The sequence below is a fragment of the Zingiber officinale genome, chromosome 6B (genome assembly GCF_018446385.1).
Source record: "Zingiber officinale cultivar Zhangliang chromosome 6B, Zo_v1.1, whole genome shotgun sequence".
NCBI lineage: Eukaryota > Viridiplantae > Streptophyta > Magnoliopsida > Zingiberales > Zingiberaceae > Zingiber > Zingiber officinale.
This window is the reverse complement of record NC_055996.1, coordinates 104,013,673-104,085,761: the sequence shown is the minus strand read 5'-3', so window position 1 is coordinate 104,085,761 and position 72,089 is coordinate 104,013,673. Positions and strand designations below refer to the sequence as shown.

The window sequence follows — 72,089 nt, the reverse complement described above, 5'->3', positions numbered from 1 at the left end:
CCATTTTGTCAAGTCTTGATCTCAAGACTTGATTTTCCTTCCATAATTCCTCAATCTTAGATTTTTCATTAAGCCCTTGAGCATTTTTTTTCCTAGGCCTATAACTATGGTCCTTAGTGTTTTTGCCTAGACTTTTACCTACCTTCCTAATCCTAGGTGTGGTAATCTTAGCATGGAGAGCCATATGTTTTTCTTTAATACTATCATGCTCCCTATTTTTATGGTAAATAGCATTAAAATGATAAATATTAGAACTAGCATGCTTTTTACCATTATTTAAGGGGATATGCTCAATAAATATTACCTTTCTTTTTACCTTGGAAGCTCCCTCTTGATTTGTGCTTCCTCCAAGAGCCTTGACCGCTTTTTCCCCTTGGGACATTGGCTCCGATAATGTCCCTTTTGATTGCAAGAGAAGCACACAATGTGCTCCTTGCTCTTCTTTGTTCCGGGAACGGTCTCCTTGGGCTTCTCCTTGCCCTTTAATGCCACTTGGCCCTTCTTCTTGGCCAATTTGGGGCACTTGCTCTTGTAGTGCCCATGTTCCCTACACTCAAAACATATAATATGGTTTTTACTTTTAATTGAAACATTTATACCTTCATGTGTAGGGATGACATCTTCTCCTTTGGATCCGGAGGTAGAGACTTCCTCTTGATCCGAAAGTGATACTCCTCCAGTAGATTTGACTTGTCTTGTGGAGGTGGAAGCATCGTCTTCTTCTCTATTTGACCCGGATGTAGAAGTTTCTCCTTCTTCTTGATCCGGCATCACCAAGAGTTGCTCCCCCTCAATCCTAGAGGTGGAGGCTTCTTCATCTTCATCTTGTATATGAAACAAAGAGTATGCTCCCTCTTTGCCCTTTTCATTGTACTCCTTTGAAGATGAGGCTTCTTGGACTTCTTCTTCGGAAGTTGAGCATCTCTTAACCTCGGAGTCCTCTTCCTCTTGATCTTGATCCAATGAGTCACCCTCTTTGGATTCTTCTTGATCTTGTACAGTGGAGGGGATCTCATGAATCTTTGCCAACTTGCTCCATAGATCTTTGGCATCCTCAAAATCTCCAATTTGTTCCAAGATGTTGCTCGGCAATAAATTGACCAAAAGCTTGGTCACTTTGTCATTGGCCTCACATCTTTGGATTTGGTGTTGGCTCCACTTACTTCTTTTGAGAATTTTGCCATTTGAATTTCTTGGAGCCTTGTACCCTTCCATGAGAGCAAACCATTGCTCTATCTCCATCATCAAGAAGTTTTCGATTCTTTATCTCCAAGAATCGAAGCTTGTCATTGTGAATGGTGGAGGCACCCTCGTATCGAATCCAAGTCCGTCTTGGAATTCCATTGAAGTTGAGCTTGATAAAATCTTTGACTTGAAGAATTTTGCTCCAACTTCTTCACCCTCTAGCTCTTTTCCCTTTCCGGAGATGATTCCGGTGAAGAGCAACCTTGCTCTGATACTACTTGTTGGGACCGAATATGTAGCTAGAGGGGGGGGGGGGTGAATAGCTCGATGCGCTCGTCTTGCTCTTCGATGCTTGTTTCTTCAAGATATGCAGCGGAAAATACAAAGAAACGAAATACACAATGCTAACAAGAGGATTTACTTGGTATCCACCTCACAAGAGGTGACTAATCCAAGGATCCACACACTCACGCACCCTCCACTATGAAAACACTCTTTTATGGTAACTACCAAAGGCGGAGAAGCCCTACAAGTTCACACTACAAGAAGAAAGGGAAAGAGAACAAAATACAAGCAAGAGCTTACAAGTTTGCACAAGGAAACCCTAACCCTAACTTTCTTCTTCAGCTGTAGATCCGCCTCTTGACTTGGAAAAACCTCCAAGAACTGGCGATCTGAACTTTGTGGAGAAGTTGTGGAGTTGCTGTGAAGATCGGGAATGAACAGTGCGAGCTCTGCCGAAGGATTCGAACGCCTGCAGCTAAATATGATGCCAACGGTCGGATCCCGATCGATTGGATTGCTCCCAATCGATCGGGGAGGCTTTGGATCGATCGACTGATCGATCCAGAGTGCCTCTGTGCTCTCGGGAATTGCCTGGATCGATTGTCCAATCGATCCAGGGCTTATCGCGTGAAATCGCAGCTCCCCAATCGATCCACTGATCGATTGGGGGCTCTGGATCGATTCACCGATCGATCCAGAGCTGTTCTGTTCGCGCGACACTCCTCCCCAATCGATCCACTGATCGATTGGGAGAAGGCTTGTTGCGGGGACTCATCCAATCGATCGGCCGATCGATTGGGCATGATCTAATCGATCGGCTGATCGATCCAAATCCTTGTTTTTGCCCAAAAACAAGTTCAAAGTCCCCTAAACCAACATCCGGTCAACCATGACCTGTTGGTTCATCGTACCTAGCATCCGGTCACCCTTGACCTGCTAGGACTCGCTCACCAAGTGTCCGATCAATCCCTTTGACCCACTTGGACTTTGCTCCTCGTGCCAAGTATCCGGTCAATCCCTTTGACCTACTTGGACTTTTCTCCTCGTGCCAAGTATCCGGTCAATCCCTTTGACCTACTTGGACTTTCCTCCTCGTGCCTGGCTTCACTCACTAGGACTTCCATTGCCTAGCTTCACTCACTAGGACTTTCCATCTGCCTGGCTTCACTCACCAGGACTTTTCCAATTGCCTGGCTTCACTCACCAGGACTTCCTTCAGCCTAGCTTCACTCACTAGGACTTTCCATCTGCCTGGCTTTACTCACCAGGACTTTTCCAATTGCCTGACTTCACTCACCAGGACTTCCTTCTGCCTAGCTTCACTCACTAGGTCTTTCACCTAGCTTCACTCACCAGGATTTCCTTCTACCTAGCTTCACTCACTAGGTCTTTCCATCTGCCTGGCTTCACTCACCAGGACTTTCACCTAGCTTCACTCACTAGGATTTCCCATTGCCTAACTTCCCAGTTAGGACTTTCACCTGACTTCACTCACCAGGATTTTCCCGTCAAGTATCCAGTCAACCTTGACCTACTTGACTCTCATTCACACATGAACAATTGCTCCTGCAATCTTCATGTATTGACTACATGTATTGTCAAACATCGAAACCACAACATCAAGACTCGAGCTTGACTCAATTCAAGCTCAGTCAACACGGTCAACCTTGACCTGGGGAATATTGCACCAACACTTGGAGGTTTGTTCAAGTCAAGAGGCAGATCTACAGCAGAAGAAGAAATCTAGGGTTAGGGTTTTCTTGTGTAAACTTGTAAGATTTTGCTTGTATTTTGTTCCCTTTCCCTTTCTTCTTGTAGTGTGAACTTGTAGGGCTTCTCCGCCTTTGGTAGTTACCATAAAAGAGTGTTTTTCATAGTGGAGGGTGCGTGAGTGTGTGGATCATTGGATTAGTCATCTCTTCTTGAGGTGGATACCAAGTAAATCCTTAGTGTTAGCATTGTGTTTGTTTTCTTTGTATTTTCCGCTGCATATCTTTGAAGAAACAAGCAACGAAGAGCACGACGAGCGTACCGAGCTATTCACCCCCCCTCTAGCTACATAATCGGTCCCAACAAGTGGTATCAGAGCAAGGTTGCTCTTCACCGGAATCATCACCGGAAAGGGAAAAGAGCTAGAGGGTGAAGAAGTTGGAGCAAATTCTACAAGTCGAAGACTTCATCAAAAGGCTCAACTTCAAATGGAATTCCAAGATGGACTTAGATTTGATACAAGGGTGCCTCCACCATTCACAATGATGAGCTTCGATCTTTAGAGATCAAGGATCGAAAATTTCTTGATGGTGGAGATAGAGCAATGGTTTGCTCTAATGGAAGGTTTTGAAGCTCCAACGAACTCCAAGGGCAAGCCTCTCAAGAAAAGCAAATGGAGTCAAGAGCAAGTTCAAAGGAGCAAGGCAAATGATAAAGTAACCAAGCTTTTGGTCAATTTATTGCCAAGCAATATTTTGGCTCAAATTGGAGAATTCAAGGATGCCAAAGAGCTATGGAGCAAGTTGGCAAAGATTCATGAGATCCTCTACACTGTACAAGATCAAGAAGAATCCAAAGAGGGTGACTCATTGGATCAAGATCAAGAGGAAGAGGACTCCGAGGTTGAGAGATGCTCAACTTCCGAAGAAGAAGTCCAAGAAGCTTCATCTTCTTAGGAATGCAATGAAAAGGACAAAGAGAGAGCATACTCTTTGTTCAATATACAAGACGAAGATGAAGAAGCCTCCACCTCTAGGATTGAGGGGGAGCAACTTTCATTGACACCGGATCAAGAAGAAGGAGAAGTCTCCACATTCGGGTCAAGAGAAGAAGAGGATGAAGAAGCTTCCACCTCCACAAGTCGAGACAAATCTATTGGAGGAGCATCATTTCCGGATCAAGAGGAAGCCTCTACATCAAAATCAAAAAGAGAGGAAGCCATCCCTACACATGAAGGTATAAACATTTCAATTAAAAATAAAAATCATATTATATGTTTTGAGTGTAGGGAACATGGGCACTACAAGAGCAAGTGCCCCAAATTGGCCAAGAAAAAGGGCCAAGTGGCATTAAAGGGCACGGAGAAACCTAAAGAGACCGCTCCCGGAACAAAGAAGAGCAAGGAGCACATCGTGTGCTTCTTGTGCAACCAAAAGGGACATTATAGGAGCCAATGTCCCAAGGGGAAGAAAACGGTCAAGGCTCATGGAGGAAGCATAATTCAAGGGGGAGCCTCCAAGGTAAAACGAAAGGTATCATTTATTGAGCCTACCCCTTTAAATAATGGTAAAAAGCATGGTAGTTCTAACTTTCATCATTTTAATGCTATTTACCATGAAAATAGAAAGCATGATAGTATTAAATAAAAACATATAGCTTTTCATGCTAAGACTACCACACCTAGGGTTAGGAAGGTAGATGAAAATCTAGGTAAGAAAACTAAGGGTTTTAGTTATAGGTCTAGAAATAAAAATACTCATGGATTTAATGAAAAATAAAAAACTAAGGATTTAATGATAGAAAATCAAGTCTTGAGGTCAAAGCTTGATAAAATGAAAAATACCCTAAAAAGGATGGAAAATATCCTAAAAGGGCAAAATGAGCAAAACCTAGGTCTAGGAGTACAACAAGGGTCATCCAAGGGCCATAGAGGTTTGGGATACAAACCTAAGGCTAAGAAGGATGTAATTTCTTACCATAGAGTTCCATATAGCTATGGAACCGAGTCTAGGTCTAAGGGTCAAGTCAAAAGTACAAGGGAAGTTATCCCTAAGAGTATTTTTGCAACTAAGGTGACTAAGACTTCTAAGAAGTCTAAGAAAGTCACTAACAAGGTCACAAGGGAGGCTATCCCTATGGTTGACCTAGAAAAAGTGATCAAGACTTCTAAGAAGCCTAACAAGGTCACTAAGAAGGTATCTAGGGAAGTTATCCCTAGTGAATACCTAGAGCATCCAAGGAGCACCAATAGGTGTTGGGTTCCTAGGAGCATTTTCTCTACCCCATAGATGGGTTAGAGAGTGTCAACTCCGATTAGAAGGGTAGTTAGCCCAATTTTGATGAAGTTGACACTCGAGGAGCATTTTCAAGGTTATTGTTAACCTTTGAAAATGAAAAGAATTTCTATTTACTCTTATAAGAGTAAAATGTGTCAAAATTTGATAAATTGGATGATATTTTAAGTGACACAAATTGGGAAAATCATAAGAACTACCAAGTTGAGATTTTGGTATGTTCTTAGGAAATTAAAGGCAATGTATGTCTTAACTCAATTGGTTACTCTTTAAAAGAGTAAATTGTGTCAAAAATTTGAGGAATATGTTTAATTTAAATTGGCACAAATTAGGAAAAGCAAAAGAAATGTCAAAATTGGATCATTGGCATTTTCTTGGGAAATAATGGGCAATCTAGGTTTTAAATCTTAATTTAGCTAAGGCTTAAGGATACTTAGGTAGACAACCTAGGTGTTTCATTAATGCTAAAACTTGTCATGATTTGTTTGCCCATCATATGCCATGGCATCATATTTGCTTTTGCATTCATATTTTATTATGAAAACCATAAAAATACCATGTCATGTCATACATACATCATGTAGTTATAGGAAATTTTCTTTTGAATTTTTTTTTTGATATATGCCATAACATCATCATGCATTATTTTATTTCCTTGTAATTTAAGGACTAATGGCATTTATTAACAAGTAACATCCTTGGTGGATGTTCATAACCTCAAAATGCCTAGGTAGATATGCATGATCCCTAGATTAGGGCAAAACCAAAGTTTACATCTCACTAAGAACTATAAGGTGACTTGTATGTGGTTTAGTACACATTAAATACAAGTGAGATGTTAGGATGATAAACAAAACTCAAGATATTGACTTAGTGCATTCTTTTGGGTTTTTGGTTCATCTCAAAACACATAGTGATGTGTTTTCCAATCATTGGGAAAACTAATGTACAAGTCATGTACATTGAGCCCAAGGAACATGGTTGGATATTAGTTTTGAAAATCATTTTAAAATGCTTTTAGAAAATCTTGATGAAGACTATCTTTTGATAGTAATTATCATTGAAAAATTAGACACAAACTAGAAGAAAACACTAAAGTTTTTACAAGTTTTCAAGTTTGTGTCAATCTTAAAAAATGGAAAGTATTTTCATCGAAAACTATTTTTTCCATGATAATATATGCCCTAAATAATGTCGACAACAATTTTCACGATTTTTGGAATTTTGTAGATTTTTCTAGGGGTTTCTGAAATTGACTGAAATGGAATTTCAGCCTTTTCAGAGCTTCAATCGATCACCCGATCGATTGAAGGGTCTCAATCGATCGGGCGATCAATTGAGAGCAAGCTTCTCACGAACAGAAGCTTCCTGGATCGATCCACCGATCGATCCAGCCCTCCTGAATCGATCAGTGGATCGATTCAAGCAGGTTCAATCGATTGGGACCCAACTCCAATCGATTGGGAATGCTGATTTTAGCTGGTAAAGCATGATTTCAGCATTTTGGACCATCTTTAGTCTAGGTAATCATTCCTAACCCCTCAAAACATATGTATACACATTTAAGGGGAGTTTTCATGTTAAAAACAAGAATGAATTGGTTAAGGAAGACTAAATAGAGGTTTAGGTTGAGGTTTGGTTTCAATATTGAATTTATGAACCTCAAAACTTCTAAATTTGGGTTTCCTAAAGTTTTAGGGATTCCAAGTCATTGTTGGTGCAGTGACAGAAGTCATGACCATGTCTTTAGGGGGAGTTACTCTTTAAGGACATGAAAAATACTTTCCATACACCTTGGAAGGTGGTTAACCTTCTTTAGCAAAAATGCTCAAGGTTGGGCATTTGACTACAATGGAGAGTGGATATCTTCATTGTTCAAGTGGTACATGCTCATGGATGAGCTTGTGATGATAATGAAGGGTATGGAACCTTCATTTGAATCGTGTGTGACCACAACAAGTGGCTCTGACACAACAAGTGGTATTCACACAACAAGTGGGATTGTGTGTGAATACAACAAGTGAATATACTAAGTGGTATATGCTCAAGGATGAGCATATAATGATAGTGAAGGGTATGAGACATTCGTTATCGGATTGCGAGCAACAAGTGAAGTTGTGAACAAAGTTAGGTAACTCTTCAAGGGGAGAGTTTGCTTATTTTGATGTGTGCTAATAGGGGGAGAATGAAAGGATTTAAGTTAGGCCTTCATTATCTAAGAGGGAGTTTGCCCTCTTAGGGGGAGAATGTAGGGTTTAACTTACGTCTTCATTACCTAGTGGCATGAAGAAGGTTGAGGCTATGAGATTAGCCTAACTTAGAGAAGGTATTGTCAAACATCAAAAAGGGGGAGATTGTTGGTGCAATATTCCCCAGGTCAAGGTTGACTGAGCTTGAATTGAGTCAAGCTCGAGTCTTGATGTTGTGTTTCGATGTTTGACAATACATGTAGTCAATACATGAAGATTGCAGGTGCAATTGTTCATGGGTGAAGGAGAGTCAATTAGGTCAAGGTTGACTTGATATTTGACTAGAAAGTCCTGGTGAGTGAAGCCAGGTGAAAGTCCTAACTGGGAAGTTAGGCAATGGGAAATCCTAGTGAGTGAAGCTAGGTGAAAGTCCTGGTGAGTGAAGCCAGGTGAAAGTCCTAACTGGGAAGTTAGGCAATGGGAAATCCTAGTGAGTGAAGCTAGGTGAAAGTCCTGGTGAGTGAAGCCAGGCAGATGGAAAGACCTAGTGAGTGAAGCTAGGCAGAAGGAAATCCTGGTGAGTGAAGCCAGGTGAAAGACCTAGTGAGTGAAGCTAGGCAGAAGGAAATCCTGGTGAGTGAAGCCAGGTGAAAGACCTAGTGAGTGAAGCTAGGCAGAAGAAAGTCCTGGTGAGTGAAGCCAGGCAGATGGAAAGACCTAGTGAGTGAAGCTAGGCAGAAGGAAATCCTGGTGAGTGAAGCCAGGTGAAAGACCTAGTGAGTGAAGCTAGGCAGAAGGAAGTCCTAGTGAGTGAAGCCAGGCACAAGGAAATCCAGATGGATTAAGGCTGATCGGATATCTGGTGTTGGAAAGTCCAAGTAGGTCAAAGGGATTGACCGGATACTTGGCACGAGGAGAAAAGTCCAAGTGGGTCAAAGGGATTGACCGGATACTTGGTGAGCGAGTTCTAGCAGGCCAAGGGTGACCGGATGCTAGGCATGATGTACCAACAGGTCATGGTTGATCGGATGTTGGTTTAGGGGACTTTGGACTTTTTTTTGGGCAAAAAACAAGGGCTGGATAGATCAGCCAATTGATTGACTCATGCTCAATCGATCGGCCGATCGATTAGGAGAGTCCCCGCGACAAGCCTTCTCCTAATCGATCGACGGATCGATTAGGGAGAAGTGTCGAGCGAACAGAAAGCCTCCCAATCGATCAGCCGATCGATTGGGAGCCTCCGATCGATCGGGAGTCGCGATTCTGCGCGATAAGCCCTGGATCGATCAGCTGATCGATCCAGGAAAATTCCCGAGAGCACAGAGGTGCTCTGGATCGATCAGCTGATTGATCCAAAGCCTTCCTGATCGATTGGGAGCAATCCAATCGATCGGGATCCGACCGTTGGCGTAGGATAAAGCTTTTGGCGTGCGATTCCTTCGGCAGAACTTCAAGGACTTACACTGTTTCATCTCAGATCTTCACAGGGCTTCCAAAGCTTCTCCACAAAGTTCTCACAGCCAGATCTTGAGGGTTCTTGGAGATTTGTCAAAGTCAAGAGGCGGATCTACAACAGAAGAAGAAATCTAGGGTTTGGGTTTTCTTGTGCAAACTTGTAAGCTTTTTGCTTGTATTTTATTCCCTTTCCCTTTCTTCTTGTAGTGTGAACTTGTAGGGCTTCTCCGCCTTTGGTAGTTACCATAAAGGAGTGTTTTTCATAGTGGAGGGTGCGTGAGTGTATGGATCCTTGGATTAGTCACCTCTTCTTGAGGTGGATACCAAGTAAATCCTTAGTGTTAGCGTTGTGTTTGTTTTCTTTGTATTTTCCACTGCATATCTTTGAAGAAACAAGCAACAAAGAGCACAACGAGCGCACCGAGCTATTCACACACCCCCCCTTTAGCTACATAATCAGTCCCAACATAATCTTCTCCTTTGACATTCATCAAAAATAATAAGCATTGACAAAAAAAATTGACTAAGTAAAGGAAAGAATTTTGGACAACAGAAAATTTTTAGGTATATTAGGGGAGTTTAAACTTATAAAAATAAGTTAATAACTTCTTCAAAAAAAAAATATTTTCAAAGAAGTTAGAAATAATTTTCAAAGTCTACTTATTTCACATAATTTTCACAATTTACTATCTTTTATTAGATTTTCAAAAGATATAAAAATAAAAAAAATGCTAAAACAATATTTTCAAAATGAAAAAGGTTTTGGAAAACACTTTGAAACTTTAATTTTGAAAACATTTTAACATTTTCAACAACATTTTGAAAATTGAAAAAGATGTAAAGGATGTTTTCAAAAATATCTTTTCAAAAACTTAAGGTTTTCAAAAGATTTTTTTAAAAAAAACTATGTCAAGTCATTTTCAAAAATTTTGACAAATTGATTTTTAAAACTTTTAAAGATTAAGGAAGTAAATGAAAAAAATTTAAAAATAGTTTTGCAAAATATTAAAAAAGTACAAATAGTTTGCAAAATATTAATACTCCCCCTGAACCTGACAGTGTTTTCAAAATAAAACAACTAGAAGATGCCCTTAACTATCTAACTATTAGTTACTTATTAACTATCAAAAGATAGTAGCTTTCACTTGATTAGTCAGGTTAAGATTAGTTGATTCAGTTAGTGTTTGACTAAGCTGAACAACTTAACCTAATTATTGCAAGTTTGGTTTTTAACGCCCAGACTTGTATTGATGCACGGATATAAGTATCTTAAGTCCAGGCAATCTGCCTATGCATCTCACCCCTTTCTAAGTTCAGCAATACATAAACAAGATAGTCCTAGTGTGTTGATGAGATGCTCAAGTTCTAGACCTATAGGAGCATGCATTCTAAGGATTTGATCTATACTAAGGTTAAAACTGATTTTAAAAATAGGAAATTTTGAGAAATATAAAAAAAATTTACCCTAGAATTTTAAAGAAAATTTTGAAAGTAAAGGTCCTAGTCTATCAAGCACATTACTAATTTATCAAATAGACCAAAACAAACTATCTATAAATAGCAAGTCAAATATATACAATGCATAGTAATGTATGTAGTCTGATCAAGTTTAATCATAGTCAACTGGAGGTGGAGGTAGGGGTCGCTCAGGTGCGCGCAGAATCTGAAGGATCTCAGCTAATCTGGTGGTCATGTCATCTCGGAGAGAAGTGAATCCGGAGGTCATCTCCCCTCGAAGTGCGTTGAAATAATTCGAGATTGACTACCGAATCTGCGCGAAAGACTCCTCGAGACAAGCGAGTTGATCTCGATGAATAGTGAAGTCGAGGGTTGGGTCAAGGTCGAGGGTTGTGCCGGAGTGGGAGGATGTCTAAATATCTCCTTAGCCATGAACTCTAACCACTCATCTCCCTCGACTGGAACAAAAAAACTCATCTCCCTCGGCTGGAGCAGCTAGCTGTGGCCCACCTCTCCAGGCTAGGACCCTCTGAGCAATGATGTCTATATGCACTAGAGCTAGCTGGCGCTGACCAAACTCATCATATGCACTAAGGGAACTACATGTACCCTAGGTCATATCTACTCCTATGGTGGAAAATATGTATGTCAGGATATGACAATAGGGCATATGAACCTATCGCCTAGTGACTAGACTGGATACATGTATGATATTATGAAACATATGTAATGAAATGTCGATGTCTAGACACTGACAAAGAGCATACAAAAAGGAGTGGGAAGGTCGCATCATCGCCATGTCGCGAGATGTCATTGTCGATATAGGATATAGTTCTAGACTCTAAGAGAAAGTGATCTGAAGTCAGTCACTACAGGTGATCTCTCCTCCCCAAAGAAATACATATAGATATCATCTAACATAATATCAGAGTAGGGCTCGCCAAATGGTAAATCCCTATTAGGGTAACATAAAAATGGGCATGCTGACCTCCTAAATCCTAAACTATCATATAATAAGGTGGGGGGGGGGGGGGGGGGGTGAAAATCCATTCCATCAACTTTGGTTGAGTAGGTCAGGTCATCTATCTTTCCTAAGTTATTATAGAACTGAGCACATAATTCAAGATTTACTGCATGATTATAGTAAACCAATTTTTCTAATTGGTAGTGCTCAATAACCTGGATGATAGGGGCGCAATACTGAGTGAAAAAGGTCCTACTCAAGTATCTAGATTTCAATGGAACATATGTATGCTGTAAAAAGGACAATTTAAGCTGCTCAAAAGGGAACCTAGCATCAGTAGACGGGGCATTGCTAGGTCTAGGGGCAGCATGTCTCTTCCTAATGTTTATACAAACAAACAGACATAAATACACAAAAAAACGCATATAAATAAGTATTGAAACAATATACTAGGATAGATGATACCTAGGAGGCATTTTCGAAGGTTGTGGAGGGGATGATGATGAAAAACGGGGCTGGAAGGCGCCTTGGTGTGGCTGAAATCGTGGAAGAATGCAAACAAACACTGCCTCTGTTCGTTGGAAAATTCCAGCTTGAAGGCGCCTTCAATCTGTATTGAGGGCGCCTTCCATTACCTATGGAGGGCGCCTTCTATCGGTGGAAGACGCCTTCCATCGCTTTGGAGGGATTTTTCCCGCCACTCCCGAAGGCACCTTCTATCGATGTTGGAGGCGCCTTCGGGAGGTGCTTTTCTGAGGCACCCTCTGGGGTGCCTTCGGTACTTTTTTTTATATTTTAAAAGTAAATAAAAATTTAAGTTAAAATAAATTTTAAGTTAAAATAGCCTTTGAACTAATTTTTTAGTTAAAATAATTTTTAAATAAATTTTAAAATATTTTTAAGTTAAAATAATTTTTAAAATAATTTTTTAAAGTTAAAATAATTTTTAAGTTAAAATAATTTTTTAAGTTAAATTATTTTTTAAGTTAAATTAATTTAAAATAATTTTTTAAGTTAAATTAAAATTTTAAAATAATTTTTAAGTTAAATTAAAATTTTAAGTTAAATTAATTTTAAAAAATGATTTCAAAATAATTTAATTTGATTTGATTTAATTTAATTTGATTTGATTTAGTTAATTAAATTTAATTTAATTTTGGTCCTTAGTCAACTCGCCCGATCTAAGTTTTCAATCAAGGAATCCTATAATTTTTGTAAGATGAGTAAAGTTCAATTTTAGGATTTGATTTAACTTTGTGTTAGATTCAGGTTTAACTTTGGGCTCAACAAACAAATATTTTTTGGATAAACTTCTGGCCTATAGTGAGTCACCTGGACATCATTAGAGTAACCATGCTTTCGAAGTTTTCCAAATAATCCTATCCACTAAACTTAATACAAAACCTTGGTCTAACTGGTTAGAATTCGTAAGGGGTAACTTCAGTTAGTTCCACTCAGCCAAATGCACCAGGTTGAAGCCATATCTTTCTAGACATGCATAGACTGAGCTTCCTTAACCTATTATCATCCAAAACTTCACCAGTACCGTATGTCAAGTTAAACTTAGTCCTTTTTTAATCTAATCGTAATTATCCTGCTGGGCAAGTTATTTTTGGAGGTGCCAATTAATTTGGAGTCTCCCCCTGAATTATTGATCTGGATTAAATTCTAATTCTGGGTTTATGTCGATTACTTTTATAATTGCAATGGACTTGATGATAGTTTGGATTTGATTTGGTTCTGTAGTTATTTCTATTATTTGATTTCAGTTTAGTTGATTTAGTTTTATAGTTAGAATTATGAATTGGGTTTTTGGATTTTACATAATATATTTTATTTTTAGGTATATAGTATTGATTAATTCCTACTTGCATGGTTAGACACACTTTCGAAACTCAAGCTTTGGTTTATTTTTTATTTTGAGACACAAGTGAAATAAACGATTTATTTGTTGAGCTAAACTTATATCCAAATCCAAATTTGTTGTATATTCCTTTTTGATTATTTAATATTAGGTCCAAATTTTTAGATCCAGTTGTGAACTTTTCTAATAACCCTTTAAGTTTGTTAATTTCAATTTTTAGTGTTGAATTTTCCTCCTCAAGTTTTACGACTTGATTTGGACTTGATTTTTCAATTTGTTCCTTAAGTTGTTGGTTTTCCTCAAGGAGCAATTTATTTTGATTTTTGTGTTCAGTTAATTTTTTATTTAAGCATGAAATAACTTTAAAAAACTTTTTGCTTAAATTAAAATTTATCTCATCGGAACCTTCGGAAACGAGTATGGACTCATGGCTTGATTCAGGTTCGGACCCATCTTCTGATTCGTCCTCCGATTCTGATTCATGGGCCATCAGCGCGAGGTAGCTTTGGTTCTTCTACTCTTCGGCTTCCGATTCCTCTGAAGATGATTCATCCCACGTTGCTTTAAGTGCCTTATTTTTGGTTGTCTTGGTTTTGTCGTTCTTCAGCTTTGGGCACTCATTCTTATAGTGACCCTTCTTGTTGCATCCGAAGCAGGTCACATTCTTTAGTTCGGTAGTGGAGATGATCTTCTGCAGGTCTTTTCTGCTGAAGTTCTTCTTTTTCCTGGTGAACATTTTTCTTACCAAGTTCACTATGTGTTCTTCATCTCCTGAGTCTTGGTCCGACTCACTTTCAAATTCAGAAACGGTTCTTAACTTTTCCTTGAAGGAACTTGCAAAAGGAGCAACACCTTTCTCAGTTCTGGCGTTAGTTTGCTCGTGTAGCTCAAGTTCACAAAATAATTCATCTAATTTTAACTTTGAAAGATTCTTTGAAATCTTGTAGGCATCCACGATGGATGCCCACAATGTATTTCGAGAAAACACGTTTAGGGTGTACCTTATTAAATCACGGTTATCCATCATTTGGTGGCCGATGGTATGAAGCCCGTTGCGAATGTCTTTGATCCTCGCGTGGAGTTGACTCATGGATTCTCCTTCCTGCATCTTAATGTTAAATAATTTATTTAAATAAAGATCTCGTTTGTTTACCATTGCGTCGCTAGTTCCTTCGTGCAGTTCGATGAGCTTGTCCCATAGTTCCTTCGCATTTTCGTGTGGGCCCACTCGGTTCAGCCCCTCCTTTGGTAGCCCGCATTATAGTGTGTTGAGCGCCTTAAAGTCGATCTGGGCTTTCTTCTTCATTTTCGAATTTCAATGTTCCGGGTTCATTGGGTTTTCGGAGTTGTTGACAGGCGCCTTGTAGCCTCTAGTGACGCTAAACCACTGGTCGAAGTTGGTCTTCAAGTAGACTTCCATTCATTTCTTCCAGTATGGAAAGTCGTCACCACTGAATAGGGGTGGTCGGACGGTGCTGCAACCCTCGGTCTAGGCCATGAATCCTACACACAACGAGAGAAAAAGAGAGAGGGTCTCAAGAATTGGTCTTGGATTAGTAGTATGGGAGAAAGAAAAATATTACGGCTGAAATGATGTTGCACCAGTTCAGTTTAATTTGCTACAAAGAAAATGTTTCCAAAAAGATAATAATACCAGTTTGGATTATATTGAAAAAACTTAAAGCCAAAAAAGAAACAAAACATTTCACCCCCTTGCCTCATTGGTGGTTACACCAAATCAAAGTGGTACCTGCTCTGATACCACTTGTTGGATCGTGAAAACGCTAAAGGGGGGATGAATAGCGTTCATTGAAAATCGTTATCAAGTAAGTAGCGGAAAGTAAATACAAAAGCAACACCATAAAAACACGAGCGATTTTTACTTGGTTCGGGGCCTTCGGTGATTCCTACTCTAAAGCTCAGGTCTCACAGACCTATCGATGGACAATCCACTAAAAATCTCTTCCGGTACCCCCGGAAGAGATAATCGAGTACAATAAAAATTAAGCCAAGTGCAACACACTGCACTTGCCTTTTATAATAGTTACGTAAAATAGAAGAAAGTATTACCAACACTTTTAGGTATCAAAGAATAAAGAACTTTGAGTTGATGTCCGTCTGCCAGGCGAGATCAGAACTCCTTGGAGCAGTTGTCGGGCTCAGCAGCTTTGTAACAGAGTCACAGCAAGAACCAGAAGCAATTGTAAGCTGAAATGTACGTGTAGTAGCTCGAATGTACTTGATGATCCAATGTCTCCTCGAAACTGCCTTATAAAAGGCTCGGAAGGCGCCTTCCATAAGTATGGAAGGCGCCTCCAATGAGGTAAAATCCATCCCGAAGTGATCGGTGCTTATACTTGACTTCGACCAAATTTCATCCAGTGGAAGGCGTCTTCCATAGCCATGGAAGGCGCCTTCTATGAACAGTACCGAAGCGCCTTCCATAGCCATGGAAGGCACTTTCGGGTACTGTTCACCCGAAGGTAATTTTACTTCTTTGCTTGCTTTCTTGCCCTGCAACAAATGTGTTAGTCTAAAATACACTGCAAGATAAGTGTTAGCACAATATAACTAGAGTAATTAGTTCATGTCCTCCCATCATCAGGAACTAGTCAAGGTCTCAATCTAGGGATCCCAAATGGTCCTAGACTGGACCGACGTCTACTGTCCCTCAACTGGGATGCACCCTCATAGTCACTCTTCTCCAATGACTTACCTTTTGCCAGACATCCGGTCAGTCTAGACTTCGTGCTGGCTATCCGGTCAGCTCGTCGACCTAGTTAGACTTCGTGACAGATATCCGATCAGCCCATCGACCTATCTGGTCTTCGTGTCAGCTATTCGGTCGGCCCATCGACCTAGCTGGGCTTCGCACCAGGTATCTGGCCGGCCTATCGACTTAGCTGGATTTCTCCTGCACACTCAATCAAAGTGTTGATCACAACAAACTAACTTAACCTACTTTATCATTCATCAAAACCTGAGTTAGACCATTAGTGCTAACCGCACCAACAAATATATCTCATTTTCAAAGATTGTCATAAAATTGGAAATATTGAAAACCTCAATATTTCATTCTAACTTAGTGTCCACTTAATCAATGGTGACTCCTATCAAAAGATAGATTTTACCAAGATTTTTAAAAATGATTTTGAAATGATTTTAAAAACAAAATTCTAATCAGGATCTTTAAACTAAATGCACATTACTTTGATATTAATTATCTTTTCCCATGATTGAATTTCACATAATTATTTATTTTGATGATACTAAAACTCAAAAATATGCACTAAATCAATATTTTAAGTTTTGTTCATCTTCCTTGCATCTTACTTACATCTAATGTGTCTCAATACACATACAAGTCAACCTTATAATTTTTTGTGAGATGTAAATTAGGTTTTCCCTAAACTAAGGGATTATTCATTTTTAACTAGGCATGTAAACTTTGATCATCCAACCTAGAATGCCAATTAATTCCATTGTCCTTAATTTCAAGGAATTAAAATGATACATGATAATGATCATGACATACATCACATAAGTATTTTTCAAAAGAAAAATTATTATAGCTAAATGATGTGTGTATGACATGACATATAGCAAATATCATGACAAGATCCAATGTCAACGTGTATATCATGATCCCATGGCATGTGATAGGACACCCATTCATGATAATTTTAGCATAAAGAAAATACCTAGATTTTTTTATCTAAGTATCATTAAATAATCGTTAAGTCAAAAATAAACCTAAGTCGCCCTCATCTCCTATAAAAATATTAAAATCCCAACTTGACATTTCTTTGGAATTTTATCCTATTTGTGCCAATTTGATTCATGCTCAATTCTTGTAACAATCATCTCTCATTTTCAAGATATCATAATATCTTAAAAATTCCCTAAAGTGCCAACTTCACCACGGTTGGGTTAACTACCCTTCCAATAGAGTTCTAGGGTATAGAGAACACACTCTTAGGATCTCAGTACCTATTGGTACTCTTGGGTGTTCTAGGTGTTGGTGTAATTGTTCTCAGGTCAAAGTTGACTAGTTTAACTAATTCGAGTTGGCTTGAGCTTGAGTTTCGATGTTTGGACAATATGTGAGAAGAGGTCAAGTAGATCAAGGTTGACTAGATATTTGACAATAGTTGAAAGGAAAGTCCAAGTGGGTCAAGGAGGATCATACGTTGACAAAGGAAAGCCCTAACTATGGTCAGGCAAGGGAAAAGCCTAACTGATGTTAGGCAGGGTGGAAATCTACCGAGTGACTAGCCCTAACTGAGGTTAGGTAAAGGAAAGTTCAAGTGGGTCAAGGAGAATCATACATTGGCAAAGGAAAACCCTAACTGAGGTCAGGAAGGGTGGAAGTCTACTGATTGACTAGTCCTAACTAGAGGTTAGGCAAGAGAAAAAATAAAGTGGACCAAGGAGAACCATACTTGGTGATCAGAAATCCAATGAGAAGTTGATAAAGAGAAAGTCCAAGTAGATCAAAGGTTGACTGAACACTTGGCACGAGATGAAAAGCCCAATTAGGTTAAGGGTTGACCGGACACTTGGTGGGGGAAGTCCCAACAGGTCACGGTTGACCGAATGTCGGGCAAGGGAACCCTAGACTTAGATAAAGTAAGTTAGGGTCAGGCAATCAATTAGGGCAATCAATCGACCCTAAGCTAATAATTAGGGTAATCGACTATGAGGTTCTCGTGAGAACACAGAAAGGGTCTGAATCGATTGTTCAATCGATTCAGTTAAACCTAATCGATTGATCAATCAATTAGGGCTATTTTTTCGATAAGATAAAAGAGGTCTGAATCAATTAGGAAGATTTTTGAATCGATTAGGGATGACTCAAATCGATTAGGCCAATCACTTAATTGATTGGGAGCTATGTTTCACAAAGAAGAACCGAATCGATTGAGGCAATTGATTCAACCTTTCTTAATTGATTAGGCTAATTAATTAAGACATTTCATGAGAGAACAAAAAGGTTGGGAATCATTTAAGTAATCAATTAAGACCTTATTAATCGATTAGGTAATCAATTAAGGCTTCTCGTAGAGAATAGAAGCTTAGGGAATCGATTGAAGCAATCGATTTGATGCTTCTAAATCTATTGGGATGAATCACCAGTCAATTAAGGGTTCAAAAAGAGTCATTCTATATATGTTCGAATTGCCAACTGATGTGGTAATCGATTTGGAAAAAGTTGAATCGATTAGAGGTATTGAGTCAACCCTAGAAAAGGATATTCATAAAGGATTGAAACACAATTCTTGGCTGCCAGTTCTTGAGCTCTCCGAGACAAGTGTTACTGCACTTTCCAGACATCAAAAGGCATTTTCCAAACAAGAAGAAAGCAAGATTCAAGTATTGTAAAATTATTTTTGATTTTGATTTGTATTTGCTTCTTCTCTTCTTGGTGTATTATCATATTTGTACTTGTACGAGGCTTCTCTGCCTCCAAAAAGGAGGTATTCATAGTGGAGCTGTGAGTGTGAGGAGATTAGCAACCTCAAAGAGATGGATACCAAGTAAAATGAAGGTGTTAACATTGCTTCAATCTTTCCACTGTAACAAATCATCAACGAAGTGATTGGAGCTATTCGCCCCTTATCTAACTCTCAAGTGTCCTAACAAGTGGTATCAGAGAGAGACCACTCTTCTTTAGACTAATCATAAGAAAGAACAACGAGCTAAAGGAAGAAGAAGTCAAAAGTTGAAACCCTAATTTTTAACAAGTCAAAGATTTATCATCAAGGAGCTCAACTTTGAAATGGATTTTCGAGATGAACTCAGATACGACACTCGAGCACCTCCACCATTTGGATTGGGAAGCTTCGATCTTTGAAAATCAAGGGTCGGAAATTTCTTTATGATTGATATAGAGCAATGGTTTGCTATAATGGAGGGATTTCAAACTCCAATGGAAAGCAAAAGAAAGCTCCTCAAGAAGAAGAAATGGACTGAGGAGTAAATTAAGAGATCTGAGGTAAATGACAAAGTAACCAAATTATTGGTTAATTTGGTTTCTAACAATCTTTTGTACTAAATTAAAGAATTTCAAGATGCCAAGGATTTATGGAGCAAGTGTGGCCAAGCTCAACGAAGATCCCTCGACTTTGCCAAGTCAAGATAAATCCAAAGAGAGAGACTCATTGGATCAAGAGGAAGAGGATTTGGAAGTTGAAAGATGTTTAACATCTAAAGAAGAATTTCAAGAAGTATCCACCTCAAGGATTAAGGGGGAGAGCTCATTGATATCGGATAGAGAAGAAGTCTCTACATCCGGATCAAATGAAGATAGTGACACCTCCACAAGTCAAGAAAGTGCAAATTATGAAGGTATATTAATTTCATGCATTAAAAATAAAAATCATATTATTTGTTTTGAGTATAGAGAAAAATGATACTATAAGAGCAAGTGCTCTAAATTAGAGAAGAAGAAGACCCAAGTGGCACCCAAAGTGAAGGAGAAGCCAAAGGAAGTCTTACCCGTGATGCACAAAGGCAAAGAGTACATTGTGTGTTTCACATGCAACCAAAAAGGGTATTACCATAATCAATATCCAAAGGAAACTTAACAAGAGAGGAAGCTCAAATCAAGGGGGAGCTTCTAAAAGTAGAATTAAGGTACCATTAGTTAATGGTAATTTTTCATTTCAATATAATAAGCATGCTAGAAATAAATTTTATGATTTTAGAGCATGTTACCATGAAAATAGGAAGCATAATAATCCTAGGGAAAATTGTTAGATTTTGAGGGATATCTTAAGGCAATCATCTTATGATTTTTACTATTTATTTGATAAATATAGATTCACTATTTCAGTGTATATTATATGTTTGATTGTCTTAAACTCATTTACTGAATGTTTGCAATACAATTCATAACATGAGAGAATTTGTGATTGGATTACAACTTGTGATTATTTCTACATGTGCAATTATGAACGTATTAGAATTTTCCTAGTCGACGAATTGATGCATTCAGACATCATCAATTTTGTAAGACTAGCACGGGTTATACTCCTTGATTCGCTAAGCATCTATTTTCTCACTGGCTGGAGATATTGGGATATCAAGAGTTAAACATGGATGTCAGTTATGGTAACTAGTTCATTAGAGTGACTCGCTGTAAAACTTCATATGGTTATCTACATATATGGATATGTCTGTGAAGCTCTTAATGTAGTTCGAGTGCAAGTTTCTTTTGACTTGAGGTATATAAGTCATCTTGGTCATGGAAACTTATAATTTGACATCTTAAGCATCTCATTGAGGTGTGGGCCCGGGATGATTGGATATAAGTTGAGGTGTCTGAAGGTATTTGGATAGCCCACAAAGGATTCACTACTCCTTGCGAGGAGATGTATACCCTATGACCACTTGTTAGGATTATTACTCAAAGTCTTTAGCCAAATCATCATATGTTAAGTGTACGAGACTCTTAGACACATGTACGAGTAATTTGAATCCACAGAATGAGGAAGTATTACTTAAGCTAGGTGTTACGTAGTCAGTGATAAACCTAATTTTTTGTCATGAAAATAGGTATCAAAAGAATTAAGTGACTGAATTCATTCTATACTAATGTAGCATAGAGATGACTCGGATTGTCTCCCAATGAATGTATTAGTAAGGTGATAAACTCAGGATTGAATGTTATATTGCTTGATATTTTGAAGTTTAAATGGGGGGTTTAGGTTTTGGGTTCTAAGACTAAGAAATGAAAAACAATGCGCGTGATAAGAACCTAACCTAGCCTAGACTACAATGGAAGAACAGGAAAGACAACATGAAGAAAATAGAGCATTTAATGATCCTAAAGTATGAAACAAAAGAAGCCTATAGCATTTAACAGAACCTAGTCTGAGCTAACCTAATTGTATCTACTTGAAGAGCAAAAATCAAAGAAACAATAAGCATTCAACTAACTAAAGCATTGCAAGAATTTTAATGAACTTAAATGCTACAATTAGAGTAACACTAATGGTTGAGGAATTTCATCGGACACATTGAAAACATCATCTGAACAGAACCGAATACATGAAATATGAAACATGGGGAATTCAAGTCAATTACAATTCAACCAACAATGAAATCATACCAGAATTAAAACATGAACACAAGCAAGCAATCAATACATCAAAGAAGTAAATAATCAAATCACACATCAAACAAAATGAATCAAGCTTGCTTTGGATAGTTGTGATGGAGTTAGAATGCGGGCTTATCTTGGATGGCTGCTACAGATTCAGATGAATGGTGCAAAAATAAAAAATGAGCAGAAGAGAACATTCTCGTCATTTGGATGTGGTCAAAACTTCTAAGGAGGAAAATCGTAGGATGGAAAATAAAGGGATCAACTCAAACCATTGATTTCCTCCGCCTTCTTCGCTTCTTCTCCCTCGCCCGAAGTTGCAACTGAGTTGGAAATCAGATGGTTGAAGTGGCACCGCTAGCTGGTGACAGGTGGATGATGACCGGAGGAAGGGACACCCTTGATCTCTCTTGACCTCTGACTGTGGAAGATTGGAAGGAGATCACCCGAGTGCGATCCTCCCCTGTTTTGACGCGAGCCCTGTAGCAAATTGACAAACGAAAAAGTGAGTTCCCATTCCACTGTAGCATCTAATATTTAAATCAGATTTGAAATATGATTCAATTGTTGAGATTGCTCAGGATCGATTCGACGGTAGAAGTTGCTCTAAATCTGATCCAAATCTTCATATCTTAATCACTGGTTGTGATCTACTCCCCCTTGGCTTGGATGGACCAGATCCTTGACGGATGGCTCATATCTCTCTTAATCTCGAATGGATGGTCCATATTACTTCAGAGTTTAATCTCTTCAATTAGCCCTAGATTTGAAGCCAAATTTGGTCTGATCTGATCAAGTCTTTGGCCCTTTTGATCCTACAAAGATTATATTCGAATATTAACATCAAATATCACAATAATGAGATAGTTTGCAATTAAGTTGATAAATAAATGTAATTCATGAAATATGATATAAATATGAATTTAACCTATGTGAATATCATAAAAGTATCTATTTATGAATCAAAATATTGTAGTAAAATCATGGTTATCAGCCTAGTGGGGGCTGACATATAGACCATGTCATGAACCAAGTAGGTATAAAATGAGTGAAAGGAACGAGGCACGACTCACTATAGTTGCTGAAGGGTTCAGAATTAATTCTAAAATCAACTATGATTTTCCAGCTAATTGGGGATCATGATGTATTATTAGGTGCTACTCATGATCACTCCATAATTAAGTAGTTAATTATGGATGACCAAGATAAACCGGGAACCTATTGGGTCACACACACTAACGAATCTATAAAAGATGTAAAACAAGTTAAAGGGTAAGATTCTTAGATCAAGAGATAAATATTTAGTTGGACGATACATAAAACAAATATGAAAATATTTGTCAAAGTAGAAGTGCATATGAGCCACATATTTTATATAAGAGTTCAACCAAATTGAATTAGTCATGAACCAACTTGGTTTAGTTGTGAACCAAACCAAGGGGTTAATGGACAAATTTTTGGTTAAGGGATAATTGGTTGAATTTGAGCTTTCTAATCTAACTCATTAATGAGAGCTATATATTGATGTGGTGTGAAGAGAATTAACAAGAAAATTCATTAGTTGGCTTGATAGGATTTTGGAAATCTTAACCCAACTTTTCTCTCTTCTCTCCTCTCCCCTCTCTCTTTGCCGCCGCCAATAAGGGCAGCCCCTTCCCCTTATTGCCGTGAGCCACCAAGCAAGGAAGAAGCTCTTCCTTGTTTGCTTTTTCTTCCTCTTGATCACTCTTCTTTGCTCGTGGCTAGTAACTTCCAAAGGAGAGGCTTGTACTCACAGAGTTGTCTTGAGGAGCTCGACGTAGATATGAATAGAGGCGAGATTCAATAACATCGTTAAAGTTGATGCCCTTCTCGTTATAGGTCATCCGTAAGATATACCTAGAATAATTATTATTTATTTTTATTTTATTTTATGATCTTATCTAGTGCGATTGTATCCTACATATGTATGGAGTGTGTGTTGTAATAAATTAGATTTATTTACGTTTTAGTCTTCTGTTGTGCATGTTTATAAAATGTGTTTTAGCACATACTTCATCGGGCATATCCCAACAAAAATTACAAAGCATTTTATGCTAGAACCATCTTTCCCAAGGATAGGAAGGTAGAAAATGGTTTAGGCAAGAAACCAAAATAATCTAGATATATGCCTAAAAGGAACAATATCCAAGGCAATAAGGAAAAATCTCAATTTGAAGATTTAAGGATAGAAAATTAAGTTTTAAGGTCAAGATTTGATAAATTAGAGAAGACCCTTAAGAAAATGACAAATGAAGTCATAGGTTTAAAGAAGCAAAACCTAGGCCAAAATATACAAGAGTCATTCAATGGTAAGAGAGGTTTGGGATACAACCAAAAGCAAAGGAGAATGTACCCTCATACCATAGAGTTCCATATAGTTATAGAACCAACTTTAGGCCTAGGATTCAAGTCAAGATTTCAAGGGAAGCTATCTTTAGAGTTAACCTTAACATGACAAAGACTTCTAAGAATCCTAAGAAAGTCATTAAGAAGGTTACAAGGGAGGTCATCCTTAGAGTTGACCTTGAGGTGACTAAGACCTCTAAGAAGTCTAGAAAAGTCATAAAAAGGTGTCTAGGAAAGTTATGCCTAGTCAATCCTTAGCACACCTAAGGAGCACCAATATGTTTTGGGTTCCTACGAGTGTGATTGTTACACCCTACGTGAGTTTAGAGTGTGTCAATTCTAATTGAAAGGGTAGTTAATCCAAATATGGTGAAGTTGATACTTTAGGCCATTTTTAAGATATTGTGATATCTTGAAAATGAGAAATGGATCTTTACTCTTGAAGAGTAAAAGTGTGCCAATTAAATTTTTTGAAGAATTGAGCTTGATCGCATTGGCACAAATAGGATAGGATTTAAAGAAATGTCAAGTTGGGATTTTGACATTTTATAGGGAGATAAGGTCAAACTTAGGTTTATTTTTGACTTAGTGATTATTAATGATACCTAGATAAAAATTCTAAGATACTTTATTTATGCTAAAAATTATCATATTTTGTGTGTCTTAATCACATGTCATATCATCATATCATACATCTTGCATTGAAAATGATACATATTATTAATTCATACATCATTTAAGTCAAGATATGATATATTCCTTTTTAAAAATATACATGTGGTGTATGTCATGATCATTTACATAGATAAATTTTAATTATTTGTTACTAAGGACAATTATGACATCAATTTACATTGTAGGTTGGATGATCAAAGTTTAAATACCTAATTAGAAATGCATGGGCTCTTAGTTAGGAAAAATCTAATTTACATATCACAAAGATCATATGGTTCACTTGTGTGTGTATTGAGACAGATTAAATACAAGTGAGATGTTAAGAAAATGAACAAAACTCAAGATGTTGATTTAGTACATCTTTTTGAGTTTTAGTATCATCAAAACAAATGATTATGTGAAGTCCAATCATGAGGAAAGCTAATGTACAAGTCATGTGCATTTAACCCAAAGATCATGGTTGGAAATTTATTTTGAAAAACTTTTCAAAATGGTTTTAGAAAACCTTAGTGAAATCTATTTTTTGATAGGAATCACCATTGATTAGTTAAATAAAAGACAGAGCGAAACATTAAAATTTTTAATGGTTTCCAGTTTTATATAAATCTTTAAAAATATAAGGTATTTTCATAGAAAATTATTTTGTCCTGATAGTATATGATATAAGTAATGTCTACGTAAAATTTCATGATTTTTCAATAATCATAGAATTAATTATAATTTTCTGAAATTAAATATGAAATTACTTTAAAAAATTAGAAAATTCAGATATGATAATCGATTGGATCAATCAATTACCTCATCCTAATCAATTAGGAAATCGATTGGTGGTGAATTTTTGTGAGCACAAAAACTCACGAAATCAATTAGAATGGGTTTTAATCAATTGGCACTCAACGCTAATCGATTAGCACTAGCCGAAATCGATTGATAGCTGAAATCAATCGATTGATTGTGTTGATTTTGGTTTAATTGGTTTGATTTCAGCACATTAAGCCACGTTTAGTCAAGTTAACCATCTCTAACCTAAAAAAGTGCTTACGTAAATATTTAAGGATAATTTTCTTGAAGAAAATAAAAAAGGAATGATTAAAAGAGACTAATTTGAAGTTAAGGAGGAAGTTTGGATTTAAAGTTGAATTTTTAATCTCAAAACTTTAATTTTGGGTTTTCTAAAGGTTTAAGAACTCAAAATCATTGTTGGTGCAATGACAGAAGTTGGAGTATGTTTTGAGGGGGAGATTCTCATTAAATGCATGATTGTTTTAAGGATTGGAGATAATAGAAGATTGAAAATCTTCATTGTGATTATTGTATGGCCAAGGTTGAGCATCATATAATATAAAAGGTATGAGACTTTTATTAGGTTGTTTTGAATGACTTAACTCTTGGAAAGAGTTTTTAATGTCTGTCAAAGGAGGAGAAAAATATAGGGTTTAAGATAGAAATCCTCATTCATGCTTTGACATGGGATGATGAAGTCGGGCTAATGAGTTAGCCTAATTTAAACATATTGTCAAACATAAGAAAATGGAAAATTTTTGGTGCAATCATCCTCAAGTTAAGGTTGACTAATTTGACTAAGTTCGAGTTGACTCGAGCTTGAATTTTGATATTTGAACAATATGTGAGAAGAAGTCAAGTAGGTCAAGGTTCGAATACTTGACAATAGTTGAAAGAAAAATCCAAGTAGGTCAAGGAGGATCACAAGTTGGCAAAGGAAAGCCCTAATTACGGTTAGGCAAAGGAAAGTCCTAACTGAGGTTAGGCAGGTTGGAAATCTACCGAGTGACTAGCCTTAATTGAAGTTAGATAAAGAAAAGTCCAAGTGGGTCAAGGAGGATCATACATTGACAAAGAAAAATCCTAACTAAGATTAGGCGAGGTGAAAGTCTACTGAGTGACTAATCCTAACTAGAGGTTAAGCAAGAGGAAAATCCAAGTGGGTCAAGAAAGACCTTACTTGGTGATCTGAAGTTCAACGAGAAATTGACAAAGAAAAGGTCCAAGTGGGTCAAAGGTTGACCAAACACTTGGCACGAGATGAAAAGCCCAAGTGGGTCAAGGGTTGACCAGACACTTGGTGGGGAAGTCCCAACAGGTCACGATTGATCGGATGTTGGGCAAGGAAATTCTAGACTTGAATCAAGGAAGGTATGGTTGCGCAATCGATTAGGACAGTCGATTGGTCCTAAGCTAATCGATTAGTAGGTTCTCATGAGAATACAAAAAGGGCTCGAATCGATTGATCAATAGATTGAGTCGAGCCTAATCGATTGATTAATCGATTATGGTTATTTTCTCGATAGAACAAAAGATGTCTGGATCGATTAGGAAGATTTCCTAATCGATTAGGGATGACTCGAATCAATTAGGTCGGTCACCTAATCGATTGGGAGATGTGTTTCATAAAGAAGAATTGAATCAACTGAGACAATCAATTCAACCTTTCTTAATTGATTGTGCTAATCGATTAAGGCATTTTGTGAGAGAACAAAAAGGTTGGGAATATATTAGGTAATATATTAAGATCCTGTTAATCAATTTTTCATTCTCTCCATTTTCATGCTTTCCATTTTCATGATAAATAATACTAAAATGATGAAATTTATTTCTAACATGCATTTTGTCATGACTTAAATAAGTACTATTTGCTAAAGGTACCTTAGTTTTACCCTTTAAAGCTCACCCTTGATTTGAGCTTTCTGCTTTGTCCTTGTTTGAATTCCTTCCCTTTGGATATTGATTTTGAAAATGTCCCTTTTGATTACAAGAGAAGTACATAATGTACTCCTTAACCTTTCGTATCATGGGGCTGACCTCTTTTGCCTTCTCTTTCATCTTGAGAGTCATTTGAGCCTTCTTGTTAGGACATGTAGAGGGCTAGGGGGTGTGAATAACTTTTTTCGCTTCGTTGAGGATTTGTTGTGGTGGAAACTTGAAGCAATGCTAACTCATTTAATTTTACTTAGTCTTTACCTCTTTAAGGTGACTAATTCAAGGGTTCACTCTCCTCACTCAAAACATATGACGTGACTTTTATTTTTACAAATTGAAGTTGATATACTTTCACAATTTTTGCTCCCTTGGATTGTAGAGGTGGAGCACTCTTTGTTTCCATTTACTCCGGAAGTTGAGACTTCTTCTCGTTTCGATGTCAATGAGATCTCTCCCTAATCCCTTGAGGTGGATGTCTCTTCGATAATCTCCTCGGATGTTGAACACCTCTCAACCTCTGAATTCTCTTGTATTTAAAATAAAGAGTTTCTCTCTTTGCCTTTTTCTTCATTTTTCATTGAGGATGGATCTTCATGGAGCTTGGCCAATTTGCTCCATAACTCATGTGCACTCTTGTAATCTCCTATTTTGCACAAGATATTGTTAGACAATAAATTAATCAAAATTTTGGTTTCCATATAATTAACTTGAAATTTTCTTAGTTGCTTCTTGGTCCATTTTCTTTTATTGAGGAGCTTCCCTTTGCTATCCGTTGGAGCTTGAAAATCCTCCATTAGAGCAAACCGTTATTCTATTTTTATCATGAAGAATTTTTTATTTTTTGATTTCCAAAGGTCAAAACTTCTAATTTTGAATGGTGGAGGTGCTTGAATGTCGTACCTAAAACCATCTTAGAAATCCATCTTTGAACTTTCTCCTTGAATGATAAGTCCTTGACTTGTTGAAATTAGGGCTTCAAGCTTCGACTTCTTCTTCCTCCTCTAGCTCTTTTTATCTTTCAGTGATTAGTTCAAAGAAGAGTAACCTTGCCACTTGTTAGGACATGTAGAGAGCTAGAGGAGGGGGGGGGAGGGATATCTTCTTTCGCTTCGTTGATGATTTGTTGCGGTGGAACTTGAAGTAATGCTATCTAGTTAGATTTTACTTGGTCTCCACCTCCTTGAGATGATTAATCCATGGGTCCACTCTCTCCACTCATAGATGCACTATGAAACATAAACCTCCTTCCCGAAGGTAGAGAAGCCTCGTACAAGAAATGCAACATGAAATGCAATCTAGGTTTCATAAGAAATCGAAAACGATTACAACAATGAATCTTGCTTTGTTTGCTCTTTTCTTGCTTAGAATAGCCTCTTGATGCTTAAAAATGCAGCAACACTTCTTTTCCAAACCCTCAAGAATTGGCGTGGATAGTGATTTTGGGTTGTACCTTCAAACCTTCGTGAAAAACCTTTTCTAAGGTTCACTCGACGTCATAAATCGATTTTTCTTTTTCCCAATCAATTGCCACATCAGCCAATCGTTCTAACATTTGCCAACTAGATTTTTTTTAAACCTCAAATCAATTAGTGAGACATACCAATCGATTTAGAAGTCTACTATTCTCTCACAATATCTCCCAATTGATTATGCCATAGTCGTAATCGATTAAGCAACTTTTTATTCGATCAACTGATTGATCAAGAGTGCTTCTATTCGTGAAGAAGAAGTTTCCCAATTGACTACCTAATCGATCTGGGAAGCTACTATTCGTTCGCGAGTTTCTCCCAATCAATTGACTTCAGGCTAGATCAATAACATCTCCCAATCAATCATTTGATAGATTGACTTTGGACCAATCAATTACCCAATCGATTGCCCATCTCTAATCCCCTAAACCTAGTTGTAAGGTTCCTTTGCCCAACCCGAAGCCTTCCCTGAGTTGTTGGAATCTTCCGTTATCTAGTATACAGTCAACTTTGATCTGTCATGACTTCTTTACTAAGTGTACAATAACTCTTGACCAACTTGGACTTTTCCTTGCCTAGTTTCCAACTAGGACTTCTCTCATGCCAAGTGTTTAGCTCACAATTAACCCACACTACAAGAAAAATCCTCATAGACATCGGTGGAACAACAACGATTTTAAGCAAAAATCGATGTCTTTGAGTATTTTACACCGGTTTTTCTAAAAATCGGTGTTTATGAGGGCAGATTTTCACTCATAGACATCGGTTTTTTTAGCCGATGTCTATGAGCGACTCTTTTTCGTTAATAGACACCGATTTTAACTGTGATTTTTAAAACACGGTGTCTATGATAAAATAAAATAATTTGTTTTTCCCACCAATATTTAGCCAAAATTTGTAACGCTTCACTCTTCCCTCCAAACCTAAACCTATATCGCACCGTCCACCGTATACTGTCGCGACGCCACCACTTTCCTCCTCGCCGCTGGCCGTCCAGCCATCTCTCTCAGCCTCATCTCCCTCTTCCCCTTCCTAGATCGACGCCCCTTCCTCTCCTGATGATTAGGATCAACACACGACGCCCTTGCTTCTCCGTCCAACCACACCGCATCTCCTCCAACTCCTCCCTTTGGGTGAGAAGAGGAGCCCTTCTTCGCATTCCGGTAGTTTTTCTTTTATCCATCTCCGGTCCAACATTCATTGCCACCGCTGGAGTCCTTCTTTGCATTTCGATAATTTTCCCTTTATCCATCGTTGCTGAAACTGATCTCTTGATTGCAAGTATTAATTGATTGATGCATGCAATTTGTTTGATGAATTTCCTCAAATACTATCCTGAGTTGATTTTAACAAAAATATTGAGGAGTTGTTGGAGTAAAATGGGAAAAAGTGTTTCTATATAGTAAATACACCTCGCCATGGCTTTGCCCGCACTGGCTTTGGCTTACTTGGGAGGACGAGATATCCTACCGAGGCGAGATGAGGAGATTAGAGGGCAAGGTCGCGATCGTCACGGCCTCCACCCAAGATCGGCTTTGCCATCGCCGAGCGCCTGGGCCTCGAGGGCGGCACCGTCGTCGTCTCCTCCCGGAAGCAGGTCTGCTTCGCCCCTCTTTTGTACGGCTACAATTTCTTTGTATTTGGTAAGTTATTGTTTAGCCATCGATCGGCGTTTCCTCGTTTGGGAGAACAAAATAACGTTGATGAGGCGGTGGAGAAGCTTCGGTCGAAGGGAATCGAGGTGATAGGGGCAGTATGTCATGTGTCGAATCCGCAGCACCGGAAGGATCTCATGGAGAAGACCGTCCAGGTGAGCGCTTCTTTGCTTGAGTAGAGAATGATGTTCCTGTTGAGATCTGATTTGGGGTGGATATCCTGCGAAAGGAAATTCCTTTTTTTTTTTTTCCCTTTTTTGGATTCTGTGAGGATTTTGGTTTGTGAATAAGGCGAATTTGACTTTCAGATTTTGGTATGCAATGCTTAATGAGTGTTCCTACATCTCCTTGCTGGTGAATTCTGATTGAGATATCTCAAACTAGTTCATGGTGATCAAACCGGTCTTAAGGGATCTGATCATGGGGTTTGCTGTCTCAAGCAATCTAACTAGATTGGATTTTTTTTTTTCATTTTCCTGATTTCCACCTTCAACCAGACTGGATTGGCCTCTGATTCTTAGTTAAAATGGGAAACCCTAGTACAGAAGATTAATAGAAAGCTTCAGTTGCAGCAAAGGTGGTAAATTGAGATAAAGCAGAGAAGAAACTTGATCACCGTTGTGGTGTTGTATTAATTCTCCCAGAACCTTGTTAGACAACATTCTAGTTAATAGAAACTAGTAGTGGAATTGAAACTTTAATTACCAAATTTTCCTTGCTTATGGTACATGAGAGGATAAAACTATATCTGCATCGATAGCCTGATCCTTTAAATTTGATCACTTGACTGGCAATAAGCAATAACCGCCTTACGGTCTAGCCACCTTCAAAAACTTACTTGGCCTGCTATAGAAACCATTGAGTTAGTAGCTGGTCTGCATCCCTAATTGATGACTTATTTCCATTTGCTGTGATGCAAGACTCTTTGATTGCCACTTCTCATTCTTCCTCATTTACTTGAACTGACTTTGATGTAAGATACTAATCGAGAAATACCATCGTGATGAAGCTGAATCTTCAAATAAACTAAAGAGGCTACAGAACATATTAGATTGGACCACAAGAGAGTGTCTCTTTCCTGATTGAATCAATGATATATCTAGTTGACCTCCTGCAGGTTTAAGAAACAAACTCAGACTGAGATGTATTTGCTATGGTTTTACTTGAAAGAGATGACTTGAGGGCATAATGATCTCTCCTAGTGAGATTGTATTTATAATAATTTACAACATAATTACAGCTCAATGATTTACAGCAATTAAGAATAATTAAAGCTAATTAAAACTAATTAATGCTAATTAAAGTTAATTAATGCTAATTAAAGCTTGTTAAAAATAATCAAGACAACTAGCTAGCATAATTTATACCTCAGAGCTTTCCTAAATAATCTATATTCTCGACACTCCCCCTCAAGCTGGTTTAAAGATATCTTCCATACCCAGCTTGCTTACTAAACATTCAAACTGTCTCTTGTGTAGCCCTTTTGTAAGTAGATCAGCAACTTGTTCAATGGTGGGAATATAGTCCACACTAATCACATGATTGTCTATTTTTTCTTTGATGAAGTGCTTGTCGACTTCCACATGCTTTGTGCGATCATGAAGTACTGGATTGTGTGCAATTGAAATTGCTGCTCTGTTGTCACAGTGCATCTTTATTGGCGCCAACTCTGATATCTTCAATTCCAATAATAGTCTCTTGATCCACAAAACTTCACATATTCCATGAGCTAAGGCTCTAAACTCAGCCTCTGCGCTACTTCGAGCTACCACATTTTGTTTCTTGCTACGCCAAGTAACCAAATTACCACCCACATGTTGGTTGCTACTCGGAAAACCTAGAGGTTCCACTGTACAAAAATTTTGTACAAAGGTCTGAACCTTTTCCTAGCTACCATGTGTTCTTTTAAATTAAATTTTGGATCGCCTGCGGAACTTAACACGTTTGATCCAAAACTTAATCTATTTGTTCTTTAAGGTTTAGACTTGGATCTCCTGCGGAACTTAACACGTTTGATCCAAATCACCTAAGTTATTAATTCCATTAAATATTAATTTCCATAATTGGTTCCCAGTACTGACGTGGCGAGGCACATGGCCTTCTTGGATATGGGAACAACCACCACCGACTAGACAAAACCTTTTATGGAAAATTAATATTTAATTTCCTAAAATAACTTTAGGTCAACCAAAAAGAACAATCAAATCACAAGGAAAAGAAAAATAAAAGAACACAACTTCGAAAAACATATTCGAAATACTAGAATCGTAAGCCTCTTGTATTTGGTATTATTTCCATAAATAACTAGCATGATGGGGAAAGGAAAAATTACTAGTTATACCTTCTAAAAAGACCTCTTGATCTTCTACCGTATTCCTCTTCTAACCTCGGACGTTGTGTGGGCAACGATCTTCCGAGATGAGAACCACCAAGCATCTTCTTCTTCCTTGCAAGTTTCGGCCACCACAATTCTCCAAGAGAAGTAGAGGTCCGGCCACCACCACCAAGCTCCAAGGGATGCAAGAAACAAAACCACCTTTCTCTCCTTCTTCTCCTAGCTAGAACCGGCCACCATCAAGAGCTCCAAGAGAGGTTGCCGCCGGCCATAAGAAGAAGAGAAGAGGAAGAAGCTAGGGCCGGCCACCAAGGAGGAAAAGAGAGGAGAAGAATAATAGAGTTGATCACCCGTGAAGGCACCTCTACCCCCTCTTTTATAATCCTTGGTCTTGACAAATAAGGAAATTTTAATAAAAAATTTCTTAATTCTTTTGTCATAAAAAAATTATTTTAATTAAAAAACAATTTTCTTCTTTTAATAATAATGGCCGGCCACTTCTAATTCCCCAAAACAAGGAAAATTTAATTCACACAAGAATTAAAACTTCCTAATTTGTTTCTAGAAATTTATAAAAATTTCTCCAATATTTTTTATCCCTTCATGATTGGTTAATAAAAAGGAAATTTTATAAATTAAAATTCTTCTTCTAAACATGTGGATAATTTCCAAAAGGAAAGTTATCTCTAAAAATTAAAATCTCTTTTCAATCTACAAATAAGGAAAGATATCAAATCTTTTCTTAATCTTTTGTAGAAGAGAATATTTAATTTTTAAACTTCTCTTTTAAATTATTATCATGGTCAAAAAGGAAAGTTTTTCTTAAAAATAAAATCTCCTTTTAATCTACAAATAAGGAAAGATTTCAAATATTTTCTTAATCTTTTGTAGAAAGGTTTAAAAGGAAAGATTTAATTTTTAAACTCTCTTTTAAAACTATGATATCCACATAAGAAATAATTTTAATAAAAAATCCTTTTTAATATGATGTGGCCACCCAAACTTGGGCTCCAAGCTATTGGCCTGCCACCTTAAGACCAACCTTAGGCTTGGCCGACCCTAAGCTCGAGGTCGCAAGCTTGGCTGACTGGGTAAGAAGGTGGTATGTGGTGGGTATAAATCTTATATACAAGAGGCTACGATAGGGACCGAGAGGAGGAATTGATTTTGGTCTCCAATGAAATTAAGCCGTGTTCGCCTCTAACACACAACTTAATTCCATCAATAATAATTCATTCCACTAAAGAACTATTATCAACTATCGCACCAATCCCAAATTACATTTGGGCTCCTTCTTATTATGAGTGTGTTAGTCTCCCGTGTTTAAGATGTCAAATGTCCACTAATTAAGCGAGTTATTGACAACTCATTTAATTAATATCTTAGTCCAAGAGTAGTACCACTCAACCTTATCGCCATGCCGGACTAAGTCCACCGCAGGTTTAACACGACAATCCTTATGAGCTCCTCTCGAGGACATTCTCAACCTAGATCACTAGACACAGCTTCCTTCTATAATCAACAATACACACTATAAGTGATATCATTTCCAACTTATCGCTTATCGATTCATCGAACTAAATCTCACCCATTGATAAATTAAAGAAATAAATATCAAATATATGTGCTTGTTATTATATTAGGATTAAGAGCACACACTTCCATAATAACTGAGGTCTTTGTTTCTTTATAAACTCAGTATAAAAGAAACGACCTCTAATGGTCCTACTCAATACACTCTAAGTGTACTAGTGTAATTATATAGTTAAGATAAACTAATACCTAATTACACTACGACCTTCCAATGGTTTGTTCCTTTCCATTATGGTCGTGAGTTACTGTTTATAATTTATAAGGTACTGATAACATGATCCTCTGTGTGTGACACCACACACCATGTTATCTACAATATAAATTAATTGAACAACTACATTTATCATAAATGTAGACATTTGACCAATGTGATTCTTATTTCTAGATAAATGTTTATACCAAAAGCTAGGCTTTTAGTATACACTCTAACACCACAAACGAGCAATATCCCGAAGTAGACCTTCTATCAGTTAGACTTCCTGCCCAGTCAGCGTCAGTGTAAGCTTCAACTTGTAGATGCCCCCGGGTTTTAAACAGAAGTCCTTTACCGGGTGTTCTCTTTAGATACCTTAGGATTCGATACACAGCATCGAAGTGTTCAGACCCAGGCGAGTGCATGAATTGGCTAACTACACTTACTGGAAATGCTATATCAGGCCGAGTGTGTGATAGATAAATCAGTCTCCCGACAAGTCTTTGATAGTGCTCCCTTTCCTTTACTGATTCTGTCGCTACTGGTTGTAGTTTGACGTAAGGCTCCATAGGCGCCTCAGCTGGCTTACATCCCAGCATACCAGTTTCGGTCAGCAAGTCAAGGACATATTTTCGTTGGTTGACAAAAATACCTTCTTTGGACCTTGCAAACTCCATGCCAAGAAAGTATTTTAACACTTCCAAGTCCTTGATTTCCAATTCTTTTGCAAGCTTTCCTTTAAGTTCTTCAAGTTCCTTGTAGTCACTCCCTGTTAGTATAATATCATCAACATATACAATAAGCACAGCTGTTTTACCTTCCTTTGAGTGTTTGTAAAACATGGTGTGATCAGCTTGACTTTGAACATAACCAAGTCGCTTCACAGCTTTGCCAAAGCATTCAAACCATGCCCTTGGGGATTGCTTTAGACCATACAAGGCCTTCTTCAGTTTACACACCTTTCCGACTCCGAACTTTCTTTCAAAACCTGGAGGGAGACTCATAAGTACTTCTTCATCTAGATCTCCATTTAGGAATGCATTTTTAACATCCAGCTGATATAAGGGCCATTTGAGATTGACCGCAAGTGACAGAAGAACTCGAATTGAGTTAATTTTTGCGACAGGAGCAAATGTTTCCTGGTAATCTATTCCATATGTCTGCGTAAAGCCTTTTGCTACAAGTCTTGCCTTATATCTCTCTACACTCCCATCTGGTTTACTCTTTATAGTGAAGAGCCATCTGCACCCTACTATCTTTTGATCCTTAGGTGCTTCAACAATTTCCCAAGTACCATTTTTCTGTAAGGCATTCATTTCTTCAAACACTGCTAATCTCCAATCCTTGTCCTCCAGTGCTTCCTGAATGTTTCTAGGTACAACAAGTTTTGAAATATTAATAGTAAATGCCTTATGTGATTCGGATAAATGGTCATGGGTTATGTATCTGGCAATGGGATGTTTGGTACAGGTTCGGGTACCTTTTCGTAAAGCAATGGGGAGGTCAAGGTTGTCAGGGTCATTTTCTTGCGGAACAATTGAGGTTGGACTAGTAGACTCAAGAATAATAGGTAAAGTGGAGTTTTCATGTGAGTTAGGGGAAAAAGAGGTACCTGGAGTATTCAGTGTTCCTTCGCCCGGGGCTTCCAATGAGGCTTGTGCTGGAATGGTTAATTCATCTATACTTCTTCCAAGGACATTTCTCCTAGAATAAACCAAAGGTTCAAGGATATTTTGGTTTTTTTCCATTCGAAGTATTTCCTTTTCTGATAGACCAATTTCATGGTTGACAATTATGGGTTCGGACTCCCCATTATTTTCATTTTGAGATTTTTGAGGTTGGTCAATAACCAAATTTGGAAGAGTTCTAATTATCTCCCAAAAATTTGGTTCCCTTAGATTCTCCCCCTGAATCAAATTTTTGGTAAAATATGTTTTGGTTTCCATGAAAGTGGCATCCATTGTTACAAAGAATCGTTTTTTTAGAGGACAAAAAAATTTGTAGCCTTTCCGATTTGCAGCATAGCCTATAAAAACACATTTTTCTGCCCTAGGATCTAATTTTGACCGTGATCTCTTAGGTATGTGTACATAAGCGGTGCAACCAAATACTTTAAGGGGTAAATCAGGATTGATGCGAGATTCAGGGAAGTATTTTTTCAGACATTGTAACGGCGTGATGTAGTTTAAAACTCTAGTAGGCGTCCTATTAATTAAATAAGTTGCTGTTAGAATTGCATCTCCCCATAAGTATTTTGGAATATTCATGTAAAACATTATGGCCCTAGCAACTTCAAGTAAGTGCCTATTTTTTTTTTCAGAGACTCCATTTTGTTCTGGAGTATCAGGACAGGTTGATTGATGTAAGATGCCTTTTGTCCTCAAAAAAATTTCTACAGATTGATTGAAATATTCTGTACCATTATCTGTTCTCAAAATACTTATTTTTGTTTGAAATTGGTTTTCAATCAAATTGTAGAATTCTTTAAAAATTTTCTCAACCTCATTCTTGTTTCTCATCAAAAATACCCAACAGAGTCGAGTATGGTCATCGGTAAAGCTTACAAACTATTTTTGTCCGGATGATGTAGTTACCTTTGAGGGTCCCCACACATCACTGTGGAATAAGTAAAAAGGTTTTGATTCAAGGTAAGGTCTAGAGACATATGTTTTACGAGGACTTTTTGCAAGAATACAACTTTCGCATTGAAAATCTAAGGGGTTCATATTTTTAAACAAATCAGGGAATAAATGTTTCATATATGAAAAACTAGGGTGACCTAAACGGCAATGCCAAACCATTATTTGATCATAAACAGAAAGAGAACTAATACTACTAAGTCCTTGCACAATTTCCTTACTAGGTAAAATGTCCTCAAAGTAGTAAAGACCATTCACCATTTTAGCACTGCCAATCGTCTTCCCCGAGCTCCGGTCCTGAAAGATACAATGAGAGTCACAAAAAACTACACGACAGTTAGAGTCTTTGGATAATTTACTGACTGAAAGAAGATTGCATGTAAGTTTAGGTACATAGAGAACAGACTTAAGATCTATATTCTCAGAAATTTGGACTGAACCTTTTCCGGCAATAGGTGAAAAACTTCCATCTGCAATCATAACCTTTTTATTTTCAGGACAGGGTGAGTATAATTTTAACAATTTCAAGGAATTGGTCATATGATCAGATGCTCCAGAATCAATTATCCATGGAGCAGAAATTCCGAAACCACATGGAAAGGCAATTATTTCGTTACCTGTATGCGCCACAGAAACATTAGGAGTACTGGATGATGGGTTTGAAGTTAACAGTACTAGAAGTTGCTCTAGATGCTCTTTTGTGATGGTGCTGGCAGTAGTCATTGCCTCATTCGCAGTGGGAAAGATACGTCCATTTTTCTCACCTGATTTGCTTTTAAAGTTGGCAGGTTTGCCATGAATTTTCCAGCAGGTTTCTCGGGTGTGACGTGGCTTGTTGCAAAAGTCGCACCACAGAACTGACTTTTCTTCTGGTTTACGTAGATTGGCAGTGCCTCTGCGTATGTTTGAGCCTGTAGAGGTAAGGGCTGAACCTTCAATGATAGTCGTAGGTCCTTTTTTGCCAAGCATAACATTCCTTCGGCTCTCCTCCCTTCTAACTTCGGAGAAGACTTCACCGAGGGATGGTAGTGGTCTCCTACCAATGATTCTTCCTCTTACCTCATCGAACTCAACATTGAGGCTAGCCAAAAATTTGAAGATACGACTGTCTTCCACTGTTTTCTTGTGGTACTGTCCATCTTCAACATTCTTCCACTCATATGCATCAAAAAGATCAAGGTCCTGCCAGATCCTCTTCAAGGAGTTGAAATACTTGGTGACCGGTTCTTCTCCTTGCCGCAATTCACCAAGTTTGAGAGTCAACTCAAAGATTTGGGACTGATTTCCCAAATCAGAGTACATCTGATTTATGTTTTCCCATAATTCATATGCCGTAGGGAAACACATATAATTTGCGCCAATCTCCTCTTCCATGGAATTTACGAGCCATGTCATTACCATGGAATTTTCGGCATCCCATGTAGCATACATTGGGTCTTTTTCCGATGGAGTTTTCTTTTCACCCGTTAAATAGCCCATCATTTCTCGGCCCCGAATATACATCTTCACTGATTGCGACCATCGTAAGAAGTTGTCGCAGTTCAGCTTGATGGTGGTTATCTGGGCGGGATGTGCGGAGGACAGAGGAATGGTGGTGGATTCGCTGGAGTGTTCAGACATGGCTTTGGCTTAAGAAATTTCTGGACAGGGAAGGATGACTCTGATACCAACTTGAAAGAGATGACTTGAGGGCATAATGATCTCTCCTAGTGAGATTGTATTTATAATAATTTACAACATAATTACAGCTCAATGATTTACAACAATTAAGAATAATTAAAGCTAATTAAAACTAATTAATGCTAATTAAAGCTTGTTAAAAATAATCAAGACAGCTAGCTAGCATAATTTACACCTCAGAGTTTTTCTAAATAATCTATATTCTCGACAGTTTTTTTCGATGTTCCTTGCATTATATATTTAAATTGTATGGCATTTAGATGTTGTTATTTTTTTTACTTTTCGATTGCTAATGCTTCAATTAACAGGCTCTTGGAGATTATACTAGAGTCGTAGCTGATTTTTCAGTTTTCTTAACTGGAGGAATAGAAGGAAAGACTGGAGAATATTGGTACCATGAAGATACACAAGCCTACTTTAATGATGCTGACCATTACAAGATGGTAAAAGCGATGTGTCGCCTTTCCTGTAGCATCTGTGACAAGAATTCTGAGAGTCAAGGTGGTGAGGGCACAAAGAGGAGAACAAGATTTAGGAGCATAGAACAATTAAATGGCTATTTAAGGCATCAACACAACTTATTGACATGCAACCTATGCTTGGAAGGAAGGAAGGTGATTTAACATAAAAATGTTTTTTTGTGACTTATTACTGTGTATGAGTATCCTTAATCAACTGGGGAAGATTAAATTTCTTAATTGCTTGATTGCAGTTTACATGCCAGCATTGAATCCGATTCCAAATAATTAACCTGTTTTCTTAGTGCTTCTGTCGAAAGAGCCAAAGAGGCACTAAATTTCATTGTGACTTTTTTGCTCACAGTACGGATACACACAGTTCAAAAAGCTGGAATAGACCAGCCTGTTTGATTAGATAATTGAGGATGCATATATAGACTAATTATATTTTTTTGTGTAGTTTTTGTTAAATTTTGATTATCATCAATGTTAAGAAGGAGATTAATTTTTTGTTGGATCCTCTTAGTCATCGCATTCGTGATCAAGATTGGAAATATGTTGTCAACATGTAAGTTTTTTTACTTCTTTTCTTACCTTTGTTGAAACATGGATGTATTTTGATGAGGCAATACAATTCCCACGGGTTATATGCATGAAGGGCCTTGAAATAATGCGGAGACGGGAAGAAAAGGGAAAAAACAACCAACATGGGTAGTTGTCAAGGTATGTCCTTTTGATTAACAACTGTTTCACTATCCTTGAAGAAGTTATTACAATATTTCTTTTCTAGCATAGGCTCCTCAACAACTGGATTTAGAGCAATGTGGTTTTTATATCATGCGATATATGAAAGATATAATTGAAAATTTTAAAGTTGACCACAAGGATTCACTTTCAGCAATGATAATAATACAATATCTTCCATTTTGCATATAAGCCCTAAAGAAAATTTGTTGCATTTTCCAACACTGCTTCAGTATCATAATTGATTTGATATAAAGCAAACTCATATTTGATTTGATTGATTATGAACTTCTCTTAGCTTTTCCCTCATTATATCATATCTTGCTGCTGCTATGCTTTTCCCCTAGTGCTTGATGTGTTTCTATGTAGTCTTTGAACTTCTATATGATGTGGTTGAGATACTTGATGAATGTTCCTCTTTTTAAGCATTCTAATTAGTCATCTTGTTACCTGATGCTCTTACTACTTATGTATTTTTACAGTTTACAAATCTCAAGTACTCCAGAATTGAAATTGATGAAGTGCGGTTCGAGTGGGCTGAATGCATGCTAGATTACATCTGAGTAGGAAAGGTATTTGATTTTTGAAAACTTTGGATGATGCATGCATTTGCATGGAATGTAAATTGCGGATACTGTTGTAAGAAGAATATTACCTTTTGATGTTGTAAAAAGAATATTTGTGTATTTTATGGATACTATTGTAAGAAGAATATTTGTATAATTTGTGGATACAGACTTGGTGTGTACAATATCTATTGTCTTTTTATGTTGTAAGAATAATATTTATGTGTTGGTTACATGGATATTGACTTGTTTGTATAATATCAGTTTTTCACTATTTCGGAAATCGAATCTGTGTTATTAAACAATACTGATATTACATCGGTTTTGCACTGCTGCTAAAACCGGTGTCATTCACTTAATATTACATCGGTCGTATACTGCTGTCAAACTGGTGTTATTAACCTATATTACATCGATTTTACACCGTTGTTGAAACGGTGTTGTTAATGTTGGTGCAATCGACCTCCAAGGTTTTAATGTCAGACAAATATGTTTAAGTATGCTTAAGTTGTTTAAGTATGGAGATTGATCAAGGGAAGTCCTAGTTATAGGCTAGGCAAGGAGAGGGAAATCTCGGTATATCGTGGAAGCCGGGTGGATAGGTCTGGAGGACTTGATCCCTGGGTAGCCGAATACTGAGTCCTAGTTGTAGGCTAGGTAAGGGAAATCTCGGTATGTCGTGGAAGCCAGGTGGATAGGTCTGGAGGGCTTGATCCCTGGGTAGCCGAATACTGAGTCTTGGTGAGTGAAGCCAAGTGGAGAAAACCCTAGGAGGTGGTTACCTTAGGTAACGAGAAGTCTTGGAGGAGTGAACTCCAAGCAAGGTTGATCGAATAGTTTCCGGTCGACCGCGCGCGGTCGACCGGACCAACGGATCTCGGTAAATCTAGGTTTAGGTTTATCATTGTTTTTTGTATTACTATTATTGTTGTTGGCTAATATGGTATTGCAGGAAAAGTCTTAGTGGATCAGACGATCAGACACTGAGCAGACTAAAGACCAAACATGTCTGGAGGATCATGTTTGGCAGGTAAGTTGAGGTATGCAACTAGAGGAGCGACAGTGAGGTCGGGTTCCCAGAGGGAACAACCTTAGGTCGTTGATCCAACTGAAGAAACCGGGAAGGTTTCAAAGTTGAGATCAAGACAGTTCTACTGTCTTTTATATTACTCATGCATTATTGTGCTAACCTTTATATTGCAGGATGTTTTTGTTCTAACACTGTTTTGCAGGTCAGGCTTGATTGGTCGACCGAACCAGAGGATCGGTCGACCGAAACAGAAGTTATCAAAGCAGTGTTTCAGATCAGACCAAAATAGACTGAGGCCGATCAAAGCTTGATCGGTCGACTGAACAATAAGATTGGTCGACCGAACCTTGGTGACTCAGCACAGCCAGTGCATCAGACACGATCAGCAAGCAAAGGAAAGAAGGGTTGATCGGTCGACCGAACAAGAGGATCGGTCGACCGATCCAATCAACATTAAACGCGCATTAATTCAAGATTCTGGCAGACTTCGACGAACAAGGTAAAAGCTTGTTCGGTCGACCGATAAAAGGGTTCAGTCGACCGAACCATTGAAGGCCAGTTAATGCAGAATTTACGAGCCAGCGTCAGACTCCAACTGTGGGTGATCAGAGCTGGTTCGGTCGACCGAACAGAGGGATCGGTCGACCGAACAGAGGGATCGGTCGACCGAACCTCAGTGCACCTATAAATTAAGGCTCGAGGTCAGAGGCCAGAAACAACTCTACTGATCAAAAATTGTTGTTCTGCAAGCTGCTCGAAGCAACAAGTCTCCATCAATCTCTGCATTCGCGCCGACCACAAGCTTCGACTTTCAAATTCATTTGTCGGTAAATTTACTTTTGTTGCACTTAAATTATATAAGATAGTAGAGCTGTTACTATCTTATATCTCTTGTACTTGTACGATCTGCTTCTCTCCGAGGAGTTCAGAGAGAAGAGTTTTAGTGCTTTGCCCATCGGTGCGGTCAAGCACTGCGGGCATTTGAGTAGGAGTCGAGCTAGGCTCCGAACGAAGTAAAATACCTTGTCTCTCTTTATTTTCCGCTGCACGACTTTGGTTTCAAAAGAAAAGAATAGTTTTAAAGCGCGCGTTATTCACCCCCCCCTCTCTATCGCTTTAAACGATCTATCAATTGGTATCAGAGCCGGTTAGCTCTGAAATTTCTTAACCGATTTTCAAAGCATTTTAAAACTTTTTTCTTTTCTTTTAGTATATTTTTTTTCTTCATATATTTATCTTTCAAGCACTACTAATCCCAAGACAAAAGTCTTGGAAATATTTTTTAAATCTTTTCTTGCAAGAATGTCGATATCATATCAAGAAGGACAAAGTATCTATGACCCTCCTCCGTATGATCAAGTATACTTCAGTTCCTGGAGGCAAATGATGGAATGCTTCGTTGGAAGTAACAATTTCGACAACTGGATCGCACTAAGACAACCTTCTCGAAACTCAGAATCGAATAAAAAGGTAATGAATATGTTAATAGATATTGATCCTGTCCGAATCAGAAGTCAAAGGACGTTGGGGACGTGGCGCTCCCTGCTGGATCCTTGAGTGCTCCGGCGAACCTGCAACAAAACCGAGTCGGGAGGGGTGTCCCGGCGACGGCCCTCCGACGCTCAAGTCAGGCGAGGAATAACAAAGAGGTGGCTTCAGAGATTCAAACCAGCGTACCTTTGGTGAAGAAATGGAGACCTTATATAGACCTCTCGAAGGAGCCTGGGCGCGCCAATCAAAGCAATCACCTGCTTTCGACCATGCCCAGGTATGGGTCTGTCAGAAGGACATCCATAAGGTCATACCGCTACTGTACCAACCTCTCCATGATGTGACGGCGAGATCCTCCCTCGTGCAAACTTGTGTACGGCATAATCATCAGACACGCCTTTGCTGACATCCCATATCCCAAGCCGAAAGAATAGGCCGCTCGGCTAACCTTTGTATCCTCGCCCTTATCCTGGCCGAACGGACCACCCGCTCGGCCCTTCGGTTCCAGCCGGGTAGACACCCGCTCGGCCATTCGGTTCTCCCGCCTTGGCGTCGGAAACCCAAGCCCATGGCTGGGTTATCTCTGGCTCCGCTCGGACCAGCTTAGCGCGGCCATTACCCACTTGGCCAGCCCTCCATCCGTTCTTAGGTCGGAACCCTTCAGGAAGTGGGTCCCCCATTCTTACCGCCGGATCACTTGCCTCCCCTTCAAGTCTAGTCGAAGGAGGCAGTGAGTCCGACTGACTGGACTATGTGTCCGAGCGGGTGCTCGTCGCCTTTTGTTTTAAAAGTATTCCACAGGCCGCTCGGCGTGTGCGCCGAATTCAGCCGTTCGGCGCTCGCTCAGATGTGACTCATGCGGCATGTCGTCGTTGCCTCCTGTCTAAATCCCCTCGGGAACGGCGGCAATCCATTCCATTAAGGCTGCGCGTGCGTGGCATGGTGCACATTAAATGCGCCGAATCGCTCAGCGCCACGTGTCGACCATTGCGTGGTGGCGGCGTTACTTCTGATGGGACGCCATCGTTTGAAATGGACGGTCCGATGACGTCCTTGTTTCTCGTGACCTAGATCGGACGGCGGAGGCCGACCGGCCTCGGTCGTATAAAGCCTCAGTCCCCCTCTTTGGCCGCACGCTTGCTCGCGCTTCGTCCTTCTGCTTCTTCTGTTGCTGCGGCCTCCGGCGATCCAGTTTCTGTTTTTAGGCGGCTATCATCTCACCGGTGATCCTTTCTGCCCATTTCCTTCTCAGTGAGTCTTCTTCCTTCATTTACTAGGTCTTCCCTGCTCATTTTGCCTCTTTCGTTCCCATTCCTTCGATTTCTTGCTATCCTTTTGCCTCTCCGAGATGGCAAGCTCCTCCGAACCCGCCACCAACGTTCACGGTCCATGGTATGTGACCATGGAGAGTCGGTTTGATGAAGAGGGCGCTCGGCGTCTTGTTCGGACGTACGGGATCCCGGACGACCATGAAATAGTTGTAGCCGACCCGACCGACCGGCCCCATAACCCGCCGATCGGTACCATTTATTTTTTTCTGGATCAATTCCAGGGCGGCCTTAGATTTCCTACCCATCCTTTTGTTTTGGAAGTTTGTAATTATTTTCGCATCCCGCTCGGCCAACTTGTGCCGAATTCCTTTAGGCTGCTGAGCGGGGTGGTCGTCCTCTTTAGGCTGCACAGTATCCCACTCGACCCCAAAATATTCCACTACTTCTTCTACCCCAAACAATCCGAGTTGGGTACTTTTATTTTCCAAAGTAGAATAGGCTTCAAATTTTTTGAGAATATGCCGACCTCCAACAAGCACTGGAAGGAGTCCTTCTTCTATATACGACTTCCCGAGCGGCCAGCATTCCCGACCCAGTCGGAGCTCGGCAAATTCAGAAGCAATCCAGCCTACCTTCATGCGGCAAACTGGTTGTCCGATCAGCGGTACAAATCGACCAGTTGCTTCTCAAGGGGGTGTTGTACATTTTTGGATTATCTCCCGTTCGGGCCAATCTCCCCTACCGTATGGGTAAGGACTCTTTACTCCCTTCGCCTTTTTTATCTAACTGATTTTAATTTTTTCTACTGCAGCTGAAGTCATGTGGCACTCCAAGGCTACTGATCAGCTGAAATTGAAAGCCGTGGAAATTGAGGCGGCTACCAAAAAAGAACTCGCCGAGCGGGGTCTCATCCCCAGCCGCCCGGCAGATGCAGGAGAGGGGGGGGGGCGCAGTCCGCCCCTGAAACAGAAGTTGCCCCATCCGCTTCAACGGAGGTTGAGGCGGATCCTGTTTCCTCTGCTCCAGCCGAGCTGGGAGTCCCCCAGGCCGGGGACTCACCACTGGAAGTTCGGCGGAAACGTCGAAGAGACTCCAGCCTTCCGCCGACCCAAGAGGGTGAACCACAGGCGTCGATCGAGATTGCTTCTCCAGATCGCACGCCGTCGCAGATCAGGACCTCCGTGGCCTTGCCCATCGCACAGCCTTTTGGCTCTCCTCCACGGACTCGCCGTCGCTTACGACGGTTGGGCGAAACTTCAACCATAGGGGAGTCCTCGGGCCAGGCGACTGCGGCTGAAGAAGTGCCGGCCGGCCACCCGACCATCAAGACTACCCTTCGATTCCCATCGGAGGAATATTTATTGTCTGTCGATCGGCCATCGAGCCCCGTTTATGAAATAACATTGACGGGTCAGCTCGCCAAACTTTTCGAAGACGCCCAGATTTGGGTGGCCCTCATGACGCCCAAGCAGCTCGGCGATAACCACATGCAGCAGGCCACTCAGGTAGGTTCATTTTTCTTCCTGTGTCATGCTACTGTTCGGTTCCTGATTTTATTATTTCCCTTATAGCATTGGGCTGAGAAAATCGCCACTAGCCATCGGTTGGCCGAGCTGGAGGATCTCATGGAAAAACTCCAAGTCTCGAGGGGTCCATCGGCCGAGCGGGAGAAACAAGCCCGTGAGGCCGAACAGAAGAAGGCCGCCGACCTGGCTACAGAGGTGGCTCGACTTGAAGGCCTAGTGAAGAAGCGCGACGAAGACATGAAGCGCGCCAGTAGCCGGAAGAAGCGGGCGATCGCTGATATGGACAAAATGAAAGTTGAAGTCCGAGCCCTAGATCAGCGATCTAAGGAGATGGAAGCCCAACTAACTGCCGAACGGGATGGACGCTCAGCTGAACGCACGAAAGCGGAGGTGGATCAGAAAGTCCTCCACGATTCACTGATTGCCTCCCGGGCGGCGCTCAGAAACTACAAGGAAGGGGAGCCGAGTCGTCTGGCTGCTGCAAGGTCACTGTGGCCTACTTGAAGAAGGGTGGCCACCTTCCTGCGGGAATGCACATTCCCGCCTCCGATCTGGCGGCCATGATAGACGACATTCCGGACGGCTTCTTCAACTTCGAAGACCCTGAGTGAGGAGTGTTCCTTGTCTGTACCTTGTTTTTACGTTTCCTAAGCCCAACGCAACTTTTTGTACTTGTCGTTCGGCATGCTTTCCTTTTAATGTAATTATGTCTTTGCTTGTGTCTTCCTATCCATAATATTCTTCTGTTTGCTTAACGTTTATGCTTAGAGTTAGTCATGCTCTTAAGCGTTCTCCGTCACGCGGCCGGTCAGCTTAACCCATTAAACAAAGTCCGAGCAGGAGGGCCTACTCGCTCTACACGTATCTAGCCAGTGTGAACTCAACAAACGCCAAGTATCGAAGGACCAACGCCCGAGCGGGCCTAAATGTTTTAATACTTGTGGTTTCCGCGGTTTCTTATTCTCTGATATTCGTCCGTCCGCCAAGGGTATTTTTAGTCGCCGGACCGACTCTCGATCTTTAACGACGGAGCTCGTCGGCGCGGCTATTTATAGCCGGTCGGCGCGGCTCTCGATCTTTAATGACGGAGCTCGTCGGCGCGGATATTTATAGCCGGTCGGGGAGCTCGTCGGCGCGGCTATTTATAGCCGGTCGGCGCGGCTCTCGATCTTTAACGACGGAGCTCGTCGGCGCAGATATTTATAGCCGGTCGGCGCGGCTCTCGATCTTTAACGACGGAGCTCGTCTGCGCGGATATTTATAGCCGGTCGGCGCGGCTCTCGATCTTTAACGACGGAGCTCGTCGGCGCGGATATTTATAGCCGGTCGGCGCGGCTCTCGATCTTTAACGACGGAGCTCGTCGGTCTTCCGCTCGGATATTTATAGCCGGTCGGCGCGGCTCTCGATCTTTAACGACGGAGCTCGTCGGTCTTTCGCTCGGATATTTATAGCCGGTCGGCGCGGCTTTCGGTTTCCCGGCCGGAGGGTTTATAGACGTCGGTCCGTCTCCCGATCTTTAACTGAGCTTGCATATATAAACCTCCCGGCCGAGCGGCTCGGGGGCCTTCGGATAACCAGCCGTTCGGCTATGAATACAGAATGCCTTGGGAATAATTTGTTTCCTGCGACAAAAGGAGTACAGCTATTTTGAATTTACACAAAATAGAGCAACAGCGCACCTCTCACCCAGCTCTATATGGCTGAAGGTGATTTGCACTCCAGGGCCGGTCCAGCATCCGACCTTCCGCATCCTTGAGGTAATAAGCGCCCGAACGGAGCTTCTCGACCACTTCAAAGGGTCCTGCCCAGGGAGCTTCCAACTTGCCGACATCTCCGACCGACTTAACTTTCTTCCAAACTAGGTCGCCTACTTGAAAGGCTCTGGGGATCACGCGCCGGTTGTAGTTCTGTTTCATACGTTGCCGGTACGCCATCAGCCGTACGGACGCTTTAGCTCTTTCCTCTTCGACCAAGTCTAGCTCCATGCTCCTCCGTTCGGCGTTATCTTCATCATAGTTTTGCACCCGAACGGACTCCACCCCAACTTCAATCGGGATGACTGCTTCGCCTCCATATACCAAGTGAAATGGAGTGACGCCCGTTCCCTCTTTTGGTGTCGTGCGGAGAGCCCATAGGACGTCCGGCAGCTCGTCTACCCAGCTGCCTCCTTCATGGTCGAGCCGAGTCCGTAAAATTCTGAGAATCTCTCGGTTGGTTACCTCGGCTTGACCGTTACTCTGGGGGTATGCCACCGATGTGAAGTGCTGCTCGATGCCATAACTTTCGCACCACTCCCCGAGCAACTTCCCCGTGAATTGACGTCCGTTGTCGGAGACGAGTCGTCTTGGGATGCCAAAGCGGCAGATGATATTTTGCCATATGAACTTTTTAACCATCTGCTCGGATATTTTTGCAAGTGGCTCAGCTTCTACCCATTTTGAGAAGTAGTCGACCGCCACCAATAAGAACTTCCGCTGCCCGGTAGCCATGGGGAAGGGTCCCACGATGTCCATCCCCCATTGGTCGAACGGGCAGGCCACAGTTGATGCTTTCATCTCATCTGCCGGTCGGTGGGACATGCTGTGATACTTCTGACAGGATAGACAAGTTGCCACGGTCCGGGCAGCATCCATTTGAAGTGTTGGCCAAAAATACCCGACTAGCAAAATCTTCCTGGTTAATGACCGTCCGCCTGGATGTCCACTGCACGAACCTTGGTGCACTTCTCGAAGGATGTACTCGGCATCTCCCCAGCTGACGCATTTTAGGAGCGGACGAGAGAAGGCCTTCTTGTAGAGTTGATCTCCTACAAGGGTGAACCGACTAGCCCTTCTCTTTAGTAAGTGAGCTTCTTCCCGGTCGGATGGGGTAGCTCCCGAGCGCAAAAACTCCACAATAGTTGTCCTCCAGTCGCTCGGGTATGTGATGCCCTCCATCCGATCGACATGTGCTACCAAAGATACTTGCTCGATCGGCTTCTGAGAGCCGACCGGGGATAACGCGCTTGCCAGCTTGGCCAATTCATTCGCCACTTGATTCTCCGCCCGGGGGATCTTCTGAATAATCACCTCCCTAAAGTTGAGCTTAAGTTTTTCAATAGCTTCCACGTAGAGCTTGAGCCTTGTACTATTTATCTCAAAAATCCCCGAGATTTGCTGAGCAGCCAACTGGGAATCTGAATAGAGGATGACCCGGCCGGCTTCAACGTGCCGAGCGGCCTGCAATCCAACAATAAGGGCTTCATATTCTGCTTCGTTGTTGGTCGCTCGGTAATCTAGCCGGACGGAGAGTTGCATCCGCTCTCCTTGAGGGGACAGCAAAACTATGCCAATTCCGCTCCCGTGTCTAGTGGACGATCCATCCACGAACACTTTCCACACAGCTTTGGGTTCCGGGTCCTGCACCTCTGTCACGAAATCGGCTAAGACTTGTGCTTTGATAGCCGAACGGGGTTAATATTGGATATCAAATTCGCTTAGCTCGGTTGTCCATTTGATGAGCCGTCCGGAAGCTTCTGGATTTAAAAGCACTCGTCCCAACGGGCTATTGGTCTTGACGATAATCGTGTGCGCCAGGAAATAAGGACGAAGCCTCCGAGCGGCAAGGATCAAAGCAAAGGCCAACTTCTCGAGTCCGGTGTAGCGGGTTTCAACATCTTTCAAGATATGACTAAGGAAATATACAGGTTGCTCCTCACCTCCCGACCGGGCTAACGCCGATCCCACAGCATGCTCGGTTGAGGATAAATAAATGTGCAACGGTTCGCCGACAGTTGGCTTGGCCAGCACAGGTAGGGAATTTAAGTACGTCTTCAGTTCTTCAAAGGCCCGATCGCAGTCTTCATTCCATTGGAACTTTGTAGCTTTGCGGAGGATTTTGAAGAACGGAAGGCTCCGGTCGGCAGTCTTGGAGATGAAGCGTGATAGCGCTGTAATCCGACCGGTCAGCCTCTGTACTTCCCTCATGCTTCTGGGTGGTGGCATGTCCTGAAGAGCCTTCACCTTGCTAGGATTAGCTTCAATACCCCGTTCGGTCACAATATAGCCCAAGAAACGTCCTCCTTTGGCGCCGAACAAACACTTATGAGGATTTAGCTTGACCCCATATTTTCTGAGTGTGTGGAAGGTTTCTTCCATATCTTTGCATAAAGTGGCCGCTCGGAAGGATTTGATGAGGATGTCATCTACATAGACCTCCAGGTTGTGTCCGATTTGCTCGCGGAAGACCCTATTCATCAATCTTTGATATGTTGCTCCGGCATTCTTTAGTCCGAACGGCATCACCGTATAGCAATACGTCCCGTCCGGTGTAACGAAGCTAACTTTTTCCTGATCTTCCGGGGCGAGCGGCACTTGATGATAGCCTTGGTAGGCGTCCAGCATACATATAAGCTCGCATCCGACTGTAGAATCTACGAGCTGGTCGATTCGGGGCAGAGGGTAGAAATCCTTCGGGCAGGCTTTGTTCAGATCTCTGAAGTCGATGCATACCCTCCATTTGTTGCCCGGCTTGGAGACGAGCACCACATTGGCTAACCAGCTTGGGAATTGAAATTCCCGTATGTGGCCGGCCTCTAAGAGCCTTTCTACCTCCACTCGAATGATAATATTCTGCTCGGCGCTGAAATCTCTTCTCCTTTGTTTTACTGGCCGAGCGTCCGGCCGGACGTGGAGCTTATGTTGGGCTATGCTGGGGGAGACACCGGGCAGCTCATGCGTCGACCAGGCGAAGACGTCATGATTCATCTGGAGGCATTTGACCACTTCTTCTTTCTGTTCGTCCTCCAGGTCGGCGGCAATAAAGGTTGTAGCCTCCGATCGGCTCGGATGGATCTGAACCTCCTCCTTTTCATCATAAATTAAAGCAGGAGGTTTCTCGGTTATGGCGTGTACCTCGATCCGTGGAGCCTTTCGGGCGGCGCTGGATTCGGCTCGAACCATTTCCACATAGCATCTCCGAGCGGCTAATTGATCTCCTCGTACTTCACCGACTTTGTCCTCGACCGGGAATTTGATCTTCTGGTAGAACGTCGACACAGCAGCTCGGAATTCGCTTAACGCCCGTCGCCCCAGTATCACGTTGTAGGATGAAGGGGAGTCGACCACCACAAAGTTTGTTGTCCTCGTTCTCCGGAGCGGTTCCTCCCCTAAGGAGATAGCCAGTCTTACCTGTCCGACCGGAAGAACCTCATTGCCCGTAAACCCGTAGAGGGGGGTTGTCATGGGCAGTAGCTCGGCTTGATCGATTTGTAGTTGATCAAAGGCCTTTCTGAAGATGATGTTGACCGAGCTACCAGTGTCAATGAAGATACGGTGGATGGTGTAGTTGGCTATTACCGCTTTGACGATAAGGGCATCATCATGCGACACTTCAACTCCCTCAAGATCCTTGGGCCCGAAATTGATCTCGGGTCCACTCGCCCTTTCTTGGCTGCAACCCACCTCATGGATTCTGAGCTGCCGAGCGCTTGCTTTTCTCGCCCTGTGTGAATCTCCTCCGGTCGGCCCACCCGCAATAATATTGATTTCTCCCCGGGAGATGTTGTTTCTATTCTCCTCTTCCCGAGCGGACTGCCTAGGTCGCTCATTGGACCTTCGAGAGCGATCTTCATGCCTTAGAGGGAAACGCTGTTCGGGAGATCTCCTATATGTTCGCCGACCGGACTCTTGATGTCGCTGCCGGCGGTCGGGTGAAGGCGATCGACGAGGGCCACCCCGTCGTACGGGATGGGTGATTGAAGGCAGGCCCCGACAGTCGCGGGTGTTGTGGGAGTCAGTATTATGGAAAGAGCAAAACATTGGGGTCCATACCCTCTTTTTCTTCATCTTTGACCGCTCGGCCGCTACCTCTTGGACCACCGGGGACTTCGCATGATGTGCCCGGGATGCCTCAACTCTTGGTCCTCTTGGTGGCTGATGGGCAGCGGGCTGCTTGGGCGGACGTTCGGCATGAGTTCCCTTCCGTCGGGCAGCCTCCGCCTCTTCCACATTTATATACTCATTCGCCCGGTGTAGCATGTGGTCGTAGTCTCTGGGCGGTTTGCGAATGAGCGTGCGGAAGAAATCCCCTTCCACGAGGCCTTGCGTGAATGCGTTTACCATTGTCTCCGAGGTGGCTGTGGGGATGTCCATCGCTATTTGATTAAACTGCTGTATATACGCCCGGAGAGATTCTCTTGGTTCTTGTTTGATGGTGAACAGGCTGACGCTTGTCCTTTGATAACGTCGGCTGCTCGCAAAGTGATGAAGGAATGTCGTTCGGAACTCCTGGAAGCTAGTGATAGAGCCGTCCGGCAGCCTCCGGAACCACCTATGTGCAGATTCCGATAGAGTGGTGAGAAATACCCGGCACTTTACTCCATCGGAGTACTGATGCAAGGTGGCGATGCTATCGAACTTCCCCAAATGATCGTCGGGGTCGGTCGTTCCATTGTAAGCTCCAATCGGCGGTGGTGTATAGTATTTTGGTAACGGATCCCGATGTATGGCTTCAGAGAATTATCGGTGAACCTGCTCGGGTGGTGCGTCCGCTCGGGGAGCTTTGCCCTTCCTATGATCCCGGATGGGAGGCTCATCGGATGAAGATCCTTGCTCCCCGTGGGCGGGCGCGATTTCTGGGGGAGTACGAAAGAGAGCCCGAGGGAACCCTCCTGTTGAAACATATTCCGGGCGGTCTGCTTGCGCCGCCCGGCCTGCTGAAGCCGAGGTTGTTTGCTGTTGCGCTCGCTCAGCTTGTGCTTTCTCCTTTTGCTGCGCCACTATCTTGGCTGCCCTCGCCTCGACTATAGCGTCAAACTCTTCTTGTGAGAGTGCCACGGTATGTAGTCTTCCAGCCTCGTCCATTGCTTCTGCTCGGATGCAGGTGCGTTCCCACAGACGGCGCCAAATTGATCCTGTCCGAATCAGAAGTCAAAGGACGCCGGGGACGTGGCGCTCCCTGCTGGGCGAACCTGCAACAAAACCGAGCCGGGAGGGGTGTCCCGGCGACGGCCCTCCGACGCTCAAGTCAGGCGAGGAATAACAAAGAGGTGGCTTCAGAGATTCAGACCAGCGTACCTCCGGTGAAGAAATGGAGACCTTATATAGACCTCTCGAAGGAGCCTGGGCGCGCCAATCAAAGCAATCACCTGCTTTCGACCATGCCCAGGTATGGGTCTGTCAGAAGGACATCCATAAGGCCATACCGCTATTGTACCAACCTCTCCATGATGTGACGGCGAGATCCTCCCTCGTGCAAACTTGTGTACGGCATAATCATCAGACACGCCTTTGCTGACATCCCATATCCCGAGCCGAAAGAATAGGCCGCTCGGCTAACCTTTGTATCCTCGCCCTTATCCTGGCCGAACGGACCACCCGCTCGGCCCTTCGGTTCCAGCCGGGTAGACACCCGCTCGGCCATTCGGTTCTCCCGCCTTGGCGTCGGAAACCCAAGCCCATGGCTAGGTTATCTCTGGCTCCGCTCGGACCAGCTTAGCGCGGCCATTACCCGCTTGGCCAGCCCTCCATCCGTTCTTAGGCCGGAACCCTTCAGGAAGTGGGTCCCCCATTCTTACCGCCGGATCAGATATTTTGCCTAATGAAGTTTTGTGTCAACTAGAAGGTTACAAGAATGCATTCGAGATGTGGACCAAATTGATCAAGCTTCACGAGACCCCGTCGAGGCTAGAAGATCAAGGCGAAAGTGAGTCCGAATCCGAATCCAAAGAGCTATCCTCAGAACCAGATCTAGAAGATCTAGACCAAATAAGCTTCATCGCTCTAGTGGCTGAGGAGGAGGCTAATGGATCTGAACCCGAGTCTGACCGAACACTTGAGCCTGAATCCGAAACGGCAATGGTCAAGGGGGAGAATCCTAATGAGGATTCAAAAGGTAATATTTTAAATACAAAATTTAAAGAACACATAACGTGTTTTAATTGCAGTGAAAAGGGGCACTACAAAAATAAATGCCCGATGAGTCGATCTGCACAACCGGAGGCAAAGGAGGAGCCGAAGCCTAGAGTCCGGAAAAGGAAGGACCACATCGAATGTTTCAAGTGCAAAAAGATGGGACACTACAAATCTCAATGCCCGGAGAAAAGACTCAAGGATTCAGGAGGAGCGAGTATGGTAACTAATTTTAAATTATATGAAAATTTGCATGCTTTAGATCCTTCTTGCTTGAATGGTAATATAAAATTAAAAATACATGAAAATTCAACATTAAAATTACTTAACAAAAATAATCTAACTAATAAAAACTTAATTAATTCAAAATTAATTAAAATTGATCAAATCAACTCAAATCTTAATCAAGATCCCAATTCAGTTAATCAAAGTTTATTTATTCAAGATAATTTGAATTTAAATCAAAATAATAATTATCTAGAATTAAATAAACATAATTTAACAAAAAATTTAAATAAAAATAAGAAACTAAACTATAAATCAAAGTTTAGAAAATTAGAAAAACAAAATAATATTTTGCAAAATAAACTTGTTAAACTAGAAAACATTATTAAAAATTTTATCAACTCACAAAATCTAGATTATAAATCAAAACCTAATTATAATCATGTACCCCTTAATTATGAAACAAATTAATAACAATAATAATAATAATAATAATAATAATAATAATAAATCAATAAAACAACAGCAATAAATCAATAAAACAACAATAACACAATAAATAAACAACTAAATTATGTATGACTTGTTTGAATTGTATGACTTGCCATGTTCATGCATATTTATCTATTATTTAACATGTCATGCATCTTTTCTTTATGTTACTAGTTTAGAATGGTTAGATTAAAAAGGTTTACCAAATCCTACAACATAGCACCGGAATGGATTGGGATGATAGTATGTCAAGGAAACTTTGTCAAAGGCATGTCTAGGCTGAATATGGAATTCTACCTGGTGCACTAGACTTAGTGGATCTGACCGAAGCTGCCCCAGTCAAACATGGGCTAGTTAGACCAAAATTTAGTATTAAGTTTTTTTGGGCAGAAACAGTTTGGAAAGTCTTCAGCAAGTGGTCTAATGATATTCAAGTAGGTCATATGCCTCGCCACTGAACTGAAACTTATCCTTAGGACGCCTGTTTAATTAACCCAAAGCTAAGTTTGAATCTAACCTGGGTTCAATAACCTTTTCAATTCTAATTAATTCAAACTTAAGTAAAACCTAATTCAAACCTAATTCAAACCTAACCTAATTCAAACCTAACTTAATTCAAACCTAACTTAACTCAAACTTAATTCAAACCTAACTTAATTCAAACCTAATTCAAACCTAACTTAATTCAAACGTAATTCAAACCTAATTCAAACCTAACTTAATTCAAACCTAATTCAAACCTAACTTAATTCAAACTTAATTCAAACCTAACTTAATTCAAACCTAATTCAAACCTAACTTAATTCAAACGTAATTCAAACTTAATTCAAACCTAACTTAATTCAAACCTAATTAATTCAAACCTAACTTAATTCAAACCTAATTCAAACCTAACTTAATTCAAACCTAATTTAATTAAAAATTATTTTTTAATTATTTTAAAAACTTAATAAAACTTAATTATTTTAAAACTTAATTATTTTAAAAACTTAATTTAAAACTTAATTATTTTAAAAACTTATTTTAAAACTTAATTATTTTAAAAACTTAATTTAAAACTTAATTATTTTAAAAACTTATTTTAAAACTTAATTATTTTAAAAACTTAATTAAAATTATTTTAAAAACTTAATTAAAATTATTTTAAAACTTAATTAAAATTATTTTAAACTTATTTTAAAACTTAAACTTATTTTAAAACTTAATTATTTTAAAAACAACAAATAAATAATTAATAATAATTTAACCTAAAATAAGTAACCTAAAATAATTAATAAATTATTTTAAAACTTAATTAATCTCACCTTGAAATCTTAACTTTAATCAACAAATAAAGTACTTTAACCTTAAACAAAATTAAAATTTTAAAACTAATCCTAAAATCTTTATCTAATTCCTAAGAAATTAATAATAATTCATAATCAATTAATTCGTAACTATTAATAATGAAACTTTAATCAACAATTAAAATTAATTCTTACTCTAATTAATAATAATACTAAATTAAATTGAAACTAATTTTAAATTATGTTTAAATCAATCAATAATCTAGCAATCAACCTATAACCATAGCTATTAAAAACAATTCTTAGCCAAATCCACTTAATAACTTTACAATTTCTAAACTAAACATTAACTCAATTAATTCACAAAATAAATGTTACCATCTATTTAACTTACAATAATCAAAGTTTCACTAAATTCAAAATCAATAAAGCCATCTCACACAATTATAGGATTACCATACTTGAAAATTTAGAATGGGTGAGATGCTAAGAGAATTAAAATTTAAAATTATTTTAAACATGTTTTGAAAACTTATATATCTATTTTCTTAAGAATTATTTTCAAATTTTGATTGATGATTGATTGAGTGTATTATATATATAAATTATTGTTATTCACTGCCTAAGTCTTTAGAACGTTAAGTCAATCGTGACCCTTAGACACACATAGAAAAGTCTTCCTTGTGGGTAACAAGGATAACTAAAAATAGTGTCTAGTTAAGGGGGAGAGACTTGATTGAAGGACATATTTTCTGAAAACATATTTTGAAAAATGTTTCAAAACACTCTTTGAAAATTGCTTGATAAAACTTTTTTAATCTTAAAATCTCTTAATCAATTTTTTTTAACGAAAATTATTACTTTTACAAAATTATTCTTCAAGCATTATCTTTTCAAAATCATATTTTTCAAACTCATACTTTTTGAAAAAACATAGCTTGAAAAATACTTTGAAAATTCCTCTACAATTTTATGTTTCATACTTTGAAATATTCTTTGCAAATAAGAAAAAAAAATACTTAGTGCATAAGAAAAGTATTTTTGAAAGAAATTTTAAGAATTTTTTGCAAGCATTAAAACTTCTATATCATATTTTTGCAAAAATACTTTATGTCTTGGAATACTTTTTGAAACATATTCTTGAGAGATTTTACTTAGTGCATTCTTCAAAATTATTTTGAAAAAGATACTGCAAATTTACTCAATTTTTTAAATGGAATAAGGCTTTTTCAAAATCTCTATGACTCATTTTTGAAAACTCTATTATACATTAAATGGGTGAGGGAATACCTTAGGCATATCCTGACAATATTTAAAAGTATTCCATCATTGTTGGTGCAAAACTTAGGGATCCTTGACAATTAAAGTCGTTTATAAAGGGTTCTTTTTGTTGTGTGACAAAAGGGGGAGAAGAAGGGTTTAAGTTAGAAATCTAAATCTTTTTGAATTGACCTAACTTAAACATATTTGTCAAACATCAAAAAGGGGGAGATTGTTGGTGCAATCGACCTCCAAGGTTTTAATGTCAGACAAATATGTTTAAGTATGCTTAAGTTGTTTAAGTATGGAGATTGATCAAGGGAAGTCCTAGTTATAGGCTAGGCAAGGAGAGGGAAATCTCGGTATATCGTGGAAGCCGGGTGGATAGGTCTGGAGGACTTGATCCCTGGGTAGCCGAATACTGAGTCCTAGTTGTAGGCTAGGTAAGGGAAATCTCGGTATGTCGTGGAAGCCAGGTGGATAGGTCTGGAGGACTTGATCCCTGGGTAGCCGAATACTGAGTCTTGGTGAGTGAAGCCAAGTGGAGAAAAACCTAGGGGGTAGTTACCTTAGGTAACGAGAAGTCTTGGAGGAGTGAACTCCAAGCAAGGTTGAACGGATAGTTTCCGGTCGACGGCGCGCGGTCGACCGGACCAACGGATCTCGATAAATCTAGGTTTAGGTTTATCATTGTTTTTTGTATTACTATTATTGCTGTTGGCTAATATGGTATTGCAGGAAAAGTCTTAGTGGATCAGGCGATCAGACACTGAGCAGACTAAAGACCAAACATGTCTGGAGGATCATGTTTGGCAGGTAAGTTGAGGTATGCAACTAGAGGAGCGACAGTGAGGTCGGGTTCCCAGAGGGAACAACCTTAGGTCGTTGATCCAACTGAAGAAATCGGGAAGGTTTCAAAGTTGAGATCAAGACAGTTCTACTGTCTTTTATATTACTCATGCATTATTGTGCTAACCTTTATATTGCAGGATGTTTTTGTTCTAACACTGTTTTGCAGGTCAGGCTTGATTGGTCGACCGAACCAGAGGATCGGTCGACCGAAACAGAAATTATCAAAGCAGTGTTTCAGATCAGACCAAAATAGACTGAGGTCGATCAAAGCTTGATCGGTCGACTGAACAATAAAATTGGTCGACCGAACCTTGGTGACTCAGCACAGCCAGTGCATTAGACACGATCAGCAAGCAAAGGAAAGAAGGGCTGATCGGTCGACCGAACAAGAGGATCGGTCGACCGATCCAATCAACATTAAACGCGCATTAATTCAAGATTCTGGCAGACTTCGACGAACAAGGTAAAAGCTTGTTCGGTCGACCGATAAAAGGGTTCGGTCGACCGAACCATTGAAGGCCAATTAATGCAGAATTTACGAGCCAGCGTCAGACTCCAGCTGTGGGTGATCAGAGCTGGTTCGGTCGGCTCGAGGTCAGAGGCCAGAAACAACTCTACTGATCAAAAATTGCTGTTCTGCAAGCTGCTCGAAGCAACAAGTCTCCATCAATCTCTGCATTCGCGCTGACCACAAGCTTTGACTTTCAAATTCATTTGTCGGTAAATTTACTATTATTGCACTTAAATTATATAAGATAGTAGAGCTGTTACTATCTTATATCTCTTGTACTTGTACGATCTGCTTCTCTCCGAGGAGTTCGGAGAGAAGAGTTTTAGTGCTTTGCCCATCGGTACGGTCAAGGACTGCGGGCCTTCGAGTAGGAGTCGAGCTAGGCTCCGAACGAAGTAAAATACCTTGTCTCTCTTTATTTTCCGCTGCACGACTTTGGTTTCAAAAGAAAAGAATAGTTTTAAAGCGCGTGATATTCCCCCCCCCCCCCCCCCCCCCTCTATCGCTTTAAACGATCCATCAGTTAAGTGATACTACACCAGTTATAACCCGATGTCTAAAATGGCAGACCTTTTACATCGCCTTCATAGACATCGATCGATTTTGTAATAGACAGCGGTGGAAAACCGATGTCTATGAGGATTTTTTTCGTAGTGCCACCTTGAACTTAACCTAATTCCCAACTAGGTTTACCTAGTCCCACTAGGACTTCAATTATACCAAGTGTTAGCTCCTAGCTAATCCACTTTGGAGTTAACCTAGCTCTCAACTAGGTTTGTGCTAAGTGTTTAGCTCCCAACTAGCCCACCTTGGACTTAACCTTGTTTCCAACTAGGTTTGCCTAGTCCCACTAGGACTTCACTTGCGCCAAATGTTTTGCTCCCAGCTAACCCACCTTGAACTTAACCTAGTTCCCAACTAGGTTTGTGCCAAGTGTTTAGCTCTCAGCTAACTCACCTTGGACTTAATCTAGTTTCCAACTAGGTTTGCCTAGTGCCACTAAGACTTCACTTGTGTTGGTGCAACCTTAGGTCAAGGTTGACCTGGTTGACCCGACTCGAGTTGACGTGACTCGAGTTGTATTTTGATGTTTGACTTGGGAAGATTGTCGGTGCAACCTTAGGTCAAGGTTGACCTAGTTGTGTTGCATGTTGATGTTTGACACTCGTGAGAGAGTTCTATTCTTGATGTGGGACAAGAATAGATGTTTGGGAGATTATTGGTGCAACCGTAGGTCAAGGTTGACCTGGTTGACCTGATTCGGGAAAAGTCCAAGTATAAAGACTTGGCACGGAAAAGTCCAAGCAGGGAGCTTGGCACTGGAAAAGTCCAAGTATGGAGACTTGGCACGGAAAAGTCCAAGCAGGGAGCTTGGCACGTGAAAAGTCCAAGTATGGAGACTTGGCACGGGGAAAGTCCAAACAGGGAGTTTGGCACGGGGAAAAATCCTAGTGAGTGAAGCTAGGTGAAGGTGAAAGTCCTGGTGAGTGAAGCCAGGCATTCGGGGAAATCCTGGTGAGTGAAGCCAGGTGAAAATCCTAGTGAGTGAAGCTAGGTGAATGAGAAAGTCCTAACTGGGATGTTAGGCAGTGTGGAAAGTCCTGGTGAGTGAAGCCAGGCAGTGTGGAAAGTCCTGGTGAGTGAAGCCAGGCAGTGGGAAAGTCCTAACTGGGATGTTAGGCAGTGTGGAAATCCTGGTGAGTGAAGCCAGGTGAAAGTCCTGGTGAGTGAAGCCAGGCAAGGGAAAATCCAGATGGATCAGGGATGATCGGACTTCTGGTGTTGGAAAGTCCAAGTAGGTCAAAGGGATTGACCGGACACTTGGCAGGGAGTTCTAGCAGGTCAAGGGAGTGACCAGATGCTAGGGATGAAGTACCAATAGGTCAAGGTTGACCGGATATTGGTTTGGAAGTCTTGGGACTTGGTTTGGGCAAAAACCAAGCTCTGGATCGGTCACCAGACCGATCCAGTGATACTCTGTTTGCTCTGATCGGTCTGGTGACCGATCAGATACCGAACAGAAGCTCTCTGTTCGGTTACTGATCGGTCTGGTGACTGATCAGGCCGGACCGATCAGACAACGATCAGAGGCGCAAAGAAATTCGGGAGAAGAGAAGCCTGATCGGTCTACGGACCGATCAGGAGGTTCCCTGATCGGTCTGTGGACCGATCAGGAGCTTCCCTGATCGGTCTGTGGACCGATCAGGAGCTTCCCTGATCGGTCCATGGACCGATCAGGGACGGAACAGAAGCAAAGTTAGGGAATGGATCGGTCTGTGGACCGATCCACATGGAGCCTGATCGGTCCACAGACCGATCCAGGCACTAGCCGTTGCGACGCAACGGCTAGTTCTCTTCTGTGTTTTCTTCGCTTTCTTCGCAGGTTATAAAAGGAGGGCTGCTGCTGCGAGCCTTTTTTCTTCTTCTTCTACTTCCTCTTCTCTTCTGCGAAGTGCTGTTGTGCTTTTGGGCTTTGCTGAGCTCTCTACTTCGTGAAGCTTCGTGTGAGCTTCCCCGGCTGGTCAGCTGCTGCTGTTCTTCCGTGAAGTTGCTGCTTCGTCAACGGAAACCAGTCGAAGGCAAGCTAGTGTTTGTTTTTACATTCATAGTGCTCTTGCTTCTTGCTGCATTTCTTGTACACTTATCTTGCTGTTGCAAGAGACTTTGTGGTGAGGTTTCTCCACCCACAAGGAGTATATTATTAGCCGGTTTTCCGGGGACTCATCCACCGACGGATTGAGAGGCTTCGTCCACCTTACGGACACGCCGAGGAGTAGGAGTATCATCTCCGAACCTCGTTACATCGACGCGTTGAGGTTTGATCTTCTTGTTTTCGTTTCCTTGTTTATTTTTCCGCTGCGCTAACGAATTGTAGGAAGAAACGCGATCGATTTGGGGCGGCTATTCACACCCCCCTCTCTAGCCGAGTACGAAGGATCCCAACAAGTGGTATCAGAGCGAGGCCGCTCTTCGACGGATCAACACCCGGGGGAGCACGGGCTAGAGATGGATCTCTATGGAGAAGATGTCACGATTCAACCCTTCTACGAGTCTCACGACAACTTCACATATTGGAAGGTAAGGATGATGTATTTTCTTAGGACTAATATGTTAAATTGGTTTTGTGTACAAGAAGGGTTTTCCCCTCCGATGGATGAGGAAGGAAAACCTATCAAGAAGAAGGAGTGGACGAAAGAGCAAATCCGACAATCCGAAATCAATGACGAGGTAACAAAAATTATTGAATTTGCTTTACCTAATAATGTTTTGTGCAAGATAGATAGGTACAACAACGCCAAGGAATTATGGAACAATTTGGCAAAACTCCATGAAAAGGAGCCTAGTGAGCCAAGTAGCTCACATCATGGAGGAAGCGAATTGGGAGTTGAGGGCTACTCAACATCCAAGGAAGAAGAGGAGGAGAGTTCTCCTTCAAGATCGGAGCACGAAGAAGAAGCTTCTACCTCCGGGAGGGATGAAGAAGAGAGCATCCATCCATCCTCAACCCTAGGTAACTCAAACACTTTAAGTTCAAGTAAATTGCATATAATGTGTTTTGAGTGTAGGGAATTTGGACATTACAAGAGTAAATGTCCAAAGAAAACTAAGAAGACTCCACCGGCGCCAAAGATCAAGGAAGTCGGAGTCCCAAAACGCAAGGGCAAGGAGCACGTGGTGTGCTTCCAATGCAAGCAACGGGGACACTATAGGAGTCAATGTCCAAGGGGGAGGCAATCTCACAAGGACAAAAGACCAAGCACGTGTAAAGGGGGAGCGAAGGCAAACCCTAAGGTATCCTCTAAGGTTCATTCTTGCACTTCTAATAAGATACATGCTAGTAGTTTTATTGCTATTGCAAATAATGATGAGCATGTTAACACTAGAAATCAACACATGTGCTTAGGTGCTAAACATGTTAGCCTAGGTAAGGATAACACTAGAAATACCAACCCTAGGTTTAACGCTTCTAAAATTAAGGAAAACCTAGGTAGAAATCCCAAGAAGACTAGACACATGCCTAGCAATATCTCAAGAGAAAATGACAAATTAAAACTTGAGGTATTAGAGAGGGAAAATCAAGTCTTGAGGTCAAGACTTGATAATTTAGAAAAGGCTCTTAAAAACATGGAGAAGTCATCTCTAGGGTTTAAGGGTCAAAAACCAATGTCCAAGGACAAAAAGGGTTTGGGTCACAAACCTAAGTCCCAAATGGTCAAGCCCACTTATCACAATGTTCCATTCGATTATGGAACAAAACCTAGGGCTAGGAAGACCATTACCAAGGTTACAAGGGGAGTCACCCCTATAGTTGACCTTGATGAGACCCAAATGACCAAGGCTTCAAAGCCTAAGAGGGTCATTAGGAGGGTTGCTAGGAAGTTATTCCTAGTGAATATTTAGTGAACCCAATGAGCTCTAATAGGTATTGGGTTCCTAGGAGCATTTTCTCTACCCCATAGATGGGTTAGAGAGTGTCAACTCCAATAAGGAGGGTAGTTAACCCAACTTTGAGGAAATTGACACTCAAGGAGCATTTTCAAGGTTTTGATAACCTTTGAAAATGAAATAGAATTATTATTTACTCCTTGAAGAGTAAATTGTGCCATATTTGAAAAATATCGATTTTAATCTTATTTGGCACAATCTTAGAAAACCTAGAGAAATACCATAATTGGGATTTTGGTTTTCTCTTAGGGACATATGGGCAATCTAGGGTTAGATTTTAAGTTAGCTAAGGCTAAGGATACTTAGATAGGGAATTTAGGTATTTTATTTGTGATAACTTGCCATGATTGGTTGCCATATGCCATGCCATGACATCATATTTATTTTATTATCATTTGAAATGTCATGATAATGCTTAGGTTATCAATATGTCATGCTCTAGTCAAGTTTCATACTTTATGCCATGACGTCATGACTTTGGCACATGTTTTCTATTTATGATATCATTTATGCCATGTCATCATCTCTTGCATTAATAATCAATGAATTTGATTTAAGGATAAAAACACATTTTGATATTGAGATCAAAGTGTAGTTTAGCAAATGCATGAGAACTTAGTCTAAGATGACCTAAACCCATATCTCACATCAAAATTGACTTGGATGTGTTTGATACACTTTAGATGTGTGTGAGATATTAGGATCATGAGTTAGGATCAAGGTACATAGGTCTTGTACCTAGATGAGCCTAATTCAAGAAAGGAGGATCATAGGGAAAGCTTGTGTACAAGTCATGTACATCTAGCCCTAAGATTATGGTCCTAAATTCAAATGGTTTTAAAAGCATTTTAAAATTGATTTGAAAAACCTTGATGAAGCTTTCCTAGTGATAGCATTCATCATTGGACATTGTGATACAAAATTGACTTAACTTTGAACTATTTCAAAGCTTTTGAATTTTGTATCAAGATTGAAAAATGGAAACTATTTTCATAGAAAATTATTTTTCCGTGATAGAATATGGTATGAGGAGTGTATCCTCAAAATTTTACGATTTTTGGAATTTTCTGGAATTTATTAGGAGTTTCTGAATTTCCGGAGAAGGAAAATCAGAAATCTGATTTCAGAATGTGGATCGGTCACTGGACCGATCCAGGGAAGGCCTGATCGGTCTGGTGACCGATCAGTGACGATCCAGTGCGATCAGTGAAGCGTGGATCGGTCTGGGGACCGATCCAGATGGTTTCTGATCGGTCTGGGGACCGATCAGTGCGTGCCAGGTTCTGATTTTCAGCAGGTGTCTGAAATTTCAGTTTTTGGAGTTGAGTTTCGAATTTCTGAAGGTTTGAAACTCTCCAAGACATTGTTGGTGCAATGGTCAAGGGGGAGTTGATCTTTAGGGGGAGTTTTACCTATTAGTCAAGGGGGAGTTGACTTTTAGGGGGAGTTTTTACTCCTTAAGATTTTTGAGGATTAGTGATATGGGATTATCGCTAAGTTGATTGTTGAGTTTAGTACCAAGGGGGAAATTAAGAGTTTCAATGAAAGGTATGGACTTTCATTAGGAAGAAACTCTTGACCTTGATACCCTCCTTTTTCTTTTTGATGTGTGTCAAAAAGGGGAGAGTGTTCATTGGAGAATTATTGGAGAACCCAAGTTAGGTTATCGGGTTAACCTAAGCTAGGGAAAGAATGTCAAGGAATGTTCAAGGAAGAACATTGGAATTCTTTTTGATGTGTGTCAAAAAGGGGGAGAATTATTGGAGAACCCAAGTTAGGTTATCGGGTTAACCTAAGGGGAGAATGTCCAGAGAATGTTCAAGGAAAGAACATTGGACATTGGAAGATGATTGAAAACCTAAGTTAGGTTATCGGGTTAACCTAACTTGATTATGGTTTTGTCAAACATCAAAAAGGGGGAGATTGTTGGTGCAACCTTAGGTCAAGGTTGACCTGGTTGACCCGACTCGAGTTGACGTGACTCGAGTTGTATTTTGATGTTTGACTTGGGAAGATTGTCGGGGCAACCTTAGGTCAAGGTTGACCTAGTTGTGTTGCATGTTGATGTTTGACACTCGTGAGAGAGTTCTATTCTTGATGTGGGACAAGAATAGATGTTTGGGAGATTATTGGTGCAACCGTAGGTCAAGGTTGACCTGGTTGACCTGATTCGGGAAAAGTCCAAGTATAAAGACTTGGCACGGAAAAGTCCAAGCAGGGAGCTTGGCACTGGAAAAGTCCAAGTATGGAGACTTGGCACGGAAAAGTCCAAGCAGGGAGCTTGGCACGCGAAAAGTCCAAGTATGGAGACTTGGCACGGGGAAAGTCCAAACAGGGAGTTTGGCACGGGGAAAAATCCTAGTGAGTGAAGCTAGGTGAAGGTGAAAGTCCTGGTGAGTGAAGCCAGGCATTCGGGAAAATCCTGGTGAGTGAAGCCAGGTGAAAATCCTAGTGAGTGAAGCTAGGTGAATGAGAAAGTCCTAACTGGGATGTTAGGCAGTGTGGAAAGTCCTGGTGAGTGAAGCCGTGGGAAGCCCTGAGTGTAGAGGAGGAGAAAGTCCTAACTGGATGTTAGGCGGTGGAAATCTGGTGAGTGAAGCCGGTGAAAGTCCCGTGAGTGAAGCCGGGCAGGGAAAATCCAGATGGATCGGGGATGATCGGACTTCCGGTGTTGGAAAGTCCAAGTAGGTCAAAGGATTGACCGGACACTTGGCGTGGAGTTCTAGCAGTCAAGGGAGTGACCGGATGCTAGGGATGAAGTACCAATAGGTCAAGGTTGACCGGATATTGGTTTGAAGTCTTGGGACTTGGTTTGGGCAAAATCAAGCTGGATCGGTCACCGACCGATCCGATGCTTACTTTGCTCGATCGGTCCGGTGACCGATCGGGCATGCTAAATTCTGTCTGAATTTCGGTGACCGAATCAGTTCTGATCGATCCGCGGACCGATCGGAGTCTGATCGCAGCAAAGATCCGGAGGAAAGCTGATCGGTCTACGGACCGATCAGAGGTTCCTGACGGCCTGGACCGATCAGAGCTTTCCCGATCGGCCGTGGACCGATCAGAGTTTCGATCGGTCCATGGACCGATCGGGACAGAAGCAAAGTTAGGGAATGGATCGGTCCGTGGACCGATCCACATGGAGCCTGATCGGTCCACAGACCGATCCAGGCACTAGCCGTTGCGACGCAACGGCTAGTTCTCTTCTGTGTTTTCTTCGCTTTCTTCGCAGGTTATAAAAGGAGGGCTGCTGCTGCGAGCCTTTTTTCTTCTTCTTCTACTTCCTCTTCTCTTCTGCGAAGTGCTGTTGTGCTTGTGAGCTTCCCCGGCTGGTCAGCTGCTGCTGTTCTTCCGTGAAGTTGCTGCTTCGTCAACGGAAACCAGTCGAAGGCAAGCTAGTGTTTGTTTTTACATTCATAGTGCTCTTGCTTCTTGCTGCATTTCTTGTACACTTATCTTGCTGTTGCAAGAGACTTTGTGGTGAGGTTTCTCCACCCACAAGGAGTATATTATTAGCCGGTTTTCCGGGGACTCATCCACCGACGGATTGAGAGGCTTCGTCCACCTTACGGACACGCCGAGGAGTAGGAGTATCATCTCCGAACCTCGTTACATCGACGCGTTGAGGTTTGATCTTCTTGTTTTCGTTTCCTTGTTTATTTTTCCGCTGCGCTAACGAATTGTAGGAAGAAACGCGATCGATTTGGGGCGGCTATTCACACCCCCCTCTCTAGCCGAGTACGAAGGATCCCAACAACTTGTGCCAAGTGTTTTGCTCTCAGCTAATCCACTTTGGACTTAACTTAGTTTTCGACTAGATTTGACTAGTTCTACTAGGACTTCCATTTGCCTAACATCTAGTTAGGACTTCTCGTTTGCCTAACTTCTAGTTAGGACTTTGCTAGTCAAGTTTCTAGTCAACCTTGACCTACTTGACTTCTCATTCATACATATTGTCCAAATATTGAAACTCATGCTAGAGCTAACCCGAGCTTAGTCAACCTAGTCAACCTTGACCCAAGGAAGATTGCATCAATAAAATGAGCCAAACTGTTGAAATGATTGTTTAAACTTGTTTTAGTTTTTTTTATGAGCTTGAGCTTGATTTATTTATATATTATCGAGCTATCAATTAAAGTTTGTTTGAGTATTTGAAACTTTTACATTTTCAAGTTGTTTGGTTGGTTATTGAGCTTGATAATATAAACTTGGTTGTTCATTTTGAAATTTTCTTTATTTATTTAGAATATTGATAAGAGTTTTATTGATAAATATAATTTACAAATATTATTTATAAATATTGTTTATGAAGATTGTTCATGAATTGAATATATATGTTTAAAATTATTTGTTTAACTTAAGAGTGGTATAAATTTATTCATTTAATTAATCTAATAAGTATTGAATGGGCATAAATAAATTATTATTAAACTAAAAACTAAATTTATTGATGAATGTTCAAATCATTTACCGTCTAGCTTCGCCACGGCTCATATTATAAAATATTAAAATGATCTGTCTAACAATTATAATTGAAGCGACCGTGAAGAAAAATAGAAAATTTTAATATAATATAGCACTTTTAATAAATAGTATATTATGTAGTAATTTCAATTAAAATTCGTCGATCGTCCTTATTTTTTTGATAATAACTTTTTTTTATATAATAGGTTGATAATTTTTTTTATTCAGAATACAATTTATACATTTGTACACGTTCAAAAATCGACTTCAACGGTCCAGTAGTTCGAGCACTTAGCTAGAAGAGTTAGCCGCTTTCTTTAGCTAATTGAGCTTTATTTGAGTGGGAGCTAAACATAGTTAAATTAGAAACCAACCAAAATATATTTTTGATCATAAATATTCATATCTATATGCATATTAATATTTTCGTATAATTTTATTCCGACTGAATCAGAATTATTTATGATTTTTTAAGGTTTAATCATGGCTTAAATTTAGATATTATTTTTTATTTATTGAAAAGAATAATTTACAATATATCTTTAATTTATTATATATTGGTGATATTGATGATTCACAAATCAAAATTTCTTGATCACAATTGAAAGTTCATATCTATTAAAAAAATACACCTATTTTCTATTAGTTCGTCTTAATCTTGTATTTATAATATTAGATTTCATAATATTATTTATGGATTTTATCATATCATAATCATAAATGAATTATATTATCATCATGAAGAAAGTCAACTCCAAAAATACTCAAAGTCAACTCTGAAATTGTATGGAAAGTTTGGGAGAACCATTAAGTATTTTTTTAATAAATAAATAAATGAGTAAAAATAAATTATATTATGTGAATATTTTTCTTCGCTCATTATTATATTTTGTCTTAATCATTCTAGCCGGTCCTTTAAGAATCCAATCGATCGATACGTGAGTCCGAATTTTATCGCCCAATCAAAAACCGAATACGGTATGTTGACTCATAGATTAATTTGTATTGGCAATCACCCTATTCGAACTCCGGAACACGGTAGAAATTTATACGAGATGGAATGATTTCAATTGGATCAAACTAGGTGTATCAATAATTTTTTGATTAAATTTTTTTTTATGGATATAGAAGATTTAGATTTTTAAAAAATTTTATATATAATAGAAAAGGATATATAGTAAAGTAAAGATATTTCTGATGCCCATATTTAATTTTAACATCTCTACTATAAATTAGGCATATGTGCTAATTGTTTTAAAATTATAAATTTTGAAATTTTTTTGATTTGAATGATTTTAAGTCAATATCTCTCAACGTATATAGACTTTAAGACATTTTAAAAATTTGTAGTACTTAAATAAAAAAAAAGATAGATTCACTATCTTAGCGGCCCCTTTAGTGCCGACTCCACAGATATAGAGGGAGGTTCATGCAGGTACACAGGGCATAGGCGCATGGCGGGGTAAACCTCAGGTTGTCAGTTCCTGAGAATCGACCCCTGGCCATTACGCCAGAGATACCATGCGCCCACCATTTGCGCTACGTCCTGGGGTAGTACTTAAAATAAATATGATCGGAGCTCTTTAGATCTATTAATGGATTTTGACCAAAACCTATTGATGGATGTAGAAGATTTGGATTTCTGAAAAGTTAACATGTAATAGAAGAAAATAGTACAGTGAAAGTATTTATAGTGTCCATATCTAGTTTGAAAAATGATATGTTCAAGGAAAGAATTTCAATGAAATGCTAAAGGATAGACACATAAAATGATGGGACCCACAAACGACATATCAAATGCTCCCTTCGATAAATTATATGTATGTGTCAAATGCTTACTTTTAAAGGGCATAACTTTTGACTCGAGTATTAGAACGAGGTACTTTTTGGTTTGAATTTTAGCTCGTTCAAAGATCCACATTTGTTACTAGCTAGGTGAAGTTCTTAGTTTCAAGTAGAGCTGTCAAACGGGCCAACTCGTGACGGGGCGGGTCGACCCGTCATATCGGCGGGTTGGGAAATCACCAACCCAATTCAAGACGGGTTACGAGTTAGGCGGGTCAACCTGCAGGCCTATCAATTTTTTAGAAAAATAAAAAGATAAGTTTAATATCTTCAACTTTTTACTTCGAAAAGATTTCGCCAATCAAATATATTTAGAAATGAATATTTTAAATATCAAACGAGTACATATATTTAATGAAAAGTACCATTTTTATTTTAAAAAGTATCACAAAGAAAGATAATAAATTTACATAAAACGTAGCTTACATATGTTTCTCAACCCGTGGGTCAATCGAAACCCGTCGCGGGCCGACCTACACGGGTTGACCTGTGGCCGGCTTGGGTTGATAAAATTCAAACTCAACCCGTTTAAATTATTTGACGGGGTGAACCAACTCGACGGACCCTACCCAAATTGACGGCTCTAGTTTCAAGTCTAAAAAATATCGTTTAAAGTTTTTTCAGGTTCATCAATGAATTTCAGTCAAAAGTCATTGATGGATCTAAAGAGTTTCTTATCAGACACATTCTAAGTGCTATAAGTTTTTGAAGTGTCCAGAATTTATCTATACCTAGAAATATTAACTTGAAGTTATTAACAATAGCAGAAGATTTTCAAAGTTTATGACTTTAAAATAATTAAAACATATACATAACTATGTAAGAACTAAGAATGAACCTCATAAATTTATTCACTGTATTATCTTCTTCTATTACATATAGACTTTTAAAAAATTTAAATCCCATAAGTCCATCAATGAGTTTTAATCAAAATTCATTGATATACCTAAAGAGTTCGGATTGGATCCATTCTAAATCTTGTAGATTTCTACATTGCTCTAGAATCTAAATATGCTCTTCTTTACTGTTGTTATAAAAATCAACATAATAACTTAACATCCAGTACCGTTACAATTAACAAACCTATCACCATCAAATTAATGCATAATTTCAAAGCTGCATTAGATTATTAATGCATTCACAAACCATAATAAATATAGTGGATATAGCATATATAATTGTTCATGAAACGGCCGATAAATGAGCCATTAGGCAACTACCTTCTGCATTGATGAAGTCATCGAGTGTGGGGTGTAGGCTTGCACTATAAAAACAATTCACCATTTATGATGAATTTTGCGACACTGGCTTCTCGTCCCTCGAAAGCGCAATGTGTGTCCTTCTCATCTGTTGGTATACTCTTCCGTAGCACCTTGTTCCTCGGATGCAGATAGTCCGTCGACTCGCTTTTCATGCTATCCTTTTCATTAGTTGTGTCTTTCGTTCGACTTCTTGTGCTCCTAAGTTCTTAAACACTTAGACGCAAGACATCAAAATTCGTCCGAAGTACTTACACTTGATGCTTCCCATCGGCATTCTTGCGTCTTTAATCGGATTGATGGCCACCCGGTGATGATCTCAATCGCCTTATCCATGTATTTTTTTTTGGATCTGCTCTTCTCAAAATACCTATTTTTTTTTTTTATAGAAATCATTCCATCAGAACTAGCTACTTGAATTTGATATACGGTAAATATCAGTTATCATGGGCAGCTTCTTTTAGAAAGGGAGTGTTTTGGCCTCTTCACTTGCGTACGTTGAAAAATGAGGATAATTTTATAATTTTAAATATTCAACTTTCAGCCATCTTCTTTTCCTTTCAAACAATTATGTTAATTAATATTTCCTCCATCCTAATTAAGTGAAATATAAATATTTTATTTATTTATTTATTTTCTCATTTCTTATCCTTGTTTCCTTTTGAATCTTTTCTCTCCTCATCCGGCCATAGGCTGAGAGAGAGAGAGTGGCTGTTGATGAGAAAACGGTCATAGTCAGAATGGACTGAAGTCGTTCATTTTCAAATGACCTCACCTGAGAAAGCATTTTATAGTTTTATTTTGCTTTAAAAAAAATCTGCTAGTTTTTCATTTTTAAATTTTAAATATTTTTTAAAATAATAAAATAATAATTTTGATCCATTCTGAACCATCAATCGAATCGTCAAATGGACAATTTTGAATCATGAAATAATTGATTCCAAATTACAGCCGGTCTAGTTTCAACTTATCCAAGATTTTACTCCTCGAGTGAGGTTGAGATTATATGCATCCGAATTTTAAAAAAAATATTTTTTAAAAGAAAATTATGTTTTTCATCTTGTAATTTATCTATATATTTTTTAATTTTAGATTTATATTCTAGCCTAGTAACTTATAATATTTTCTAATTTTAATATTTTTTACTAAAATTAAACATTTTCATCAAAAAAAAAACCCATTGATGGTCGAAAAATATCCAATTGTCAGTCAAAATACTAAGTTGTAAAAAAAACACATTGATCATAAAAATTAAAATTCCTAAATGTAATTTAGGACTCAGCATTCTAATATTTTCTGATAAAAAATTTAAATTTTTAAAAAAATAATTGAAATAAAAAAATATTACAATTTACTTGATTAAGAATGTAAATTGACATATAACATCACTAAAATTGAAAAAAAATATAAACCGAAAGCATAATTTTTTTCTTTTTTTTATTGTGACTTGAATATTTAGGAAAGTATAAAGTTAGTGAAGGAAGAGGTATTATCGAAATTAAATACGCCATTTGAGAAAATATAAATTACGATGCGTCCGTTATTATTTAGAAAGTTCGAGTGAGCCATTTGTTATATTTTCGGTTTAAATTAATTATTATTCCTTTTATTTTACTGTTCTTCGGGGGACCTACTTAA

At 39.9% G+C, this 72,089-nt stretch overlaps 1 protein-coding gene across 4 annotated transcripts; it reads left to right on the top strand.

The window, feature by feature from the left end:
- The first annotated feature begins 30,147 nt into the window (after positions 1-30,147).
- Positions 30,148-39,985, top strand: LOC121988616. 4 transcript variants are annotated; one of them, XM_042542142.1, is made up of 5 exons: positions 30,148-30,550; positions 39,144-39,226; positions 39,308-39,449; positions 39,548-39,861; positions 39,952-39,985. In XM_042542142.1, the coding sequence occupies exons 1-4, from the start codon at positions 30,533-30,535 to the stop codon at positions 39,563-39,565; spliced, it is 261 nt and encodes an 86-aa protein (XP_042398076.1). In that variant the 5' UTR covers positions 30,148-30,532; the 3' UTR covers positions 39,566-39,861; positions 39,952-39,985. The 4 variants fall into 4 exon arrangements, 2 of the variants coding, with proteins under 2 accessions (XP_042398076.1, XP_042398075.1); XR_006114061.1 differs by having other exon boundaries at positions 30,149-30,550; positions 39,144-39,449; positions 39,820-39,861; XM_042542141.1 differs by having other exon boundaries at positions 30,149-30,550; positions 39,144-39,449.
- The last annotated feature ends 32,104 nt before the right edge of the window (positions 39,986-72,089 follow it).